The 57,256-nt window shown below is 34.0% G+C and overlaps 2 protein-coding genes across 5 annotated transcripts; one reads left to right on the forward strand and one right to left on the reverse strand.

Moving 5' to 3' along the window:
• Positions 1 to 1,677: 1,677 nt before the first annotated feature.
• Positions 1,678 to 10,002, reverse strand: LOC129903884 (E3 ubiquitin-protein ligase BIG BROTHER-like). 4 transcript variants are annotated; one of them, XM_055979397.1, is made up of 9 exons: positions 9,887 to 10,002; positions 8,827 to 8,921; positions 8,588 to 8,737; positions 7,722 to 7,953; positions 6,010 to 6,044; positions 5,520 to 5,564; positions 2,925 to 3,052; positions 2,143 to 2,251; positions 1,678 to 2,055 (listed from the first exon to the last, which is right to left on the reverse strand). In XM_055979397.1, exons 3-9 carry the CDS (start codon positions 8,726 to 8,728, stop codon positions 2,005 to 2,007), a joined length of 741 nt encoding a protein of 246 aa, XP_055835372.1. In that variant the 5' UTR covers positions 8,729 to 8,737; positions 8,827 to 8,921; positions 9,887 to 10,002; the 3' UTR covers positions 1,678 to 2,004. The 4 variants fall into 4 exon arrangements, with proteins under 4 accessions (XP_055835372.1, XP_055835370.1, XP_055835373.1 ...); XM_055979395.1 differs by having other exon boundaries at positions 8,588 to 8,742; XM_055979398.1 differs by lacking the exon at positions 9,887 to 10,002 and adding an exon at positions 9,801 to 9,857.
• A 12,120-nt stretch (positions 10,003 to 22,122) lies between these two features.
• LOC129903684 (zinc finger BED domain-containing protein RICESLEEPER 2-like) lies at positions 22,123 to 27,109 on the forward strand. Its single transcript, XM_055979225.1, has 4 exons — positions 22,123 to 22,215; positions 22,497 to 22,575; positions 25,878 to 26,732; positions 26,841 to 27,109. The coding sequence occupies exons 1-4, from the start codon at positions 22,123 to 22,125 to the stop codon at positions 27,107 to 27,109; spliced, it is 1,296 nt and encodes a 431-aa protein (XP_055835200.1).
• Positions 27,110 to 57,256: the final 30,147 nt, after the last annotated feature.

The following is a 57,256-nucleotide window of genomic DNA, read 5'->3' on the forward strand; positions in this document are numbered from 1 at the left end:
ATTTTTCATTGAGTGTTTCTTCAATATTTTGTGAATGTGGGTGGAATGTATGATATTGAAAGTGATTGGTTATGTTCAAGTTGTAAAAGAATTGCAGTACTTATAAGTATGAAAAAGAGATAAAATAGTTACATGGACACTTCTTTTTTAAAAATATAACTAAATAATAATTGTGAAAAATAAAGATAAAAATATAATAAAATAAAATATAACAAAAGAAAGAGGTGGAGCATTTGCACGTGTAGTGCTTTTTTTATGTGGACGGAATGTTTTGTTGGTTAAGTTAGTAATATTTGTTTTTTAATAAAATACTAAAATTTAAAGTAAATTGATATTTTGATAAAGTAAGATTTAAGAGCAGTTTTTTTCTAACTGTAAAATTATTTATTTTCAATTTAATTATTTAAATGAGAATTGTTTGTGATTTTTTATGAGATTTGTTTAACTTAAAAATTGCTTATTTTCAATTTATTTATTAATATAAGAATTGTTTTATAATATAAATTGCATAGAAAATTTTATGCAGCGTAAGATGCGTATACTCTGTAAGAAGTTTAGTACAAATTAAAAAGTTAACTGTCAATTTTTAGAATTGCAGTACTAATAATTAGGAAAAAGAGATAAAACAATAATATAACTAAATAATAATTGTAGAAATAAATATAACAATTTAAATAAAATATAATATAATAAAAGAAAGGGGTGGATCATTTGCATGTGGTGCTTTTCTTAATGTGGACAGATTTCTTTTTTGTTGTTTAAGTAAGTAATAGTTTTTTTAAAAAAAAAAAATACTAAAATTTAAAGTAAATTGAAATTTGGATAAAGAATGATTTAAGAGGAGTTTTCTTCTGACTGTAAAACTTCTTATTTTTCAATTTAATTATTAAAATAATATTTTTTTTAATGATTTTTAAGATTGCTTTAACCCATATAATGAATGCCTTAATTAAGTTTGATTAGAATTTAGAGCCACGACCTTGATTTTGTTGATTGAAGCTATTTAATATTTTTGGTTGCAATAAAGAGAGCCATCGATTATCTGGTGAAATGACTTTACTACCAAATTAAATATATTTTGATCTATATTAAAGCAACGGTAGAAGCATAAAAATTGCCAACTGACAGCCTAATTTCAAGCCAGAAGATTCTTTAAAATAGAATTAAAAAAATACGTCATATTAAAATATTATTACACTTTAACATTTTTATTTGTACTAAACTTCTTATAGAGTATACACATGTTACCGTGTATAAAATTTTCTATGCAAATAAAAAAATCTCATTTTAATAAAAAAAATTCGTCGCGCTTGATTTGAACGCCTTACCACATCCATAGCATGTCTTTCTCTATATACATATATTCCTAAGTGGTATTGAAGAAGTTAACAAAACTTGGAGAACCTCTCGAGCAAACAGACTAAGCTGATTCAGATTTTGGAAACCTGTAATGCATGCAGCTGTGGAGAGGAAATATGAAGTACAAAAGAACTGAATTTGTGTTTCCTTCCTCTTAATTCATCTAATTATACTTTCCACTAGCACTCTTAGTACTCCACACATATCCTTTGTTTCTTTACTTTCTTTCAGATGATTATGTCCAACGCTCCAATAAGCCCATGAAAAAGCTCAACAGAGATTTCTGTCTATGAGGATTCAAGATTTATACAACAGATCTTACAAGAACCTATTTGTATTTCCCTTATGCAATAGGATCAGGACAGTAAAAAATAACACTAGAGAATCCTTTCTGTGACAGTTTTGAGATTAAGGCTGACTATGTAAAAACAGAACACATGGTACAAAGCTCCATAGTCAAAAGAAACTGTCAAATGTGTTGTTTCTTTATGTTCTTATTTACCACTAAACTATTTCTCTAATGTAACAGAAGGAACAGGAAATATAAGACTCTATAAGGAAAACGTTCACGAAAATAGAAAGGGAAAATGCTTTGACCAAGAAGAAAAATATGATTTCAGTCCCCTGTGGTGCTTGTTATTTGCTTCACTGCTTTAATGTATCGATCACCACTTCTGAGTAGCAAATTGGGCAAGCCTGACACATTAGTAAATGACTCAACAACCTGGTATATACACAATCATGGATTGAGGGAAATAGTTTTGACAGAGTTCAGTAGATTACTTTGTTGATACTTAGCCATCTGCTTCCACAACCAGCATGATAGACATGTTTGCAGGGAAGCGTAACCTGCCGATCATTTCGTTTGTACTCCATCTGGCAGATCACACACCTGGAAATAAGAAGGAAAATCCATCGTGGTCAGTGTAAACACTTTGATACAAGACCTTGGCCAAAGTACTACACCAAGATAATCGTAATACGCTAATAAATATTTTTTTGGGAAATTAGTACTATAATAGATAATGATGACAAAGAAAAAAGATTTTCATCAATTACCTGTGGGGAGAAAAACAAACAAAAACACACATAGCCACATACATATATTATACTCCACAATATGCACAAGATGGCATCTCTCAAAGGAGGCCTAGAAAAGAATATATGCAGGCGAAACATAAAAGGACAAGACACCCACCAAAGGAAATAGGTAATATAGAAAACTGAGGTAACATACCTATACTTCAATTTTTTAAAAGGTAAACAGTAGATACCTATGCACTATTTAGATGAAGAAGACTGTTGATGAGAAAAATAAAAAGTCTTCACCAATTTCTCAAATTAACCAAAATTTATCAACTAAAGTAACGATGATTTGTATGACCTGGTCACATGTAGAAAACATTCCACCAGCCTATTATTCTTCAAGAAAACATAACAATCAACACAGAATGAGAAGCAAGTGAACAAAATTTTAATACGTTACAGCTAGAGGATAATTAAACATAAATTTTTCCATTAGTTGCCCTTATTTATAGGAAGAGATTCTCAATGGTTTGTTCTACCTTTCCTTTCTTGACTTCTTTCTTGAGAATAAGCCACACTTAAACTTTGTGATTGGAAGTGAGGAGATTTGATTTTGGGAAAGGCCTCTGCTTTGAGTTCCAACAGCCTCCCCCAACTCAAGTAATTCCTGCAATTCAATCCACATTTTATCTAAAGGAACTAAAGCGGCAAGTTTTACCAAGTCTCCAATATAAACCTTCAAACAATCCAAAACAAAAGTCTACAATATAAATCTCCAAATCATCCATAATAAAGCAAAACTAAAACATTACTTATGGATCATCACTTAAACAAGGATAGTGGAAACAATCATTAAAAGAAAAGATCATTGTTATCTTTGATGAATATCTGCAGAGAAGAATGTGAACACTGAAGAGTATGTAATGCATGTCTGTTAGTTACACCACTCATCAGCTACACTATTTCTAGTATGATTTGTCAAGAAAGTAAATTAATTCGCTTAAATAATAGCCATGACTGTATGGCATACGAAAATGGTTCAATGACAAGGATGATCGGATATGAACATTTTCTTGAGTTGTGACTTGTGAGCATCAAAATACTCTTTAGCCTCAAAAGATATAGTAGTAAATAGAAGAATAAGCTCAACAATCTCCTGAATTTTCATATTCCTTTTCTTATTTTTTCTCTTTTTGCATGTATTTCATGCAAAGGATTTTTAAGAAGTTTATGTTAAGAAGTTGCAGATCAACTGATGCAGGTGGAAGTTTTATCATGTACTAGGTCGGATATTCAACATATGTGGACAAAGTTTTCAATTACATATGTAATTGATGTTGGCCAGTCAGAAATAATTATGCAAATTCTATTAACTTCTAAACGAGGAACATGGCCAGTGAGGATTCACATAACCGTCCCCAAATTTTGTTTGGGACTGAGACATAGGTGTTGTAGTTATTCTGTTAGCTTTTAAAGTTTTTCAACTGTGTTAAAAGGACCCAAACATTTTTTAACAGTCAGTCTGAGACTCCATATGTGGTCATAATTCATCACTAGAGTACAACAGCTTTTGTTAGATAAATTCTTATCTTGGGTACTGATTTCCATTTGTTTCTCTCTTTTTCAGAACATAAGCAATACCAGCAAAGGTTCTAACATGACCCCTGCCCTCTTAGGTAAATAGAAAATAATGATCACTCTTAAACATCAAGGAAAATAACCTGCAGAGCTCCAAACTAACATATCAAATCTTCAAAACCAATGGATATTTGTTCTTATAATTTATATTGATAGGTCAAAGCTTATTTGCTCTTATAAGAGGACACCCTCAAACAAGGAGCGCAAAAACTACAAGTCCAAACTAGCATATCAAATCCAACAAAATCAGTTGATGTCTACCCCCTTAAGTTACACAATATTAGCTGGTCTAAGCTTATTCACTCAATTCATGTCTTGAGGGAAACCTTCAAAACCATACTTTGCTGCATGGAGTAATTCATTGTTTTAAGGACCTTCAAAGAAGTATAAAGAAAATAGAATCAAATTTGCCATCTATGTCTGCTTTGATCATCTAATCATAAGACAAAATTTGAAAGAGGAATGTAGTCCTAATGTGCAAGGTTATTGACTTATTGTAGCCCATGGAAACGTTTTCACATCTAGAACAGACAATATCATATCATTGACCTTAAACAATCACAATCTATTTATGCAGTATGATTCAAACCATATTGAAAAAGATGCCTAATTTCTTGCTCTAGTATTTTTATTCCTTGTTTTGGCCTCTATATCTCAACCTTTAAAAACACAAAATATTTTCATTAAATCTTAGAAACAAACAAACTCCACTTATTTAAATTTTAATTAAAACCTAGAACTACAACAACAAACTTTACTTATTTCCATATATAAGCCTCACAAAATTAATTGCCTACTCCATCTTGAATCAAATATTTCTTTTTTTTTACACCCATGGTGTCATGTCCAGCTTGTGCGCACCTTTGACTAATTCCACAAGGTATCTACTACCTACTATCTCCCACCTATTTGAGTCAAATATTTCGTTGTACACGTGTATTGAAAATGACATTATTACTGGAATCCTAATCTTCCATTCAGGAAAGGGCGCAAAAGGGACCCCATGACATTCCCTCCCATGAATAAGGATGTTTAATTCAACCAAGAGAAAACAGTGCGGACACTATCAAAACTGAACCAAGAAATTGTATCAAAATGTCAGTGTCATCTTTCATTCGACACTAAGCCTCCATTCTTGTCAGCGATGCATGTCACATTTGTCTACAACAACAATTAAGTGTCAATCCCAAGCTAGTGGAGATTAGCATATGAACACTTACTATCCATTTCACTCCATCTAGACTTATCTCACACTAGGGATAGAGGTGATAGAGATCCACAAAAAAGTAAATTGTACCTTACAGGGCTCTTTCATGTCAACCTGCTTAGTGTCGAAAACTAATTCTTTGCCTTAACAACCACTAAAAGAACTCCAATATGATATCTTCGGTGTCTCAAAGTGGATTATGAGATAATGATGATATCTGATGATGCACAAGGTAATGATAATACAAGTCTAATAAGTGGAGAGATCTCAGAAATTTTACAAATCAAACCTCATAGGTCATGTTGTCAGGGTCGATACTATCTTGCCAAACAACCTGCATTAATTTACAACATAGATAAATGAAATAAGTAGTCAGTCATAAGAGGGCAACAAAAGCTTCTCACCCTCTGTAAAAGAAACAAGTATGACACATTCTTACTCAGCAGCCAGTAGCACTTTCTGAAAATGTTAGAAGGAAGAGAAAATGCAAGACTCCTTTAGTTACTATTTACATTTTTACCTTTTACTTTTGGGAATGGTAAATATACTATTACAATTTTTTCTTATTCATCAAAAGAGTAGTTTTAAGACTACTTAGCTGTTGTAATGTTTGTCTGCTTTAAATCTTTACCATAGTTACAAACACAAATACAAACAGCAGTTTTATTCTTGTCGTAGTATGATAAGTAAAGTAGAGGCTATGGTGGTTATACATCAGCCAAACTAATGACCGTAACATGAAAGAGAAAAGAAACATAACTTGGTATAAAACTTCATACCTCACTGTCACGAGTATTAATTTGACCCCTGGGACCTGAAAAAGAACAAAGGGACATGCTTATCCATAACTTAATGTATCATAAAATTAGGAAGCTCTTTATGAATAGGCACAAGCAACAGTAGCAGAAAACGAAGACAAATCAGACAGTAAATACTCAAAGGCACAAGGTCCAACACAAACATATTCCATACACTTTTTGCTGCGTTCAGATCGACATATTTCCTCTTTAACTCTATCCCATCACAAATTTCAGATGCATAATCAATATAGTTGCAGCACAGAATGCATAATAGAAGAATGTACTGGATACATGCTTCTACAAGGCTGCCTTACAAAAGAAAACTGTCACTATTAACTTTCAGAAATTGGTATATGGAAAACAGGAAGAAACATAAAACCAGTTATCGTACAGAAGAAAAACCAATTGAGTTTTTCAGAATAGTATTTGGCATTGAAGCAGCAACCAGTGTTTGGAGACTACATAAAGAAGAGGGGAAGTGAATGTAGAAAGTGTAACCTTAGCACCACTTTGACTTAGGAATGTATGATGTACCAGTATTTTATGCATTTTATGACTCTCCGCACACTTATAACCTGTATTTACAGGCATATCTTTAATTTGATAAAAGATCTGACCAATCTCAAATCTTGGCAGTGTGACCAAGCATTTCAGCGTCCATACATAATTGGTACTAAAAGAGATTACAACAACAACAACAACAACAACCCAGTGAAATCCCACATCGTGGGGTCTGGGGAGGGTAGAGTGTACGCAGACCTGACTCCTACCAATGTAGGACGGCTGTTTCCGATAGACCCTCGGCTCAATAAAAGCATAGAAAAAGGTCAGACAAGAATATTAGAGTAAATAAGTAGATGACGAAAACGGTCCAAATGGTACTAAAAGAGATTAGTCCTAAGAAATGATGTAGCAGAGGTCCTTTTTACAGAAACAGCAGAAAAACGTCTCAGTGCCTTCAGAGAATCATTTGAGTCAACTGCTGCAGACCACAGGACCAATTTCATATGATGAGCATCAATCATTCAAGGAGTTATCAGACAAGGATTTGTCTATTTTGTTGGATGGCCTTCTCCTAACCTATCCAAGTCAAATTTTGTTGGTTGACTAATGCACTTTGCACTTTGAGTGGGCACCGCAGAACACTCGTTCAACTATGAGGCTTATAGCTCAATGGCTTTCAAGACAGCAAGATAACCACTGGAAGGTGAGTGTTTTGATTTCACCTATAACCTTGAGATGAAAAAGAACAGTAGATCCCCATCTTCAATGCTCAGAAATATGGGAGTGATCAAGAGGGGGTGTTACGATCTAAAATAATGGTGTTAAATAGTTGAGGCTAATATACAAATGGCTTTGAGATTATCTTGTAGCGTGTTTGCTGAATAATTGACAAATAATAGTAAATAAAATGTGAAAGCACAGGGAGACATCTTTACAGTAGGAATGAATTGAAAGGGTGCTAACTAATGCAGGTAACTCATGGAAGATGATCAATCAGTTATTCCTGGTGCATTTTCCTTGAAATATTTAATCATATATAATCATATACACAAGGCGGAAAGAATAAAGAAAGGAACTGTTGAAGATGTTTCCATATACATGGGTTTCAAAATTTTAGCTTTGGCGGTTTTCATTTTACAACTTGTACATATCAACCACAGTAAGAAGAAACTGAAAAGGAAACTTACATTCCACAGAATTAGTGAGTGAATTGGAGCCTGAAATTTCCTCTCTATGCACATTTGCAGCTACATTTACAGCGGCGGTTGAAGGGTTCTCTATATGTCTATCATGCTCCTCGATTCCAGATACATGATCATTCACCACATATTCATGATCATAATCATAATACGAGAAACTACCTGCTTCAGAATAACCAAATTTGTATGGATTGGTGCTGATGGATGGATATAAACTCTCCTGCAAAGATCAGAGAAGTCATATGGCACTGTTATTTAAGAACCTGCTATACATTTCCATGAGACTGACAGTTTGATATGGATGAAACCAAAGATGCATGAAGAAAATGTACATGTTGCAGTTAAGTGATATTCAAAGGTATCTTTAAGGTCTGCATATGCTTAGCAGTTTGTAGCAGAGTTCCTTAGTTTGCTAGAGCAATTTGAAAGCTAGTGTCCTTTAAATGCAGCTTAGTTGCTAATTATGCAGTTGCACATGTTGTATATGTGTATTAAGGCATGGTTCTACGTTTTCTCTTTGCATGCTACTAGAGTAAATGTATGTACGTATAGAAAAGCACATACTTGATAAACAAACATCCACTTACTCATGGACATTTTTTTCATATTCATGAGCACCGTTTGTAATATCTGCTTATACTATCATGATTTACAAAATGTCCAGAGTTCCAAAGTTAATTCTACAAGTGTAAAGCTAATCATTGTTCCAATTGCACCCTCATTTGTACAGGTTATTTTGCATAATCCTGCCTAACATGGAAGAAGGTGGAAATATGGGATCAAAATGGAAGTAGTGGAAGGCACAACATGAATATAGAAAAAAAATGATCAATTTCTGCAAAACTACTGAATACCTGAGCATAGGGAGTATCGGCAAATATATAATTAACATGGTCATATGTAACACCTCCAAAGAAATCCATAAAACTTCCAATTGAATTATAAGGCATAGCACCATTTGTGTAATAAATTTCCATTTGCTGATTCCAGTTCATGGTGAATGACTATTCTGCAGCAGATTGCATATTTGCTGTGTCAACTCTTAAAGCGAAAGTAGCTATGACAACTACAGGACAACAAAAATCATATTTACCACTAATTCTTCAGGAGAGCACAGAGATGAACAATCAACATATGAAACTCTGATTCCAAGATAATAAATGTGGATCCTCTTCAGATTTGGCAATCCTATTAAAACAAAAGAATAAACTTTATCATCTATGAACTTTAGAAGACAAAATAAATAAGCTATATCCTTGCAGGTGCAAAAGATGCACAAAGATTAACGAGAGGGAAAGCAAAGACAAACACTTCATTATCAAGAAATTGTAACTAATTATAAACAGAAAATTACAACTAATTCAAGTAACTTTCCTTACATCTCTTCAGAAACAGTACTATATTTTCCAGCAGTCCCTCAGTAACCAAAATGGATTGTAACAACAATTAAGTTAAAATTTACAACATATTGGCACATTATACTTGAGAAAATCAGAGCTAAAAGAAAGCTGCTCCATATCAAGACACTTCAAACAAATCAATCAATACAACTGGATATTGCAAAAGACACACAGAATTGAAAGAAAAGATTATGCTTTTTCCTCTTATTCACCAGCATTAAGAGATTGCAATAATGTCGACGAAATTAAACGCCCGATTTGGCACATTTTACTTGAGAAACTCAGAGAAAAAAGCTAACCCCTCTGAAACAAGAAATTTCAACTAAATCCAACAGTAATTCATGAAAGAATACACAAGAAATCTGATACTTTCAGGTTTATTTGATTTCCTTGTTGTTCAGAAAGAAAAAAAAAAGAGTTCCCCAACGGATCTCAACACAAATTACCACCATGTATTAGCACATTATACTTGAAAAGGAAAAAAGGAGCAAAAGCAAATTTTATTTTTTGTTGGAATAATTTCCAGCAGTTTCTCAGCAAGAAAACTGATCGCAACAACAATTAGGAGGCGATTAACGCCTCATTTGCTTGTAAAAAACGGGGAGAATGCAGAAAAAACAATAGTAATGAAATTAAGACGGAATTTGAGTTAGGTTAGGTGAGTGACCATTGAGATTGAGAAGGAAAACAGAATCAAAATGGAAGAGAAGGAGGTGAAGAAAGGAAGAATAATAAAGAGATTAAAGAACCGACATTGCTTTATTGAAAGCCTTATGCACTCTTCCTAGCTCATCAAAGTTTCTGTGATTCTTTTGGCATGAGAGAGAAGACGACAGCGTTACAAATTGAGTTTTTCTACCTTTTCTCTCTCTCTCTCTCCTTGCTTCTATAAAGATGGATATGGAATAACGTACAACCAGTAAACACCACTGTACCATATCGGTTAAAGTTCGATTTCGATATTTTATGATATGATAAATCGATTATCATAATTTGATCAACTTACATATATTCATATAATAAATAATTATGATTTTGACTTTTCAATTATATCATACTAACACTTTATATGTGTAAAAAAATATTCAAAATAAAGTATAAACAATTCTCTTTGTTAATCAATCACCCAAAAAGAATATTTAAATAAAGATAGAGTAATCAAAATTTCAACATCTAAATAATTAGTTACTATTCTATATATTTGCTAGTAGTAGATAGTTATATATATATATAAATTTTATGTAACTATATACTTCGGTATTTTGATATTTTTTTATAAATATCAAATACCATAACGATTACCAAACTTGTTAAAAATGCATACTAAATGTCATACCAAATACCATAAAACTCAAACAACACTGTTACAAATTTCAATTTCGGTATGATATTCGGTATCTACCATATCATGCCCACTCTTATCTGTATACTTAAACACATGCTAGATATGACTAAATTATAGAGAAACTAGTGAAAAACACCTTTGAATTTGATGTGAATTATTGATAGTTTTAAAAATATTTCTTTACTTGATTAATTGATCTCATATACATTTTTTATCTACCACATGGCATAGCATGTGATCTCAAACCCTTGTAGGAGCGTCGGGCTCTTAATAAAACTTGGGAATAATTATTAGTTTCGTCTCAAAACTATTGAATTAAATACACCCATTTACTTGACATGTGTATGCGTTAGAATACCATTAACAAGTGATCCATATAATATATTTATGTATATGCCACATTGATGAGAGTAAAAGTCTTGAGTTTATTGGGTCTTTTTGAAATAATCTTGTCTTATATTGTGCAGGTATTACTAATTTCTTTGTTGAATGTGGCAGGTGAAGTTAGGCCCAAAATTAGAGCTAAACTAATCAAAAAATGTTGAAAATTATACTTTATTGGAGTGAAAAGGCCCACGCAATCGTGCATCATCAAGGCGCAATTGCACAGGCAAAAAAGAATGATAGTTGAAAGCCCTGAGCGAAGTGACTCCAACCGCGTGAAGCACGACGAAATAAGTTTAAATTAAGGATATTTTTGATATTTTGCAAAGGACCACCCCATGCTTTATAAGTTGAACTTGTCCCAAAGTTTAGGGTATCACAAGGAATGCGGTAAAATCAGAAGAAGCAAGAAGAATAAAAAACGAAGGAGGTTACACCACTCTAATTCAAAACAAAAGTTGGGATTAAGAGTTGTTTGTAATGTCTTCTAATTTTCTTTATATTTTTATGAACTTGTTTATTTCTATGGAGTAATTTCTACATAGGATAAGGACAATATGATGTAGGGTTGTTACTATGGGATTATGCTTTTGTTCGGATGCATAGAACTGTGAATTGCTATTGATATTGATATTGAAAAGTTAGTTATTTTTGCATTTTAATCCAGAGAAGAGTGCCTTGATTATTATCTTTTCATCTTATGGTTCAATTCTTGAATGATAGTTTCATGAAGTAATCGAAAGAGCTTGAAAATTGTTGTTAAAAATTGGAGTTCGGAAATATTCGCAAAATGCCTTCTTAGAACTAGCCTTTTCGGTACATCTATGCACGGGTTTACTTTGCTACATTACTAGTCTATTTGAAGTCAAATTCATTCGAAAGAAGGGTTTTACTCATTAATAGAAATAGTAATCAAATTTTGTATTTGTAAGAAGCAGAAGTATTTATTTGTGAGCCTTGAACAATAGCATAATCTTAGATTTGCATCCTTGCTATCGTATTGTTTGTATCCCTAATTTCTTTTATTGATAATCATCATTTTAGTGACCAATTGTCTTTAATTTATAATTTAGTCGATAATTGTGGTTAATAGCCACAACCCAATCTTTTTTTTGATCACCTGAATAATAGTTAGCAAAATTTATTTGGATTATTATTTGTACCAATTCCTGTGGAGATGATCTTTATACTATACTATCTTTGACTAGTGAAGCGTTAAATTTATAGTGCATTTTGCACTCGTCAACACATTAACAGAAAATTTCATGTGTACGCGCGTGGATAACACGTTTATGTGTATGACATGAGAGGGGTGTTTTAAAATTTAGTTAGTCAAGTAGAAGGGTGTTTTTAATGTTGTCAATAGTTCAAGAACGAAACTAATAATTTGCATCAAGTTCAGCAGTGTATTCAACACTTCTCTCTAAATTATAATACATAAATTATTTTTGTGACATTAATGAGAGAGTGATGCCCCATATCAATTATGGGTTCAATTGTCAATAAGAGTTGTGATAAAGTGATATAATCATTATTAATCAGAAGTCTTGAATTTGAGCCTCTCTAAGTACAGAGTCATCTTTGTTAAAGAGTATTTACCTTTCAATGTAAATTTTTTGATGTGAATCCGCATTTAGTCGGACCTCAATGTAAATATTGACATCAAATAAAAAATCAAAAATCAAAAATTAAAAATTAAAAAATTATTGGTTCAATTGAATTCTTTTTCTTTTTTTGTGAAGCAAGTATAGATATATATTCTTAATTTTAAAAGTGTAATGTGTGATGGTAAGAGAATTAGAGATTGAATTCATTGCTTTTACGAATAATAATAATGAAGTTACTATTATTGTGAATACTAAAGTTGATGTAATATGAAAATGCGGAAATAGAAAGAAGTTCTATGAACAAGAAGTAAAGGATAGAAAAAAACAATAATTAAAAGTTAACTGGCAAAAATAACTATAGAAAGTTAAAACCTTCGATTAACGGACCAAAACAAGCATCAATTCTATAAAGATACCTTCAAGAGGATTGAATCCTCAAGGAAATAATCTCACCAGCACTGTTTAGCAACAATGGTCTTAGCCTCACTCTCACAACAATTTCACTCTTTCAATTAATAACATGTCAAAATAATCCAAGTCTAAATGACCTATTCTCCACTATTTATAGCCTAAACTAATTATTGCAAAAATACTCTTAATGAAATAAGGGTCTTCTTAGTAAAGAGGTTTGGATTTCACGAATAGTCATTTTGCATTCATAGTCTCTTTTCCTACTTTGAGTAGTCTTCCACGTGGATCCTTTTACTTTCACTTTAGCATGTTCTCAAGCTTCACACCTTTGTTCCAAGCATCCTCTAAGCCTTCAATGTATCAACTCGAAGACAAGTCTACATATTCTTTGTGTTCAAAAAGCGCCCTCTAAAATTCCTGGCTCTCTTCATTGCGTGACGATGTCGAGACTCGTAAAGATATGGCTTTTTATTTTTGACAAGCTTATTTTGAGCATGAAGCTTGGCACGGACCTATTGTGTAAAGTTTTGATGAAACTCAGCTTGCACCATTCTCTCTTTCTTGAAAAGAATTCTTAGTCGAATTCAAACCTTACAAAATTATAGGAAAGACAAACAACAACAAGGACATCATAGCATAAGGGTTGGCGCAAAAGGCAATGAACCTATCAACACGCCAACACACTTTAACAATGTTATCGAAATAAAAAAAAATCATTTCCACAAGCATGATTAAGAAAACAACCATTTGCCACATTAATACTCCAATCAACATAAGATGTACTCTCCACACAAGCATGGACATCATCATCCGAAAATAGATAGTAAAAAAGGGGTGTCACGTAAGACAACTTCATCCAAGGTATTCTAACATGTAAGATCAAAATTAGATTCAAGAACACTATAAAGCATAATATCATGACTTGAAACACTCAAAGAAGAAGTAGCACTTGCTAAATAAGTATAATCTTATGTTTCAAACAATTCTTCCCAATAAGCGTACCATCACCCTCCAAGAAGAGGTTTCCATCATAGAAAAGGGTGTCATCAATCCATAATGGGTTATCAAATAATTTTTTGCACTCAAAATAACTACATCGCCAATTTTACATTTTACATCACTAGGCACATCACTAAATATGATCTCATCATCATCAAACAAGACATTGTACTTAAAGAGAGAACAATCAATCAAAGATGAGGAATTAAACATGCAATCTCATCCTCAAAAAGACAAATGTCATCTATTAAGGCAGTTTCAATCGCGTAACCTCTATGAGCAAAATAAGTAATAGGATCTTCAACAAGGCTCAAAGAGCCTTTTCAAATGATCAACTTTATCAACATCATCACTAATTTGAAGCTTATTAATCACATTACAAGATCTATCAATTAGTGGACTAGAATCATAAATGAGTTGATCAACACAAGTTTCACACGATAATATATTATTATTCAAATCACAAGTGTCAACACTATGTGGATACAAATTGATCTCGCAAGAAGAATCAATTTGGTTATCAATAAGATCAACTAGTGTATGAACACTCTTAACAATGATATTATCAACACATGACAAAGACTCATTAAATGCACACAAAGACAAGATATTACTCACACTTTGTTCATTTAAAGTGTTAAATTTAATCATTATACCTTGAAGTACACAAGAAGGATCATCTTTACCTCGGGAAGCAACTCTCTTTGTCATGTTCTCGAGAGGCACAACTTGATTATTCACGATGACTAACATACTTATCACATCTTCAAGTGTAGACTCTTTTTTGAAAACTTGTGTTTCTCCATCCTCCGATTTTGTACCTACACAAGTATCCTTCCAAATAGAAGGACAAGCAAGAATGTTAGAAGCTGTTTGTGGCAACTTTCTCACTTCACTTTTCATACCCTCTCATTTTTCCACTCTAGAATTTTCACTTTACACTCCCTTTATCCTCTCAATCTTTTATCTCTCATATTCATGAGACTTGGAATAAGCACCCAAAACTCCTTAACAAGGATTACTATAGTAGGTGGAAAGAAACATTTTCCCTTTTTGTACACCACATACTTGCTCGTACCATTTTAGCTTACTAAGACCAATAATGTTCACTAAACCAACCAATTCTCAAATACAAGTGACAAGCATCCAGGGAAAGCACATCACACCAAACCTCTTCTTGATATTCACCACGTTAAAAGGATATCTTCATGTTTTTGTCAATTCGATATCCTTTTTCATCATAATAAGAATATTGTTTCTTCACACACAGTATCCTCAACCATTCTACTGTGTAAGGGGTGATAAAGTTTGTATAGCATTGACTATCAAAGACATGAGAGAGATCTCGAATAGCCATAAACATTCACTTTTGTTTCAAGACTTAAGTCTCTTCGGGTTAACCTTTAATTTCTAAAAATATTGGATTTTCTTACATCTTCTTTGTACCTACAAAACAAGTTAATAAGATTAGTAATTAAAAAAAATTCATTAACACTCATATTTGCACTTCTTTGTGCTTGGCTAGATCCACTCAAGTATACTCACACACTTGAGCCTTTTACCACTCAAGAATCCGACCAAAGTTGTTATTCAATTCAATCAATCGCTTGTCAAGAGTTACAAACAACCTTAAGGTACTACCAAAGAAAATACCTTAAGGATAGGATGAACTTTTGTTGGTTGAGAAACGATGACTCAATAAAAATCTAACGTACTTTAGCTAGGAAAATAATAAGGAAAATGTTCTGAAATATACTTAAACTTTGACAAAAAATATTATAACAATCCCAAACTTTGAACGGTTATATTATCCCGCTGCACTATTTAATAGTGTATTTTAAAGGTATATTCAATTCGTAGCTGAACTACTTATTCAGTCAATCATAAGTTATTGTCTTATACACGTCATTTAATCAATTAAATTAGTCAATTAGTTTAACTAATTGATTTTAAGAAATATATTTGGACATTAGATACATTAAATAGTTAAAAAGAAAAATTTGTATTATTTAACAAACAATTGCCGACCTTTCCTCTTCCCCAAACCTTTTTCGTCTACCAAATTCGACCATGGACCTTTTTCAAAAGAGGAAAATTTCTACCTAGATTATTATTGAACCAAGAAGTTTTCAAAGGGAGAAACAAACCATGAAAGCATGTTATTCCTCATTCAACTTTGGATCATCCTTGTCAAAGCAAATGCTATTCAAATCAATTTTACCTCATCCATGACTAACTTAATAAAAAAAATCAGAAATTAGAAGATGTATTAAAAATCGAACAAACAAGACAAACAAAACAATTAAAAATTAAAGAGAATAATTCCTTAAAGTTTACCTCTTTGAGCTAAAATTAAAGAGAATAATTGTAACGACTCATTATGTCATTTTGAGTACTAGAACTTTTTATTCATAAAAGATTCATTCCATAAATTTTGGATGGTATTTTGGACTATTTGATAACAACGGTTATTAATTGAGGGGTAACTTTAGATAACTAATTTAATTGATGGGCTAAATTGATAATTTATATAATATCCTATATTACTTAGTCTATATTTATTAAAATAAGTTAGTAGATTTTGTTACTACTTTTAGTACATGATTATTTTAGAAAATAAAAGAAAAGATAAAGGAAGAAGACACGAGACTAGCGGCGGATGAGAGGAGAACGACAGCTCTAGGTAAATTCAATCAAAAAAGAAGAAGAAAATCCAACCTTTTGCATTTATGTTTAGTTGATAGCTAGTGAAAATTCATTTTTTATATGATTGGCTGGAAGGTGAAAGAAAATTATAAGAAAAGAATTTGAATAGAATTTTGGTGGGTTTAGGAGATGTGCAATGATGTCTATGTAACACCCCAATTTTTTTTCACCAAGACTCGAACCATTTTTCATGTGTGTGTAGGATCGAACTCGGTGACTTCTAGTTGTATTTATGAGTTAGGATCAATTTCTAAGTATTTTAAGTGTATTAGATGTGTTTTAGGGTCATAAGGGATCTCTAACACCAAGCCGAGTCCAAAGAATTTCTATCAGCTAAGTTTTCGTATGAGTTCGTATAAGGGTCAACTTCAAACGATCATATCTCCTAGAATATAATGAATTAGGTGTTCTATGATATATCAAATTAAATATCTTTGAGTCTTCTTTCCAATGCCATCAAGATTGTATTTTTTAGAGTTTGGAGTAAAACGTTATGCCTAGTCTACCAGAGAGGTGCGCGATAAGTCCGCGACGTGGACCTGTCGCGGACTTGGCCAATTTTTCCAGATTTTAGTGAGGCAACTTGGACCATTCCCTATTAAATATATATATGATCTTGAACGCTGTTTTAGGGCTAAATTCCGCCCCCATATCAATTTCTAAGGAGTTTTCTCTCCAAAAACATCCAAGAACATTGAGAACAAGAATTGGAGAAGAGAAGAAGAGTTAGGATTCAAGTTCTTCAAGTAAGGCCATCAAATCCTTGATTTGTTCTTAATGTCAGGTATGCAAGGCTAACCTAAAATATGGATTGAGTTCTTTCATATGTTCCATAGATGTGTTGGATGGAAATTGTGAAAGACTTGAACCTTCTATGAATGTTTTCTTGAATTTTTCCTAAAATCTAGAATATTTTTACATACTATTAATTGATTGATAATTTTCATGACTTGAATTATTGAATAATTACTTTTCAGATTTTATTTCATAAACCGTAGCTACATATTGACTGCAAATGATTATGTATATGTATTGATTGGAATGAAAAGAAGGAATTGAGATAGCTATGAATGTGAATGACATAAATAGGAATGAAACTTTGGTGGAGCTAGAATGTCCTTTGTGTCACTATAAATTGAACAGGATTTTGGAGAAAGATGTTTGATGATAATGTAAATGATGTTTAGTTTTAAAAAGGTAAAATGATTGATGAAGAGGTAATGTTGATGATGATGTTTTGAGATGAAATGGATTGGAGTCTAATATGACTACATGATATGATTTGCATAATTTGATTTGATTAGAGTCATATGAGGATCTTGAGTATAAATGATTATTTGAGAAGGAATTTTAAAAATAATTTGTGAACGTTTTTGAATAAATTATTTATGCACTATTTTGAGTTTAAAGAATGATTATTTTCATCTTTGATTTAGAAAGAGTTTAAGCATGATTTGAGCTTGAGAAATCTCTTAATTATCATTTTGAGCATGAGTATTTTGAATATAAACGAGTTGAATATTTTTACATTAAAATATCTATTTTGAGTTGAGTTGAGGAGTGAAAATTATATTTTAAATATATTTAATATTTACTGCATGATTTAGTTGAAAGCGTGTATTAAATAAAAACATTAATGATTGTTGACTTAGAATCCTGATAAGTCATGAATGAGTCTTGAAAGGATTCTCTAATTGAATGAAGTGACGATTGAAATTGATTGAGTTTTGAAAGAAGGTCCAATAAGACCATATTGATTGAGTTTTGAAAAGAGTCCAATGAGACGAAATGAGTTGATTTGAAACTAAGTCCAAAGAGACTTAATGAGTATTTTGAGTATTTTACTCACCTGATAGATATGAACATATTGAGTCTTGAGAGGAGTATTGAGTACCGAATTAGGTAAGAGTATAGTCCATACTTAAATTCCATGAATTACGTAGCCAACGTAGGAAAGGATTGGACCGTTAAAGTCGGATGTTTCCCTATTTCATTGTCCTGAAATGATAGGACTTGATTGATTGATGGATCTATGATTGGTTGATTCGTTCATACCCTAGAAAAGTATAGACGTACATGGAAACAACGTCGACTTGTTGTACAATACTAGCTCATAGATGATGTTTATTGATTAGAGAAACTCCCAAATTGAGTGGATTGTGCATGAAATGATTGGTTTGATTGTGATTGTGGATGATTGAGTCGAATTATAAAATATTGCTAAATTTTAATTTGCAAATCTATTGAGTTGAGTCCGTTGACTTTATTGTTGAGTTGATTGTATATGATTGAATTGGATTGGATGGTATATGATTGGATTGTATACGATTGAATTTGATTGGATCAGATTGCATATGATTGGATTGAATCTGATTGTATATGATTGGATTAGATCGAATTGTAAATGATTGGATTGAATTGAATTGTACATGATTGGATTGAATTGAATTGAATTGAATTGTACATGATTGGATTGGATTGGATGGTATGTGATTGGATTGTATATGATTGGATTGGATTGTATATGATTGGATTAAATTGGATTATACATGATTGGATTGGATTGTTTATGTTGGTCTCTGTCTAAACTGTATTCTTACTTTAGACTTATGACACCTTGATTGAGTCTCGCTTATCTTTCTGACTTGAGATATTTGAACTGATATTATTCTATCTTGACTCATGTTTCATTCTGCCATTTTACATACTCGTACATTCCACGTACTGATGTCATTTGGCCCGCATCATTTTATGATACAGAGACAGATTTAAGAGATCATCAAAAGGCGCACCGTTGAGGATCTGTTCACACTCAGCTTATTGGTGAATCCTCCCCTACATTCGGAAGATACCACTTGTGTTATTCTTGTGATGAGATTAGTCTTTTCATTCTAATTTGAGGTAGCCATAAACCTGTCAGTGGCACCAATTAGATAGTAATGATAGAGGCTTCATAGATTAGATAGTGATGGGTCGATTGAGTATTTTATTTCCTTGAATTGTTCTTGTCAGACTATTTAATGACAAAGATTGGAGTTATACTTGTGGCCCATGACCTTTCTTCCTTGATCTAGATTGTTGTTTTAAGTTTCCCACTCAATGACTTCTTTATTTTAAGTCTTTCGCTGATTGAATGAATGAACAGATGTGCGATCAGGTCAAGTGGTTCGCTTGGGAACCAGTAATGGTTTCTGAGTACCGTCCACATCTAGGGTACCCTTTCGGGGTGTGAAAGGCTAATGATGAGCCAATCATTGGGGAATATAACATGTGTAGGATGAGTTTAGGGTTATAGAAATGTCATGCGTACACAGAATTTTGAGGGATTATTTCTAAAGTTTTGTGGGTTAGATGTTTATTTACGTAATTTGGCTTTGATTTGAATTTTTCTTATAATTATTAAATTATGATTTAAGTTTTGATATATTGAGATAGATAATTAAATATTAGATGTATTATATTATATGAATACCATTAGAGTTATGACATTGGAGGAATTGAGGCTTAACCCTAGGCTTGAGCTTTAGGAGATTGATTAAAGAGTTCGTTGAGTTGTTGAGTCTAGGTTAAACATATATATAATATTAGTGTCTACGGATTCGTTTGCTTATGAATATTGTATACTTGATAGATTGGAAGCGTGAGGCTTTGAAGAAAGGAAAGACATTGGTGAATTAGCTTTCTTAACTTTGGTTCTTCGATTGAGGTGGTTATGGTTTATTCTATATCATAGAGAGACTCTTAACAGTGATTGATAGTCGTTGAGTAATGTTGTGAAGTTTTCCATGCATTTAATTATTGTGGTTTGGATGATTGATATGTTGTTGTGATTGGTCTGCAATTCCAAAACTGTGAAATCTACAATCTTGAACTTGCCCTATCAAAAGTGATGCCTTGAATAAAAAAGACTTGATGAAATATTGTTAATGAAGTGAAAAGTGATAATAAAGAATGATGAATTAATTATAATTGGATCGGGTGTCACAAGCCGACATGATAGAATTGGATCTAGTATCACGAACCGACACGATAAAATTAGATCGGATGTCACGAACCGATGTGATAAAATTGAATCGGGTGTCACGAGCTGACATAATATATTTGGATCAGATACCACGAGCCGACATGATATTATTGGATCAGGTGTCATGAACCGACACGATATATTTAAATCAAATGCCACGAGCCGACATGATATTATTGGATCAGGTGTCATGAACCGACACGATATATTTAAATCAAATGCCACGAGCCGACATGATATTATTAGATCGGGTGTCACATTCTGACATGATAATATTAAAGGAAATCATATAAAATGACTTAATATACTCAATCTCAAATAACCCATTTTCCAAAAGAGTGTGCGTTCTTAATAATGTTGATTGATTATGTGCTTGTTTCGTTGTATTGTCATTTGATCTTGATCTTGTTGTTTTCCACCTGTTAAGTGTTATAGTTGATTTCCTTCTATTACTTTATACATATTGATTTCTAATTCGAATCAGCCGATGATACCTACTCAGTATATGGTGCCCTGTACTGATCCTATTTTTAATTTTTTAATTTTATTTTGTGTAGTACAGTGAGTATACCATCGACTTCAACTCGACCTCAGCTATAGCCAGTGTCCAGCACATCAGGTTCCAGGGTGAACTATTCCTTCTAGCTCATGTTGGATTCTCCCAGTCATGACATGATGTCCTTAGTTTTCAGACATGAACTATTTTAGTTATTTTATTCTAGCGTTTCATATTTTCAAACTTAATATTTTAGAATTAGATGTTCTTGATGTAATGACTTTCAGATTTTGGGGAATCGTATGTAGTAGACTCTAGTGGATTGTTGTTTCTTACTTTAATAAAGTTTGAGTTTCCTCATTATTATCATATTTTATAAGTTGAATCGCTAATATAGGCTGGAGTTTTGTCATTGGTTCTCCCACCTACGAGGTTAAGTGTGGTGCCACTCATAGCCCATTTTAGATCGTGACAAAAATTCCTTAAAGCTTACCTCTTTGAGCTACAATGGTGATTTGTGTTTGAGTGAACAATGGCTAAGGGGAAGAAGAATTAGGTAAAGAGGCAAAAAGAAATGAGAAAATAGCCAAAAGCCCTCCCTCCCAACCTATAGCCGGATTTTCAACTCACTCTCATACTTCACGGGGGTCCTATTACCCCACTGAAGTGTTTAAAACTGAAATTATTACCCTTAAAAAGTCATAACCACATCTATATTGACTTGTAATTTTCACGCATTTGACACGTCGATATTTGTTTATTTTTTTAGTTTTTATAATTCTTTATCCTTTTTCTCCTTTATTCTCGTCATTCCTTCATACACCATAGATACTTTCACCATTAATGTATTTTTTTTTTTATTGGAGTTGCACTTGTGAAGAAGAGAGGTGAATAATGACGGCGAAATTCATTGGGGGATATTCGAACTTTGCTCGTCGGAGAAATTGAAAAACAAACTAAAAAAAGTGAGGGGAAAGGAAAGAGAAAGGATGAAAGGAGGGAGTGGTGCTGCCATTAATGGAGGTCATCGGAGATGAGCATTATCCTCTCAAGGAAGATGAAGAGAAGCCGACAATGTGCTCCACACCATCGTTATTGATGCCGGCAAAGGTAATTTCGAAGAGAAAAAGATTGATTCACCGGCAATTGAGCAATTAATAAAATTGATAACATGCCGATTCTAAAATGTAATTAATTAGTTGAGAGTTGAGATTGATAATTAAATGATCTATTAGCTTAAACAAAATCATTTTTGGGGTACAAATGGGTTTAATTAAACCCAGATCAATTTTTTCTAAATTAGATCCAAAGCCTTTTGGGGTGATATAAATATATGCCATTCTATCTATAGTTGATTAAATTGGTTTTGCAATTATTTTTTTACATGAGAGTTTGAAAACTTGTTTGGAATCAACAATGGTGAATCCGATGGAGATGGTAGCAACGGCGGAGGCTTAGAAATGGTGAGTGGTGGAGAGATTTGGTCTATGTTTGCTATGGAGAAGAAAGAAAATATATTTTTTTTCAAAAAAGAATAATTAAAAATACATATATTTATGAAAAGAGATATTACAAATAAAGTTTTAATATTATTTTTTGTGCTCACTCTCTCAAAGAGAGTGAAATACACTCATATTGCTAGCTAAGCATTTAGGGAGGTAATAATTTCAGTTTTAAACACTTCGGGGGGGGGGGGGTGATAGGACCCCCGTGAAATTTAAGTGTGTAGTTGAAAATCCGAGTATAGGTTTGGGGGGCTTTTAGCTATTTTCTCAAAAATAATTGGGTCTAAATTAATAAATATTATTACAATAAAAATTACAAATTAATTTTCCCCCTTATTGATTCGTGGCAGTTAATGATAGGCTCATAAAGTATTATTTCATGCCCTACGCGCCCGTCATACGTGTATTCACACACTGATCCAACTGGATACGAATATACCTTTAAAATACACCATTAAATAATGCAAGGGGGGCAATAGGATTCGCCCAAAGTTTGGGATTGTTACAATAATTTTCGGCAAAGTTCAAATATACTTTAGACCATTTTCCCAAAATAATAATAGTAATATTGATTAAAAAATTATAATTTTAAAAATAGTGAAAGATTTAATAATAATAATAATAATAATAAAAGTAATAGTAATAGTAGTACCTAATAGATAATAACGGTTACAATAGTAATAAATGAGAATAGTAGTGAAATATAAAATATTTGACTCAGTAACTAACCAAATTCAATTCTCTCTCGATATGTTCCTGAGTTATTTAGTTATGATATCTGCACTCTAGGCCGCTGGGAAGACTCCCTAGACCTTTAGAAACTCAAGAAAGTGAATTAGAAGAAAGAGACAAAATTGAGTATACAGTTTATATCCCTTTATTTCTAAAATTTAGAAAAATACTCAACTTGAATAAAAAAACATACAATTAAATTTTCTCTAAAATGACTATATCTCAAATAGATAGTCACATCATGTCATAGATTAGATTCCATATACGAGTTCCTACATACTTTTATAAATAATTTTCTTACTTTATTTGAAAATTTTGAAGTTGGAGTACTTGTGTTTGGTTTTAGTTTTTGCAAATAATATTTGATTGTTTGAATGTATTTTTTGTAAAAAAAATAAAACATGAGATATAATTTAAATATCAATATATATATATATATATATATATATATATATATATATATATATATATATATATATATATATTGAAAATAGATCTAGTTTTGAATGTTTTTCAAAAGCAAAATGCGATTTTCAAATAAAGTGGAAAGAAAATTTTAAAAAAATGAATAATTTACATGGCCAAACAGATTCTAAGCTTGTGTTTGAACATGTAATATGAAGTCACAATTTCAAAATCAACATATGAACATACAATTATTTTTTTTTATCAGGATTCAAATTCAAATTCTCCAAAAAACATAATTTGAAATTATAAATCGTAATTTTAAAACTTTACTCGTAGATTTATTTTTTGTTAAGAAATAATAATTCATAAATTGGCAGATATATTTATTTCTACCAACCATATTTATAAACCTGATTATTGTGATTTAGATGTGGAAATGATTTCATGTTTAGAAATCTTTTTGAAGTAAATCTTTCTTAGTTTAGTTCATTCTTCAACCTATTTTCATCGGATTCAAAACATTAATGGTGTTTACCAATAAACTGCTCAAAGTACTATGTTGGTTCATCTTTTCAGTTATCTAATTGGGAAATGCATGTTCCACGAAAGAGATTGTTTGTGTTGTACAAGAGGATTATATTATAAAATAGTGTACACTATATCTTATGTTCAATTTTACTTTATATTGAACTAAAGTTCAATCAAGAAATATGGCATTTTTTTAAATAGCCTTGTGATAGTATATTATACTATACTATGAACTTTTTGCTCATTTAGTAAAATTGTATAAGAATTGGAAAACTTTTAATAATTTTCATGACTTGTGGATTTCTTTTATATTTTTGAGGAAAAATAATTTAAGAAATTCAAATTTTACGTCCAAATAAAAATTTAATTTTATATAATAATTTTTAAATTATAATTTTATATCACATGTCGAGTTAAGTTTCCTTTTTTGAGAATTTTTCAGTCTCAACTTTTCACTCTATTTGTTTTCTCATGATGATTGAAAGACACGCGTGATCCACTCACACATAGCGCGTGAAGGATGACATCTTTGTGTAGGACAATAACAGAAGGCATGCAAACTCCGTTACTCATCACGTAAAAAGAAACTACTCATGCACAACATCATATTAATTTTAGGAGTTGTAAAATTATCAGATTGAGTTAAATTTGAGTAGATAATAAATAAATAAATAAAATTAAAAAAATAAGCTAATTATTGACACGTTTAGAACTTTTTATGTTATTCTTAATAGAATGATTTATAAGTCATATAAATATTTATATTTTATATTAAATTATAAATTTCAATTTTTTTTTACTGTTAAATTTTGTATTCAGTCAAACACTGTAAAAGAAATAAGTATTATAGCCTGTTTGGATGGACTCAGGGGTGTTCGAATGAGACTGAAAAATCGATCCGAACTGATAAATCAAGTCAAACCGATTTAATAAATCAAAAATCGGTTCGATTTGGTTTGGTTTGATTTTAGATTTTTAAAAATCGTTAACATTTGGTTTGGTTTGGTGTTTACCCATAAAGAAAATCGAACCAAACCGATAAATATGTACATATTTAAAATATTATATATATTTATATATGTTTATTAAACTTTATCTATTTTTTAACTTCTTCATAATTTAGGATCATTCCAAGAAAAAAATCTAGCACATGTTCTCCAAGCCCATTTACGTTTAAAGTAAAATAAAAAATCCTTATTGAATAGATAGCATAAATAATTTTTTCCCTCGTTAGATTTTCAGTTCCCTCTTATTTCCTCCCAAACCTTGTAGACCTCTATTCTGCTCTCAGTCTCTCACGATAACAATTGAGTGCAAGAAGCTTTAATCCCTGTAAGTCTGTAACTTTTTCTTCCTTTTACTTTTTTGGTTACTTTTTGTATGTTCCCTACTCTTTGTTTGTGTAATTATTTTTGTGTCTTTGAAGTTTTACTTGAATGAATTGCTTCTCTAGTCTTTCATCTTGTATGTGTTTTTTTATTTTATTTCTCTGTTATTTTAGATTTTCTCCACTGATTTAGTTTTTTTTTTGTTGATTTAGTTTTTATCTAATGATTTTGGATTTCTCTATTTATTTAGATTTTCGGATATTTTTTTCAGATGGAAACTACCACTATTCAAAAAGAGGTGGAGCCAGTGGAGGTAACCAACAAAGTATCTCCAATTACTTTGCTGGTGATTCTGCTAATGATTCTGCAATTAAAAACTTGAAGAGAAGAATTGAGGATTGGAAAGGAGGCATCTTAGGAAATGAGTTCTTACATGTTAGATGTAATGCTCATATTTTAAATTTGATCGTGAAAGAAGGACTCGGTGAACAAAATGAGTCTACTTCTCGGGTAAGAAATGCTATCAAATATGTTAAGTCATTTGTCAAGAAGGTTAAGATTGACACTCATGGTCTTTTGACTTTAGATATTGAGACTAGGTGGAACTCCACATATATGATGTTAGATACAACTGTAAAATTTGAAAGGGCATTTTCAAAAATGTATGATGATGATCACAAGTACCTCAAGTATTGTTTAGAAACAAATAATGTGGGAGGGCATCCATCGATAGATGATTGGAAGAATGTTAAAGTTTTCATTAATTTTCTTGAGATTTTCTACCAGGTAACTTTGAAATTCTTAGGAATTTCATATGTTACTTCCAATTCTTTCTTCCATGAGATCTTTAATCTTCAAAAGATAATTTGCAAATATGTTCGTAGTGAAGATTCTATTTTGAGTGGCTTGGCTAAAAAGATGGAGCTTAAATTTAACAAATACTGGGGTACTTTTGAAAGTATGAACAAATTATTATTCATTGCTGTTGTTATGGATCCTCGATACAAGTTGAAATATGTGGAATATCTGTTTAAAAACTCTTATGGTTGTTTGGTGGGAGCCGAAAAATCGAAAAAGGTGATGGATACTTTGAGTCGCTTGTATGATTACTACATGAGTTCTTTTTGTGAGACTCATACCGATAAAATTGATGGTCAAAATAGCTTGAATGATGAAATTGATACCATACATAGTGACGAGATGTGACAATCACAATGGGAGAATTATTTGGCAGATGAAGACAATACTGAAAATAAATCAGAACTTGAGAAGTACTTGGTAGATGATTTGGAAAAGACCAAAGAGTTAGATATTTTGGCTTGGTGGAAAATTTCTTCGACTGGATATCCAATTATTTCTAGGATGGAAAGAGATGTTCTTTCTATTCCTATTTCTACTGTTGCTTCTGAATCAACTTTTAGCATCGGTGGTCGAATTCTTGACTCTTATCGAAGTTCTTTATCTCCAAAGACAGTAGAAGCTCTTATTTGCACTCAACAATAATTAAGATCAACTTCCAAAGAATGCAAGCTTGAAGATTTTTTAGAAGAAATTCAGAAACTTGAGATAGTTGAAAAAGGTAAATTTATACATTTAACTCTTTATGAATATGTCTTTTATGTTTTAAAAAGTTTTAACGCCTACTTTGTTAAACTTTTTTTTTTTTCCAGAATATGCTGGCATAACCTTGAGCATTGATTAGTTTGGATGTTGCAATTAAAATTCATAGTGTAACTGTTTTGCTCTTTGATAGTTAATTTTCAAGTTTTTGCTGCTGCTTCACCTGAAGTACTTTTGGATTATGCTATTGACTTGTTTTTTGTATTTAATCACACTTTTATGCAAGCAATTAAGTGATCTTTCTCTGGTGACAGTTGGGTATATGGTTCTTTTGTGTTGAATGTTGATCATTCGGAGGACTGTTTAAAGACCTTGTTATTTTTGTTAACTTGATTAATGAAAAAGTAATGTATATAATTAACCTTTTATGGGCTAGCCTTTTTAATTTTGTTGTTGTGGAGGTTGTACTACTATGCAGTAGTTGCTATCTTCCTCGTGGTGGAAATTTTGTAATTTCTTTCGAGGCTATTTTTGCATATGCTGCCGTGCTAATCCGTGCTTTCAGTTTTCTTTCAAATAGTTTCATCTTGAACAAAAGTAAAGTAGCAAGTTTTCTATTGGTCACGGCTGGAATGCTTCAATTACTTCATGCAATAGTGAAAAAAATGATGTTTCTTGAAGGACTTCTTTTTATTCTAGTGGTTCCTCTTCTCAGATTCGGTATCGAACTTGGACGGTCAAAACAGGTTGTCAATTATTTATTTTTGAAGTCATTTCCTTCGTGGACCGTAGGAGTTGAACAATCCACCAACTTATGAATTTATGTTGTTGATATTTTGTCCTTTTTAGAGCTTATCATTTTAGCTTATATACTTTACAAGAACATCAGACATAGTTCCAGTTAGGACATATTCAAGTTTGATATTATTGGAACCATATTTGCTTCTCTCTTATAGCTCTAGCTTGGACTTTAGGTGGTAACTTATTTAGCTTATATACTTTTCTTCTGTCCTCAATATCTCTGAACGAGTTTAGGTATCTTTGAAGATTAATGACAGTTGTTTTGAAATTCTATTGATTTGCAGTATGAAGGTAGTAAATAAGTTTGTCAATTTTTTTGCATTATAAAATATATTATTTCAACCTGTAAAAAAACGAACCAAACCGATAAAACCGACAAAATCGATAAAATCAAAACCGATAGAATTTATACTATAATGTTTTGGTTTGGTTTGAATATTAAAGAAAACCGCCTTAATTGATTTGGTTTAGTTTTAGCTAAAAACCGAGTCAAACCGAACCATGAACACCCTTAGATGGACTTATTTTAAATAACTTATAAGTTGAAAACTGCTTATACGTAAAAAAATTATAAATAGGTGCAACCCAACTTATTTTTTTGACTTATAAGCTATTTTCAACTTATAAACTGTTTAAAATAAGTGTATCCAAACAAATTTAATTATTTATTGAGGCTTATTTTAAATAAAAAAAACATTAAATTGACCGATCAAACATTCAAAAAAATTAAAAACAACTTATAAATAATTTATAAGCCCATTAGTAAATACCCTATTTCACTATATTTTATAGTAGCAAAAGAAAAAAAAGTAGAAAAAGGCAATGACCGGTTTCTTGTTCTTTACTTCTTCATATTATTAGTGGGAGGCTACGGGATTCATCTTAGCCTTTTATTTTTAACTTTGCCTTTACGGTTTGTCCAATTATAATTTGTACATATAGATATAGAAAAGACACATAAGAAATCTTTCTAAACACCAAATGGACTTGAATAAAGGTGTGTGTGGGGCGGTGGGGGGTGGGGGGATGACACTTCAGTAGTAAAACATTTTCCTAAATCATTCAAAAATAGTAAAGTAAATGACCAAACAAAAATTATGGTGGGATGGATAGAAAATTCCTTCATCCTTATTTAAAAGTTTCAGATTTGAGTTTTGAGTATGAATAAAATTTTATCAGAAATCGGAAGGCTTTCTTCTTAAATGGGCCTTATATGGTGCGAATCCTGATTAGTCGAGATCCTAATATGAAATTGTGAATATCAAATACCTAGCGAAAAACTAAAAAAACTAATTGAAGAGTACTACTTTGGCTTTGAACCACAATAAATTATATCCTAGGATTCGAATTATAATTAAGTAGTTGGCATATTTAATTTATCGATGGATAATATGGTAGAAAAGGAAGATAACCAAAGAAAGATTCTTGGTCTAAAGAAAGTTAGAAATTGGTTATGGTTCGTTAAGAATTTTGCCCCACATAAACTCCAAAGCTTTAATCAATTTGAAGGGGAACTTTCCATACAGTTAGTTGTAACTAACATCCTAATTAAAGTTTTGTCCCTTAATTTCTACAAAGTAAGAAGCGAATTATGTTAAGAAATACGTAAGAAAAAACTATGAATATATCATTTTAAATTTTATTTTGATACGATGATGTAAAAATATTCACATAATCAGGTGATTTTAAAACCACAATATAATATAGGTAAATATCTACCTTGAACAGTTAGCTCGTCGGAGAACTAAATTTGCCCCAATTAGATAATAGAGTGGGTAATTAACATATTTTGAGTATGTCAAATTACAATGAACATATATAATCCATTTTTTGACATTTCTGTTTATTGTGAAATGATTAAGTTTGTTTGATTATCATTAGGTGATGATATGGACTTTTGATGGTTACTTTTTAGGTAAGAAAAAACTCCTTAATTTTTTTTTATAAATGTTTTGCCATGCTCTATTGGCTAGCAATCGTGATCTTAAGAACTACCAAAATCCTAATCCATGTTAGTTTTAGAAAATAAGGAAAGCTAGAATGAAAATAATATTAGAAGGAAAGGGAAACATAAAGAAAGAAAAATAAAATTTACTAATAATTTTGTGTTAGATTGTAGTTTTGATGATTTGACAAACTGGGATCTGGTATGAGACCTGATCCTATGATAGAATCGTTTTGTGCAAACTGAAAGTGACAGCTGAAAATAGGACATTGTCAGTAACCACCTTTTGTGAGTGCTCGAGATGTGTCGGTGTGGCAGGCCTCTTGGTTCTTGGCCAATAGAATTGTTTCAAAGGGACATGGCCATCTTATATTATGTTTAATTAATATAGCCACAATCAAGCTTTTGCAAATCAAGTCCATACACAAAGCAAAAACCATTTCAAGGAAGAACATTGCTCATACTCAACAGAGACCTGATCCAGCGTTAAAACATCTTCAGTTGGATTTTGAGTTTTGTGTCTTTGCTCTTATATTCTAAATCTACTCCTAAGTTATAAAGGATAGTAGATCATTTGCTTGTGTAAGTCTTTAGCTTGAGTCGGATCAACTAGAGTTAGTTAGTCGAATCATCTATGTTTTAGTCAAGCTTCTTTTCACCATTTGTTTGGTGTTCTCTTGGCTTGAGTCGGATTAACTAGAGTTAGTTAGTCGAATCATCTATGTTTTAGTCAAGCTTATTTTCACCATTTGTTTGATGTTCTCTTGGGTACAGTTGCCTAGGAGTGTCAACTAGAGTTAGTTGATGTTGGGTGAAGTAGAGTTACTGCTCGTTTCTTCTCTTATTTCTCAGATCTGAGTAATTGGTGGCTAGAGTTAGCCATGGAGCATTGTTAAAGTCTAAAGTAATTTGAGGGGATTAGTTTAGTGAGCAACAGAGGTGTTGCTTAGTGGTTGAAGATTTCAGATTATCATAGTAAGGGGGAAGGGATTAAGAGTTTAATCCTTGGGATTGCATGAATTTGCAATCATTGTTGCTCCTTGATGATAATGGAATCTTGCTGAAATCCTGTGAGACATGTCGTGGTTTTTCCTCCCTTGAGTAAGGTGGTTTCCACGTAAAATACTCGTATCTTTATTTATTGTTCTTAACTATTCTTATTGTAGTAAGGGACCAGGTCGAGGGTTAGTTGTGAGAGCGTACATGTCATCATTTACTCTTCGCTGGTGTTTGTCATATATTTTAAAAATTTATATTCAAATATCTCTTTGACCATGAAATTTAATCAGATTTTAAAAATTTGAACTTTAAATATTTTATCCAGTTTTTGGATTTTTGGGACTTCTATTCATAAAACTTGAAATCGTTTTCAAGTAAAATATATGTCCAAATTAACACAACTTTAAATTTCAAAAATCACAACTTCAGAAGCTCAAAATTTGCAAGTTCAACTTTAAACTTCAAAATCTATGACCAAACATGAACTTATTATTTAATTTGAAACTTGAATTAGTCCTCTGGACTCTGTCTTTTTAACCTTGGTATTGTTTTATTTCTATTTTTACATGTGTAGTTTCATTATTTCATATGGATGTATGCTTGTGTTTTTGAAAATTTATAATTAACATGAATCTACATTGCATGCTTCTTGCTACTTGAATAAAACCTTATACAAAACACACACCACTTTTAATTTTGTTTTTAAAAAATGGTTTAACAAAGAAAACATGTTCCTAGTTTTTCATGTTTATTCCATAGAAATGTTCAGTAATACCTCTAGAAGAAACGAGTACTAATGCAATCTTTTATACTGGGTGAAATAAATTAAATGCAGTGTCCAAGACCAAATGCTCTATTTTGAAGAGAAAAAAAAAACATTTATACTGGTCCTTATATCCAACCAAGTGAGTTTACTTTAGTTAAATGATAAATTAAAGTAATACTCTATTATTAACTTATAATCATGTGATAAGGACATTTATAAATAGACACGAGCTATACATTTATAATTAGTGTAAAAACATAATACAAGTGGAATGATTCTTCCATCGAGCAGTCATTGATTTGTCGCTATAATTTTTTTGCTTTTACAGAGAAATTAAAACTCGTATAACAAAAAGCATATGTACAAATTGAGTCACAAGATCTGATCCAATTGAAACTTAGGGTAGGGAGGACCTACAATTAATGTGAAATGTCAGTATTTTTGAAATTTGATTTTTCTATTTTTACTACGAAAATCAAACTTATAAAAAAAATTGATCAATGGAATATGAAAAAATTGGAACACACGCAATTAATGCTCAAATTATTGGATGATTTGTTTCTTGTCAACTCTAGTGACATGCATGTTATTGTTTATTTCTTACCTAGATACACAATATATTTTTTTAACGAAAAAATATGGAAAATGTGAATGATTACGAGTGTGGAAGAGAACAAAAACTATCGTGCAATGCGCGCAAGGAATGTTAATTAGTCATGTACTTATATTCCCTCAATTCCTTTTGTCTCTCGACATGGCAGGGACTACTCATCATATGCAACTCTTCTATATATATATATATAAAGGACCCCACATATATTATCTATCTATACTTTGGCATGTCTTCTACTTTTCTCACTTGCAACCTTTAATTCTATTCTATTATTTAGAAGTGAACAAGGAGAGGACAAACACTGCACTAATTGATTGCATAAACAATAGTTTAAATTGTACTATATATATATATAGTTGGGTTCTTTAATTTCATTGTTAATTGAGTTTTTTAGGTGATATTTTTAAATAAGCATGTGTCTTACACCAAATCATGTGTATCACTAGATAGATATCTCAGTAATGCATTATGGTTCATGTTGACAAGTTCAAACTTTTTTGTAATACGCTTTCTCCCTTGTTGCTTCGAGTGTCATCTTTCTCTCTCTGGATAAGTTTCTAAACTTTATGTGTTGTTGCCGATGTAACAAATGATATTTATAGTGCTTTTGATATAGTCCTCACAAAATTTGTCATGAATGTTATGATAAGTATCATGATAAGTTCAATTCTCGGATTAGTCATGGCTACGATCTGAGGATTATTAGTCATTTCTAATAATATTTTGTTTTTAATATCTGAAATGCTTATATTGCCTATGAAGTTGTATTTTTACATCGATATATTTATAAATGTATGTGTTAATTAATGATTTTTTATGTAAGTTTTTCATCACTAAATGACTATGCAAAGCATCCAAAAAGTAATAACCTTTCCTAAGTAATATGTTGGGCACTATGAAGTAAAGGGGTCCTGATATTATAGTTTTGTTGATTGATTTGAGAACCAAGTTCTCATTTTGTGAATCAAGTTCTTATTAAGTAAGGAGTATTCAAGTCAAACTCTTGGCAGCCTAGAGGCTAGAGCAGACAGAAAGAGTGCACAGATCGCAAAGTAAGAGATATGACATTTCGGGTTGGTGAGCAACTCCTATTGAAGGCGTCACCTATGAAAGAAATTATGATGTTTGATAAAAAGGGTAAGCTTAGTCCTCGTTACATTGTTCCATTTGAGATTCTTGACATTGTTGGACCGATGGCTTATAGGTTCGCTCTACCACCTAGCTTATCCGGAATTCATCCAGTGTTCCATATATTTATGTTGAAGAGGTGCCATGGCGATGAGATTATATCATTAAGTGAGATTCGGTCTTATTGGATAAAACTCTTCAGTACGAGGAGGAACTGATAATTTTTTTTTATCGTGATGTTTGACAGTTGAGAACTAAAGAAATTAGACCAGTGAAGGTATAATGGGGAAGCATAGTCCAGTAGAGGAAGCCACTTGGGAAATCAAGAGAACATACGGTATAACTGATGGAGAAATTAGTATCTATTGTAACGATTTCTTTAGGTCATTATGGGGAAGCCAGTGGAAAAGAGATTTGGGCCAGAAAACCTTTGTGTAGTAACTTAGGATTTTTCAGGTTAGACTAGTCTCAAATGGAATCTAAGTAAGGGGAGGTCTAGGCAATTCGGGTAAGTATTGGGGTTAATGTCTAAGCTTAGATTTGTTTTTATGATAGCTAAGATATTAATGTGTTTGTCGGACTTTTTAGAATTGAATTCAAGTGAGTAAAACTCCTGATATCGAACTTGGTGTGAAATGGTAATTTTAGAACGTCAAGATTCGAGTGTATGTTGTGAAATGGGGGCTTGGGGGAGAACTTTAAATTTTTGTTCCATGCAAGCAATCTTCTATGGCAGGGTAAAATCCTGCTATGGTGAGGCCGCTATAGCGGTCTAGTCGCAAAATTAATAGGGGAGAAGTCCCAAAATCATTTTTACTTCTACAATTTCGTTCATGGAGAGAAAGAGGTGACTTACAACTATTTTTCTTCAGTTTTCCACCAAATGTTTTGGTAAAGGTAAGTTGATTACTCCTTTAACTTTGTAATTCGATTCTTGGGTATTAGAATCGATGGAGATTACCTTAGGAGAGGATTTTTGACCTAAACTAATGGTGGAAAAAGCCCTAGTTGGGTGGAATAATCACAAAATTGGCCAAGGATTAGAATTTGAGTATAATTTGGGTACTTCTTGGCCATTGATTTTTATATTTTGTATTTGTTTTAGACCAAGAACAAGTCTTGCTATTGTTTTTCCGTTTGTATTATATGTGCTTGTTAAATACTTCACTAGTATTTCATGCATGATATATGATTAGGAAAAAATAAATGAATATGAGTTGAAATAAATTAATCTCTGCAAGATCTGGTGTTGTGATGAAATGGAGTATTTGTAGAAGAAAAAACATATCTCACTGTAGTATGCTCCAAATCATTTGAATCTTGAACTACATGAAAGAAGACTTCTAGAGTTACAATTCATATGAGACATCAAATCCTAATTAGGAAGTTATCTTATTCAAACATAGCTCCAAAAAAGGGTATTTCATAAAAAGAAGATTCATCTCACCAACCATAGAAGATCTAGATCCATTTGATATCACCCATTTCTCAAGCAACTATTATCTCTATACACTTCTTTACTCATTCTCAAAATATAATTTTAGTTCTTAGTAGCGTAGAAATATTATTCTGGTGATTTATATACTCCGGATAGTAAATAAAATGCTCCGATGAGGAGAAAAGACTAGGATTCAAGAGTATTCATTAAGTTCTTTGATTCTGAGTAAAGCTTCGAATTCTAGGTATGTAAGGCTTCAATAAGAGTATTTTGATTATATGATAAATTATATTTATTTATTTTAAGCTTTACTCTAAGGTACGTTGGTGTTTATCTATGGGTTCTTCCACCCATGGAGTCCAAAACTCTTTCAACTAATTCTCTTAATTTCAAATAAGATTTTCTTATGGGTAATTCTTATTTCTACTTAATAGCATGACTCATGGTTAAACTAATGATTATTGGTCTATTTTGATGCTAAATGATTTCATATGTATGAATTGAAGGTTTTCAAGTATTTTCTCTATTTAGATCTTTAAAGGTTCTTGAAATTCATAGTGAGTTGTTTAAAGAATGATTTTTAATAAATGGATTTCAAAGTATTTATGCATATTCATTTACATACACGTTTGAAAGTTGAAGTGATTTGAACCCACCTAGTTTTACTATATTTTCAATTAAGTTTGACTTAAAAGCTTTGACTCCAAATGAATGTTTATGAAAGCAACGTCTATGATCAAAAGAGAGTCTTATGAAATAAAATAATGATGAAATGATATGAATGATGGATTCTTAATGGAATAAGAAAAATTCTTGCATATTTGAATTACCAAATATTTAAATGAGCTATTCTACCGAAGATGATGTTTTGCATTCTCAAGCTATACGCTATGACTATTTTAAAATATTAAACTATTTTGGGGGATTGACTTAGCACCGAATGGGTCATTGAGGTGAGATTCGGTAATAAAGTCCTACTAGCAACCCCTTGTCTCATTAACTATGTGTCAATATAGGAGTCCTTGTAGGCTTAGGCTAATGGATTCACGAAAGCCCTTAAAGTTAAAGTTAAAATGTAAAGTTGATGGAGTTCTACCCTAGAAAAGTAGACGCCCCGGCCAACATAGGGAGTTATGTTGGATTTCATGAGCTCACATGGTCTTAATGTCGGTTATAGTCAACTTTCCACAAATGAACGTTTCAAATGCTATTTACATGATTACTCATGCATGTATATATCCATATATGTATGATTTAAATGATATCTACTTGATTACTCATGCAGGCACTCATTTATGTACTTTACCTTATAAATGTCCTAAATGTTTTACTTTGTAATTCATGCCTACAATCTTAGTACATTCAATGTACTAACTCATACTCTTTTGCCTACATGATATCATCATGTAAGGATCGATGCTCCTCCTCATTTTCCTCTATGTGGCTAGTTGAGATTTCGTTTGAAGGCTACTTTTGGTGAGTTTTCATGTTTCGAAAATAATACTCCTTTATCTTTTTAGCTTATGATATGTTGAGATCTTTAGACACTTACTATAATATTTATTTCTATTATGATTGAGGGACTTGTCTTAGCCCTGTTAAATCTAAAAGTTAGAGGTATTGTTGGACATATGTTAGTTGAAGGTTTATTATTATGATTTTCACTTGTTTATTTATTGTCATTACCTAGTAAAGGCTAAAAGAATTCCAAGAGGCTTGTTTGAGGTACTTTCTGGTTTCTCATTCGCCATGTCACGTCTAGGCACTAGGCTTGGGTCGTGACAATAATGAATATTTTATTTTACTGTACAAGTGTGATTATTATTCATTGTGATTGTGATATGTGATTTCACATGGATCAAGTACCACGCTGGTACAATTGAAACAGATACCACGCCGGTATATTGGATTGAGTACCATGTCGGTACACTAACTATATTTGAACTGGGTACCATACCGGTACACTAACTATGTTTGGGATCATATAACACACTGGTACACTAACAGTTTGTGTGTGGGTTTCATGGGAGAACAAAATTGATTGATGTAATTGTAATTAATCATACTTTTTGTGTAAATTGATTCAAGTTAAGGACCAGAAGTTTGAGTGCTGCATTAATTTTGATATGATTATGTATCATTTGTTTTACTATATTGTAGTTGTATGTTTATATTTCATATATCTGTAATTAGCTACGTGATCCTACCAGTATATTATATTTGTATCGATTTTGCATTTGCTCTGTTTTTATTGAGTATATGGTATATTTTGGTGACTGCTGAAAGACCTCGACTGTGAGACCACTTCTACTTGAATCCAAGGGTGAGCCATTTGTTCATGTCATGCCCCGAGAGGGTACCCTAGGCGTGACCGACACTTGGAGATCATTGATGGCCTCCAAGTGAACCACTTGTTCTGATCACTCATTCAGTCACTTAACGGAAAACTCGACTCAATAGACAAATAGCTCAAGTGGATATTTAGAAAATATTATCATCAATAAATAAATAATAAATTAAAAATACTTAAAGTATAATGAATCTCAACGTCATAAGCACAATAATGAAATTATGGTTTAAAAACAGACTCTAAAAGAATCCTTCTATTCAACTCTACTATGTCTATGAAGCCTCTAATTGACTCATAATAAGGCATCGAGACAAGTTCACGGCTATCTCAAAGAACTACTAAATAATAAAAGAATGACCGAAAAGAAATGAGCTCCTCCGAATGCAAAAAGGTCTTACCAAAACTAGAGAAGTAGATCTTCAACGATATGCTTGTTGATGATCTCTAATACCTGTGTCTGCATCATAAAATGATGTAGGAAAAATGGTGTCAGCACATGAAATGTATGAGTATGTAATAAAGCTGAAAGGAATTTACTCAAAGATACTCAACTTAGCTCAATTCAACTCAAGGGACTCACTGTAAAATGACTCAACTCAATAAATCATGAATAAAATAATACAATGTTTTAAATGATATGCAATAATGAATGCAACTTAGTATTTAAAAATATAATATTTTACTTTTGGGGAGTTTTTCTAATCGACAACCATCACTTATGATCTAGTGATGATACAACGAAGCAATGTCGTTGCCACATCCAACCAATACCTTGTCAGGGTAAAGGACACCACATCTCTGAGTCCAATCATCAAGTCCTTTTTTGGGACAAGGGATGCATAGCCTCTATCCTACATTGGCTATGTAGTTATGGAGTTTGAGTCAATTAAACTCTTACCCAACTCGGTGCTTAATACTACTCACAAAACATGTGCTCATATTAACATTATCATTTAGTCTCATTGGACTTTTAATTTAAACATCAAAATTATCTCAAAACATCATCATCACCTCTTCATTAATCATTACACTTTTTTAAAACAAATTATTTACATCGTCATCAGAACATCTTGCTCAAAATCCTCATCTCCTCTCAACTCATCTCTTCTCTTTAAAATAGGTATAATATCATCTCAGTGAATGCATTTAAAATAAAATTATAATTTAACTTCTTAACTCAATCTTAAAATAGATATTTTAATATAATAATGCTCGACTTGTTTATACTCAAAATACTCATGCTGCAAAAAATAATTAAGATACTTCTCAAACTCAACTCATGCTCAAACTCTTTCTCAATCAATGATGAAAATATTCATTCTTTAAACTCAAAATAATGCATAAATTAATTCATGCAAAACGTTCACAAATCATTCTTTAAGACTCCATCAATGCATTAAATAAAATAAAATCTCAATTAGGGTTCATGTGAGTGCAAACACGAATTCATGCTCTTCCACAAGACTCAACTCAAGAAACTCATCAAGGAATATTATAACATATACAAGAACACAATGGAATTTATATACTAACTCAATAGGAATTATGAATGAACTCAGGAACTCAATTCATGGAACCTCGAAACTCAACTCAACTCGAATCAGTGAAGATGTAGGGCATGTGGAAGAACTCAATCCACATTATGGTTAGCCTTACATACCTGGAAGAATTATATTCTTGAATAACTCGACGAATGCTCTTGGAACCCTAGCTTTCTTTTTCTTGAAACAACTTAGAACTTGTGGATTTGATTTGTATGAGGGTTTGGAATGAATGGAGAGGTTATAAGACTATAATATAGACTTAGGGAAGTTAATTGAGGATAAAATCTCAAGAATACCCTTCTAAATATAAGAAAACCATAAAAAATAAAAAAATGACCTTTTAATGAGTTTCGTCCAAATCGGCGAGCTAGAGGTCTGCTCGTCGATCTATTCAGTGAGTCGCCAAAAGAGTGCTTTAGATTGCCTAAAATCATAGTTTGTAAAGTTTTTCAGGTGCATTTGGTGAGCTAAGTCGGGGTCTCGCAGAACTATTCAGCGAGTCGCCAAATTAGCTAGTGAGCTCGCCTAATTGTCCTGTCCAAATATGCTTCAGTAAAATGACTATAACTTTATACTCTAAACTCCAAATGAGGAAAGCTTGTTGGATTTGGAAAGAGGACACGCATATATTTAATTTGATAGGTCATGATCTACATAACTCTTAATATTCTGAGAGATATGGTCATTTGAAGTTGACTCGCATATGATCTTATACAAAAACTCAATTGGTAAAGGATCTTTGAACTCGACTTAGTACCAGAGGTTCCTTATGACCCTAATTCACCTCTAATACACCTTGAATACTTAAAAATTGATCCTAAAATATATATACAATTAGAAGTCATCGGGCTAGGGGCCTATACACATAAGAGGAATGGCTCGAGTCTTAGCTAAAATTTTTTTTTGGTGTATAACAGTTCAATCTGTTATGGATTCCTCTTAGCTCCTTGTCCATCTTTTCGGACACAGACATTTAGTTATTGTTTTGTTATTGGGATTGCATTTCTTTATTTCTAAACTTAGATAGAATTTTGGTATAATGACTTTCAGGTTCTAGAAAATTTATTTTTGTAGTATGTATTTTAAATTCAGTTTTTAATTGTTTTAAACTGTTTTCACTCTTCTAAATGCATGTCTTAATTTTTATCTTGATGTGGTTGGGTTAATAAATGGTTCTTCCACCGGAGGATTAGTGTGGATGTCACTCGCGGAGGATCAGGATCGTGACAATTACATGCGGGGATATACAAGGCTTAAGCTTAGTAAGAGATGGACCTATAATCATTTATTTTTTGCTAATGATTCTTTTATATGTTGTGATACAAAGATTCAGAATACTACAAAAATCTCTAAAATTTTGAAAATATTTGAAGATTGTTCGGGACAAAAGGTGAACTTCTCTAAATCTTCTATCTTATTTAGTAAAATTGAAATTTTATACACATTTTATATACAAATGGTGATAGGAAATCAAATTTAAAATCAAGTTGTCAAATACTATGGCCAAACGCTTCCTTAGTTTTCCTCCTATGAATCCTTGCCTTATAGGCCTTATGCCTATTTTTTAATCTTATTTCGTTTTATATGACATGTCATTATTGAAGATTTAAATAATTTTTTTAATTGTGACTTCTTCAAATATACTCATAATATATTTTAATTATAAAAATTGATGTCTAATCATACAACTTCAAATTAAATAATCGACTTTGTACTTCAAAATTTTCTCCTTGAAACATAAGGAGAACTATTATTAAGAGAAAATGATAAAAACGATCCTTTAAGATAGATTGAAGTAGTCCCCTAAATATGTATCGAACAATTTTGATTGATTTTTTTAAAATTAACATTTTACGTTTCTATTAAGTATTTAACAATTTATGTTTGTTAAATTTTAAGGAAATATTGAGGAAAAAACCTATTTTTTTCAAACATTAATAAAGTCCTATCAAATTCTAAAAAAATGCAACACAGAAAACTACACTAAAAAGCAAAACGATACAAAAATTTGTAAAACGATGCATCAATGTCATGATCCTGATCCGTCGTGAGTTGCACCTACACTAACTCTCCGGTGGGAGAACCAATACTAGCTCAACTAACCAAACATCATCATTCTACTATTTCAAAAAATCACACATTTAATTAAGTGAAAGCAGTTTAAATATATAAAAGCTGAGTCTCCATAAACTTAGGTAAATTATCAAAACATTGCGAAACTAAACTCCTTAGAGGCTGAAGGTCATTGTACTAAAACTCTACCTAAAGTTTAGAATATGGGGATGCAACCCGAAAACAATAAACATAAACTAACGAGTCTAAGAATGTCTAAGTCTAAAAAGAAGGACTAAGAACCAAGAGGAATCCATGGCCTTATGCTTGTCACCGACCAATAATTAGCGGGAAAAGGGTGATTGTGGAGTGAGAGCATTCATATTGATGAGTCATCGTTTATCAGAATTTCCTTGGTTTTCTCTTGTGATTATCGAACTTTTAGGTGGTTAGTCAATAGGTTTTGGAAATTTTAGTCATAAGCTTGTTTTACCTTACAACCAGGACTTCTTTCAATCTCGGTGATTCCGTATTGTGCCTTAGTTCTATCGGCAAACTACAGCGGGAGTGTCGATGGTTCAAAGAGTTATATTTTTGATTTGAATCCTCTATTTTGGTGTGCTTTGACTAATTCAGACCTTAGCTTCCACGAGCGAATGGAATTTCTCTTCGAAGGCTCAACCTCAATATAGGTTCAAAGTAATTCGTGGAATCATCTCCTAATTTCTTTTTCAGGGTGTGAGGTTCGCTTGAGTCATTTTGGTTGGCTGGCAGTGTTCATTGTGGTGTTTCTTGCAGTGGTTCAGTTTTATTTGTGGTCACTTTTGAAAAAGGGTTTATATGCTGGTTTGCTACCTACCGGCTCAGTTTTTATTGGATTATGGTGGTTTACTCAAATTTGCACTCGGTGATTGGTACATGGACTCATGGCAGTAGTTTCGATTGTTTTGGGGTTAGATTCTCATATGGTTTAGTTTTTTAGACGTCCCGTTGGTAGCAGAGTGATATTGGAGTTGGTCTTAGTGCAACTTTTCTTTCCACCCATAGATTTGGTTGTTCCTTGGAGCAGCCTTTTCAATTTTGAAAGATAGATTTCAGACTAAAGCTATGGATTTTGGGAGCCATTGGGTTAGGACCTTGGGCTTGTGCCCTAGGCTAAGTTGCTTATTTAGTCTTTATCGCTCTTCGATGCTCAAGTGGTGCTTTCCTTTCCTTAGTGTTTATTTGGACAATGTTCAGATGGTGCTGGGAATTGTTACTGTGGTTTGGGATGGGTAGGATACTCATGATGACTAAAGAGTCTTGAGTTTGGAATATAAAGCAAAGAATTCTACTTGGGAGTTATTTAGCATCTTTTCTTGTCTATTGGTTGCCTAGTTCTGAGGTATCTGTGATTTTGGTTTATTTCGGGTTAGTTTGTTGCGCTCACTTGAGTTTTTTCTTATTGAGTGGAAGTCAGAATCAAGAGAGGAATTGGAAGTTGGATTGAGTTATGAGGAAGAAAAGTGAATTTAGGAGTTTTCTCTTAGCTTGAGTTCTGGGTTGTCATTGCCTGACCCGAGAAGGTACCTATAGGTCTGGCAGAGTTTTTCGGCCTAGCCTTCTAATCTTTTTGTGCCCTTGGGTTCTTTTCTATCTTTTGACTTTCGAGGACGAAATTCTTTTTAGCAGTGGATGTTCTTATGACCCTCAAGGTAATTTTCATCTTTTCTGATATTTTCAGCATTTAGAGCTTTCCTGTAGAGACCTTAAGTCATTTATGACTTATCAACATTGACAGTTCATTTGCCTGGTCATTTGTTTGGGTTTTATGCTCGTTTTCCTGTTTTGGAGCTCTTAGAATTTGAATGGTTGACTTTGGTCAAAAATTTAGGAAAAAGACCTTAGAATAGAATTTTGATGGTTCCATCAGCTCCAAAATGGCCATTTTAGGCTAGTAGCATGCTCGACTTGAGTCCCGAGCCTTTCGGTGCAAGTTTGAGCCATTAGGCATTATTTTAGCCTATAAGCTTTAGCCTAAGGTTGAGTTTGGGCACATTCTTGGTAAATATGTTTGGATTGAAATTTCGTCAGCGTAGTTAGCTTCAAAATGTTGAGTTTGGTCTAGAATGACCATTCGTTCAGTTTTTGAGGCTTTTTATCTCATTTCGAGCCTCCTTGTAGAATTAGCAAAAATGATGCATTGGTATGGAACCCACTTTTTATCGAGATGACCTCGGATAGAAATTTTGAATGTGCCATTGAGTCTGGAAACATGAATTTAATGGGGTAGCATAGTCCATTTTTATGCACTGGATTCCGAATGAATCTTGAACACCCTATCGGAGACTTTGGACTTTGCCAAATATGATGTTGCAGCAAATCTGGTGCAGACCCGATTTTCAGCTTATGCTATCAACTTTAAATCATGATTTCTTGAGCATATCAAGTCCAAATTTTGCGATTCAAGAGGCTATCTTCAAGAGATTTTCATGGGAAGCCCATTGGTGAGCTCGAAATATTGATTAGAAGTATCGTGTGAGTAAATCCATGACTTTAGCTGTTGTCTCTTGACATTTTCGAAATGGAATTATAGTGAATTTTGAAAAATTATTTTTTGATCATTTTAAATCCGTTTTCTGTGATTCAAGAGTCCAAATTATGGGTTTTTCCATAAGGAATGTCATAGTATGATTAGTTTTGTCCAACAAGCTTCATTTTTGATAAATCACTGTTCAAAGTTGTTGTCCCCTTTTTGTGTTTTCCTTAAAATTCAAAAATTCTTATTGCATGATCGTTTCTTGACGTCTCCCAACCCCGTCTTGTGTTGAAAATTGTTATATGAACTTGGGGTGCTGCATAGGACCAACTTTTGGGGTCAAATTTTGAAATTCCAAATGTGGGTCCCATATTTCTCATTTTAAACTCCAAAATTGGTCCATCTTTAAAAAATGTGATTTTAGTTCCAAAACATTCGTATTGATAAGGTGATCAATATTTTGATAGTGTGGAGGCAATTTGAGTTGTTTTTAAAGCGAAAAGCTATCTAGAAGTGGACTTGGAGCATGCGTGTTCGACTTCGAGGTAGGCTACGGTCTACTTTCTTTTGATTGAGATTTATGAGGTATTATATAATATAAATTACTTGTGGTTTGGATTGTATATGACGGGTTAGGCCTAGTTTCTTGGTTCTTTGTCCCGGTTTGATCCTTAGGCTCGGTGGCCTTTATGAGACTTTTAGTCTACTTGGTAAGGTTTTTGATTATGCCTTAGTTTGGACTTGATTAGCCTATTTTAGGTGGCTTGTTCGATGTGTATGGTGGTTGGTGGATTTGTTCCATAGAATTGAGTTGGGTTAATCCTTAGTTGAGGTAGCCATTGTTGGCGGAAATTTCTGAGACTTAGTATCCTTCACTATGGTAGCACCTATTTTGGGAGCCTTAGAGTAGTGAGTTGCACCCGATTAGGCTTATGAATACTATTGGGCCCCAATTATGGATTTAGACCTAGAATTCTCTATGCTTTCTTTTTGTCATTTGGTTGGGCTAGCTGTGTTTGTATTCTTGGGGGTTGTATTCCCAGTTGGATCTGGAGGTATTGATTGACTAGTTGAGCACCTGTTTCCTCATATCCTCCTCTTTATTAGCCAATTAGGGTTGAGCTCCCTTTTGGGCCTTGTGATTGAGTTAAAAGAGTAAATTGGAGTTTTAGGCCTTGGTTAGAGGTCAGTTGCATCTGTTAGCCCTATTTTTATGATCTAAAGGGTAAGGTGCTTGTGATGTCATTATTGTATGTGATTATGCGTGTTGTTTGGGTACTGGTGATAGCATTTATTGCATTGGATATTGATTTCTCACGGATGTAGTCGACTCCGGTGCATGTATTGGTTCTTGACATTGATTTGAGAAAGATGGGTCGTAACCCAAACTATTTTATATTGATTTTCGAATGGGGGTCATACTACCTTTATTATAACTATTTTTAGTGGACTAGAGGCATTGAGGATGCGCTCATTTATGATATTGGTTCGAGGCAACGAACCAATATCATATATATATATATATATATATATATATATATATATATATATATATATATATATATAAGACCTGGATCGGGACTGGGCAGGTATATAGGGTTATTTTGTCACACCCCGGGAGGGTACCCTAGACGTGACCGGCACTCGAAAGCCACTTCTGACCTTCAAGAAGACCACCTGATTCAGTCACACTACCATTCAATCACATTCACTCATAGGAGGGTTCAATCATAACATACTATTTATAATATAAGGGCCGAGGGTCAATCACTATCAACTCATCAAAACAAATATACTAAGACTTCTCAAAAATAACGGTCCAACCTTCCCACACTCCAGTCTATGAAACCTCTATCAAAGTCTAGAAGGTGTCAATGACAAGCCCATGGCTACCAACAATCAAATTAAAGGAAACGACGACAAAACTATACAAGAAAGCTCAACATCCTCCGGAAACTAGGAGGACTTACCAACTAGCTGGGAGTGTATGTAGATCTTCAACGGAGCGTCGGTTGATGATCTCTAGTACCTTTCGCTGCATCATGAAATGATGCAGGCCAAATGGCGTCAGTACATGGAATGTACGAGTATGTAAAATGGCCGAATGAAAAAACATCATAAGGAACCAAATCAACTCGGAATCTCAACTCAAGAAAAATAACAACTCAATCAAGTGTCCTAAGTCTAAACAAGAATATAGTTTAGACAGGACCAACCACATACCATTCAACTCAATCCGACTCAGAGTACTAATAAGACCTATATGGGAGTTTTTGTTATCCGACAACCATCACTTATGAGCCAGTAAAAGTACAACAAGCCAACGTTGTTGCCGCGTCCGTTCATACTTTGCCAGGGTATGAACGAATCAACCAATCATGGATTCAATTCAACCAAGTCCTATAATGTCAGGACAATAAATTTAGGGAAACATCCGACCTTAACGGTTCAATCTCCTCCTACGTTTGGCGATATAGTTATTAGGTTCGAGCATAGACTATGCTCTTGCCCAATTCGGTGCTCGATAGTCATCCCAAGACTCAATGCTCATAAAACTCCATCCAATCAACTCAATCAAAACATATAGACAAGTCTCATTACAACCTTGTCAACTCATCAACTCTATCACAATCAGACCTCTCCCAATCATACAATCCGGTCAATCTCAATCATATTATTCAAAGTAAATTTAAATGTACATTTATAGCAACATGTAAACATAACCAAATATGTCCTCTATCCATTTAATCAATCTTTGATACTCAACATAATTTCAAGGCTTTAAATCAACAATTTAAGATAAGCAACGTTATTAGGAAAATAACATCCTTTATCATAATCCAGATAGTTAAGAATATCAATAAAACATGTTTAACAACTCGTCTTCATCAACTCATACTCACATGAAGGTTCTTCCTAGAAATTCCTTGTCTCAACAACATCAACAAAACAAGAATCACATTAATGGATGACAAGACTCATTGAGACATAGGCCTATCAAGAAACTCCATTCCTATGGACATTTGACCTCAAAGAAAGAGTAGGGAACATGAGTGGACTCAACTCATGCTTTGAGTAGCCTTACATAACTTAGAATAGATTCTTGAAGAAACCTTTTTGTTGGGTCTTCAATGGCAACTTGAATATTGAAGCTCTTGGAACAAATCCTTGTTAGAAATAGAGAAGAAGAAGAAGAGAGAGAGAGACTTCTAGGGCTTTTAGAGAGAGAGAGGGGGATGAAAATATATTCCCAAAATGTTCAAGGATGATATATATATATAATTTGGGATGAATTTCCAAATTGCCCCTTCTCAAATGTTCTGAAAAATAGGCTAAAATGCTCCTAGCGTGATAGTGGCGCATCGCGCCATTGCAGCGCCAGGTCGATTACGCTTAAAAATGTGCACATCTGGTAGTGGCGCGCTGCGCCAAGGACCAAACTACTGAGGCACATTCTTAGCGCGATAGTGGCGTGTCGCTCCCTTACAGCGCCAAGGCCATATTTTCTGGGTTCTGGAAATTTGGCTTGAAAAACCCTGCACACCTCATAGTGGCGCGCCACGCCAGGGACCAAACTACTAAGGCATGTTCCTAGCGCGATAGTGGTGTGTCGCGCCACTGTGGCGCTAAGCCCAGATTCCTAGCAGTTGCGACCCAGGCCTAAAATTCCTGCCATGCTAGTTCATCTTAGGATCATCATATCTTTTGACTCCAAACTCCAAAATTCACATTCTTGGTGGCGTTGGAAAGAAGAATCAACGACCTTTAATTTAATAGGTAGTGGGCCACCCATATCGTCATATTTTAAATGATATAGCCGTTAGAAGTTGACCCTTATACAAACTCCCTCAACAACTTACCCAAGACGAATCCTTTTGGACTTAGCTTGGCTCTAAGGATCCCTTATAACCCCACATCACCTCTAACACTCTTTAATTACTTAGGAACTCATCTTAACTCGTGCACATACTTCAAAATAATTGATTTCGACCCTACCCGTATAGGAGAAAGGTCCGAATCTTAGGGAAAAATTTTGAGGAGTGTTACATTATCTCCCCCTTGGGATCATTCATCCTCGAATGACGAGTGACTAAGAATGGACTCGGGGTACAAATCACAATCAGAATTTAGTCATTCAATCAATCAAATTCTTAAGCAAATTACCAATCAAACTCATTATGCGCAAACAAATTCAAGTCAAGGAAATGGACATTACCTTCAATATTCTCGTCGGTAGGCACGAATAGATGTGGATATTTAGATTTCATGTCATTCTTCGCTTTCCATGTGGCTTCCTCAACAAATTGATTTCTCCACAGGACTTTAATTGAGGCGATCTCTTTGTTCCTCAATTTTCGGATTTAGCGATCAAGAATTTGGACCGAAACCTCTTCATAGGATAAGCTGTCCTTAAATCCAATACTATCAATGGGAACTACCAATGAGGGATCGCCTAAGCACTTCTTTAACATCGAAACGTGGAATACCGGATGAATAGAGGCCAGCTCTGAGGGTAACTCCAACTCATAGGCAATACTCCCAACCCGCCTCAATATCTGGTAAGGACCAATATATCGAGGACTGAGCTTTCCCTTCCTTCCAAACCTCATGACACCCTTCATGGGTGATACTTTCAAATACACCCAATCATCCACCTCAAACTCTAAGTCTCTTCTTCTCATGTCGGTGTAAGACTTTTGGCGGCTTTAGGCTATCTTTAGCCTATCTTGAATAACTCTCACCTTCTCCATGTCTTGGTGAACAAAATCAGGCCCAATCAACTCAACTTCACCCACCTCAAACCACCCAATGGGTGATCTACACCTCCTCCCATATAAAGCTTCATAAAGAGCCATTTCAATGCTTGCATGATAGCTATTATTGTATGCAAACTCTATTAGAGGTAAGTGATCATCCCAATTTCTTTTGAAGTCAAGCACACAAGATCTCAACATATCCTCCAACGTCTGAATGGTGCGCTCCGCTTGGCCATCCGTCTGGGGATGAAAGGCCGTACTAAGGTTCCCATTTGAACCCAGTCCCTTCTGAAAAGATCTCCAGAATTGGGAAGTGAATTGAGCTCCTCTATTCGAGATGATGGACAAGAGGACTCCATGCAATCTGACGATCTCTTGAATGTATAACTTTGCATAATCTTCTACGGTGTCAATAGTCTTAACTGCCAAGAAGTGAGCTGATTTCGTCATTCTATCTATAATCACCCAAATCGAATCATGTTATTTTCGAGACCTCGGCAAACCCGTAATAAAGTCCATGTTGATCATCTCCCACTTTCATTCTGGAATTTCTATATTTTAAGCCAAACCACATGGTCGTTGATGCTCAACTTTCACCTGTTGGCAATTCGGGCACTTGGAGATATATTTTGCAATATATCTCTTCATCCCACTCTACCAATAGATTTCCCTTAAGTCATGGTACATTTTTGTAGAGCCCGGATGAATAGAGTATCTAGAACTATGCTCTTCGGCCATAATCCTCTCTCGAACATCATCGACATTAGGCACACACAATCTATTTTGGTACCTCAACACACCATCTCCCCCTTTGGTAAAAACCATTACCTCTTGTTTGTGAACAACTCCCTTCAATTGGAGAAGGATGGGATCTCGATCTTGTTTCTCCTTTACCTCTGCCACTAGTGAAGATGTAGACCCATCCTGAACAGTAACTCCGCCTTCATTGTTCTCTTCTAGACGAACTCCCAATCGAGCTAATCTATGTACCTCCTTTGCCAATTCCCTCCTTCTCTCCTCTACATGGGTAGTGCTATCCATAGACAACCTGCTAAGAGCATCAGCAACAATATTAGCTTTACCTGGATGGTAGAGGATGCTCATATCATAGTCCTTGAGTAGCTCGAGCCATTTTCTTTGCCTCAGGTTGAGTTCTTACTGGCTAAAGACGTATTGCAGGCTCTTGTGATTTGTGAATACATCAACATGCACTCCATATAAGTAGTGGCGCCAAATTTTAAGGGCGAACACCACAGCTGCCAGCTCAAGGTCATGAGTTGGGTAGTTCTTCTCATGATCCTTAAGCTGTCTTGAAGAATAGGCTATCACCTTTCCCCTATGCATCAGCACAAATCCCAAACTAACTCTAGATGTATCACAATAGATCACAAAACCCTCTGTTCTATCGGGCAAAGTTAGAACAGGAGCAGTGGTTAGCTTGGTCTTTAATTTCTGGAAACTCTCCTCACAAGCATCGGACCATTGGAACTTAGCCTTCTTTTGGGTCAACTTAGTCAATGGTGATGATATGGATGATAACCCCTCCACAAACCTTCGATAATAGCCGACCAGACCCAAGAAGCTTCTTATCTCCGTCGAAGATGTGGGTCTGGGCCAATTCTTCACAGCTTCAATCTTCTGAGCGTCAACCTGAATACCATCTCCAGATACAATGTGGTCTAGGAAAGCTACTGATGCAAGCCAAAATTCACATTTAGAGAACTTTGCATATAATACCTGGTCTTTCAAGGTTTGCAAGACGACTCTAAGATGATGGGCGTGCTCCTCCTCATTCTTGGAGTAAACTAAAATATCATCTATAAATACAATCACAAACATATCAATATATAGTTTAAATACTCGGTTCATGAGATCCATAAAAGCTGCGGGGGCATTAGTCAACCTAAAGGACATGACCAAAAATTCAAAATGGCCATAACGAGTCCAAAAAGCGGTCTTCGGAATATCATACTCCCTTACCTTCAACTGATGGTAGCCGGATCTCAAGTCTATCTTTAAAAAATAAGTGGCACCCTAAAGTTGGTCGAATAAGTCATCTATTCTAGGGAGAGGGTACTTATTCTTTATGGTGACCTTGTTCAGCTACCTATAATCAATACACATTCTAAGGGACCTATCTTTCTTCCGTACAAATAGGATGGGGTCACCCCATGGTGAGACACTCGGCCTTATGAATTCCTTATCTAAAAAGTCCTTCAACTGCTCCTTCAACTCCTTTAACTCAGTCGGAGCCATTCTATAGGGAGGGATTGAGATAGGCCGGGTATCAGGAAGAACATCAATCCCAAAGTCGATCTCTCTATCAGGAGAGACTCTGGGCAGGTCTTCTGGAAAGACTTCGGGAAACTCATTGACAATCGGGACCGACTCGAGAGATGGAGACTCGACATTGTCGTCTTTCACTTAGACAATGTGATAGATACACCCTTTTGAGATTAGCTTCCTGGCCCTAAGATAAGAAATAAACTTACCCCTAGGCATGACAGGACCACCCTTCCATTCTATGACATCTTCATTCAGGAAGTTGAACTTGACAATTTGAGTCCTACAATCAATAGAGGCATAACAAATATAAAGCCAGTCCATGCCGAGTATCATATCGAAATCTACCATATCCAACTCAATTAAGTTGGCCAAGGTATCTCTGTGATGAATTGACACAGTGTAATCTCTATAGACTTTCTCAGCTAAGACGGAATCACCGACAGGAGTAGCTACACTGAAAGGCTCAAGAAGACATTCAAGAATTTTATTGAATTTACTAGCCACGTAAGGAGTCACAAAAGATAGGGTGGCACCCGGATCCATCAAAATATAACAGTCAAGAGAAGAGACTCAAATCGTACCCGTCATGACATTTGGAGAGTTCTCTTGATCTTGGCGACTACGCATGGCATATAGGAGGTTTGTACCTCCACTCGTACCTGAAGTAGTGCTCCTCTGATTACCCCTAGTTGGCGGTGTGGTGGTAGAGAACTGAGCCCTGTCTCCCTATGTTGGACACTCTCTCTGAAAATGGTCTCTTTGGCCACACTTATAACAACTAGTCCTTCCCGTTCTACACTCTCCCAAATGAAGCTTACCATACTTGATGCATGGTGGCTTCCATTGTGAACCTTGACCCACGCTAGCTTGGGATTGAGAATCCTGGGGTCTAAAATTCTGACGACTCTGCCCCTGCTGATCATACCTGTTCTGCGGCATAGGTGCACTGGTGGTAGATGAGGCATAGTTGGAAGGTCTCTTCTAGAAGAAGGACCTGTTGCCCTTGATTTGCTTATGTTCATTCTCCTGCCTCGCTGATTTTGCCTTCTTGCTCAGATGCTCCTCTGTGTCTTTCCTCTTCTCTTCCTCCACCTATTGAGCATACACCATCAATCTAGAAATATCCATGTCAGAGATCAATAATGCTGCCTTGCATTCCTTCTTCACATATCTCCCCAATCCAGAGATGAACTTCCTCATCTTCAACCTCATATCTGGGATCATTTCTGGTGCATAACTGGATAATTGGATGAATTTCAGGCTATACTCCTTAACAGTCATGCCTTTTTGTTTCAGATTTACAAACTCCTCCACTTTTGCTTTCCTCAATTCTTGGGAAAAGAAGTGGTCAAGAAAGGCTCCCTCAAATTCATCCCACATAGTAGGTTCAGCATCCTCACCTCTACCTTATTCCCATTGGTTATACCAGATGTTTTCCATATCCTTGAGCTGGTAGGACACCAACTCAACCCCCTCAACCTTCGTAGCATGCATAGCTTTCAGGATTTTCCACATCTCATCAATAAAATTTTGGGGGTCTTCATCAACCTTAGCACCCGTGAATGCCGGTGGATTCATTCTCAGAAAGTCTCTAATTCTAGTGGCAGTAGATGACTCTTATGAACTAGAGCTAAGAGTCGGCGAACTCTGGTTACTGCTCTGGGCAACCACTAATTGAGTGAGCATAGCAATTGCCCCTAAAATTCTGCCTCTGAAGTGGGTGTAGGTGGAGTAACAGGCACTTGAGGTGCCTCCGTATACCTCATCGGTCGGCCTCTAGCCCTCGATGGGCGTACCTCTGACTGGGGCATCTCGGAGTTATCAACATTCCTCTAGCTAGCCGTACATTTAAGAGGCATTATCTGTAATGTATAAACGGGCACGAATTAGAAGGGAGTTTTATAGAGTTTAACTCTATCGCACGAATTCAGAGTATGAAAGAAGTGAAACAATTCCTAATGTCCTATAGCCTCCTACTTATAAGTGTGGTGCACAACATACCCATAAGTAAGACTCTACTAGATACGGCTTCATAGACTCCATAGGATACTTGAACTCTGTGCTCTGATACCATGTTTATCACGCCCCGGGAGGGTACCCTAGATGTGACCGGCACTCGAAAGCCATTTCTGACCTTCAAGCGAACCACCTGATTCAGTCACACTACCATTCAATCACATTCACTCATAGGAGGGTTCAATCATAACATACTATTCATAATATAAGGGCCGAGGGCCAATCACTATCAACTCATCAAAACAAATATAATAAGACTTCTCAAAAATAACGGTCCAACCTTCCCACACTCTAGTATATGAAGCCTCTATCAAAGTCTAGAAGGTGCCAATGACAAGCCCATGGCTACCAACAATCAAATTAAAGGAAATGACGACAAAACTATACAAAAAAGCTCAACATCCTCCAGAAACTAGGAGGACTCACCAACTAGTTGGGAGTGTATGTAGATCTTCAATGGAGCGCCGGTTGATGATCTCTAGTACCTGTCGCTGCATCATGAAATGATGCAGGCCAAATGGCGTTAGTACATGGAATGTACGAGTATGTAAAATGGCCGAATGAAACAACATCAGAAGGAACCAAATCAACTCGAAATCTCAACTCAAGAGAAATAACAACTCAATCAAGTGTCCTAAGTCTAAACAAGAATATGGTTTAGACAGGACCAACCACATATCATTCAACTCAATCTGACTCAGTGTACTAATAAGACCTATATGGGAGTTTCTCTTACCCGACAACCATCACTTATGAGCCAGTGAAAGTACAACAAGCTGACGTTGTTGCCGCGTCTGTTCATACTTTGCCAGGGTATGAACGAATCAACCAATCATGGATCCAATCCAACCAAGTCCTATAATATCAGGATAATAAATTTGGGGAAACATCTGACCTTAACGGTTCAATCCCCTCCTACGTTTGGTGATGTAGTTATTGGGTTCGAGCATGTACTATGCTCTTACCCAATTCGGTGCTCGATAGTCATCCCAAGACTCAATGCTCATAAAACTCCATCCAATCAACTCAATCAAAACATATCGACAAATCTCATTACAACCTTGTCAACTCATCAACTCTATCACAATCAGACCTCCCCCAATCATACAATCCGGTCAATCTCAATCATATTATTCAAAGTAAATTTAAATACATATTTATAGCAACATGTAAACATAACCAAACATTTCCTCTATCCATTTAATCAATCTTTGATACTCAACATAATTTCAAGGCTTTAAATCAATAATTTAAGATAAGCAACGTTATTAGGAAAATAACATCCTTTATCATAATCCACATAGTTAAGAATATCAATAAAACATGTTTAACAACTCGTCTTCATCAACTCATACTCACATGAAGGTTTTTCCTAGAAATTCCTTGTCTCAACAACATCAACAAAACAAGAATCACATTAATGGATGACAAGACTCATTGAGACATAGGCCTATCAAGAAACTCCATTCCTATGGACATTTGACCTCAAAGAAAGAGTAGGGCAAATGGGTGGACTCAACCCATGCTTTGAGTAGCCTTACATACTTTAGAATAGATTCTTGAAGAAACCTTGTTGTTGGGTCTTCAATGGCAAACAAATCCTTGTTAGAAATGGAGAAGAAGAAGCAGAGAGAAAGAGAGACTTCTAGGGCTTTTAGAGAGAGAAAGAGGGTTGAAAATATATTCCCAAAATGTTCAAGGATGATACATATATAATTTGGGATAAATTCCCGAATTGCCCCTTCTCAAAAGTTCTGAAAAATAAGCTAAAACGCTCCTGGCGCGATAGTGGCGTGTCGCACCATTGCAGCGCCAGGTCAATTACGACTAAAAACCTGCACATCTGATAGTGGCGCCGCGCTAAGGACCAAACTATTGAGGCATATTCTTGGCGCGATAGTGGCGCGTCGCGCCCTTACAGCGCCAAGGCCATATTTTCTGGGTTCTGGAAATTTGGCTTGAAAAACCCTGCACACCTCATAGTGGCGCGCCATGCCAGGGACCAAACTACTGAGGCATATTCCTAGCGCGATAGTGGTGTGTCGCGCCACTGTGGCGCTAAGCCCATATTCCCAGCAATTGCGACCCAGGCCTAAAATTCCTTCCATGCTAGTTCATCTTAGGATTATCATATCTTTTGACTCCAAACTCTAAAATTCACATTTTTGGTGGCGTTGGAAAGAAGACTCAACGACCTTTAATTTAATAGGTCGTGGGCCACCCAGATCATCATATTACAAATGATATGACCGTTAGAAGTTGACCCTTATACAAACTCCCTCAACAACTTACCCAAGACGAATCCTTTTGGACTTAGCTTGGCTCTAAGGATCCCTTATGACCCCACATCACCTCTAACACTCTTTAATTACTTAGGAACTCATCTTAACTCGTGCACATACTTCAAAATAATTGATTTCGACCCTACCCGTATACGAGAAAGGTCCGAATCTTAGGGAAAAATTTTGAGGGGTGTTACACATTTCTAAGCCCTCTATGGCAATCCCAGATAGGCGCATGGGTCCTACTTCCTGGCCAGAGCTAGAAGTAAGTGTATATATTTTGGTATGAGGCACTTGACACTGATGGTACTACTGGTTTTATTGCATGACTCTCATTCATATATGCATTGCCTATCATCAGCATATTTTTTGTTCATGGCGGTAGTATGGGATTTCGTGAGGGCTTACCTATTTGTGAGTGAACCTCCTGGATACACAGGGGCTTGGAAGGTATTGTCTGACAATTTGCAAACTTTTGGCGGTATGAAGGGCGGTTTCTTGTTTGAAGATAGTTACTGTCCTTGTTCTTATTTATCTATCTTTATTATGCAGGGATCTAATTGATGCGGTCCTTTGGGCCTTTTTGATATCTGTGTTAAGTTTTGTTAGTAGGTAGTCACTTAGTCGTCCACCTTCATAGTGTGTTTTCGTATTTGAGTTCTGGGATGGCGCCACTAGGTACATTCTTGATTTTTCTACTTGTTTCCTATCTTCCTTATATCAGATATTCTTATTGCAGGATTCCGTATTATTTTTGTTAGTTACTTGTTATATATATTCCTTGCTTACATGTTCTTTATACTTGCTTTCCTTTGAAGCTCAGTCGGCTGATGCCTACTGAGTGCCACTTGTTGGAACTCATACTACACTTTTACACCCTGCAGATCATAGTATGGATTTTCACTACTGATTTGGATATCATGCGGAGTGCTCAGAGTTGTCTATCTTCCTTTATTTCATCTTGGACTAGTCTTTATTTTGTATTCAGAGACAGTTGTACAATTATTGTATGTGTATAAACCTTGTACTTTCTTATTTAATTTAGTAGTTCGACTACTGACTGATACCAGGTCTTGGGGATTATCTTCTTATTATTATTATTGTTTTTGTTATTGTTTTTATTATTGTTGTTGTTGTTGTTGTTGTTCTTCTTCTTCTTCTTCTTCTTCTTATTATTATTATTATTATTATTATTATTATTCATTTCTTTTCTTCTGCTTGTGATTGTCCGTTGCCTACGGTTCCAGACTATGGAGTTAGGCTTACCTACTGGTGAGTTGATAGTAGGTGCCATCATGACCTGAGAAATCGGATCATGACAACAACAAATGTTGAAACTGCTACTTTGTATAATATACTTTCTTAATTTTAATTTTATTAACAATTTTGGTTGTTATTTTTATAGGTGCAAAATTATGACGTCAAACATTGTGGGTCGATTAATGCAATGTTTTTCTTGATGAAAGAGAATATTCCATTATTGCTCTTTTTGATGAAATAAATTAGAGATATAGAGAAAAATTTTATAATAAGCGCAACATGTTCATCAATGCATCAACCATTTTTGTTACTAAGATTGAAAAAAAAATTGCAAAAAAATATTAATTTGGGGAACAAGCTATTGGTTCATCAAATTGCCAACTATGAGTAAATTGTCACCGGTCACAATGCAGTTGTAACGGTCAATTTGCGATGAAAATCTTGCACTTGTAGAGTCTTTGACCTTAACAAAATACTGTGTCCACATGCTATGACAACGCTCCGATGTCAATATGGTGATGATTATGGAAGACGTATTTATGAGTATTCATCTCCATATTACAAGGTGGAGACATACCTTTTTGCATACTTGGAGGAAATTAAATCCGTGTCATCCGAAGATACTTGGGAAATTCCTATGAAATTCTTGGAGAGAGAAATACATCCTCCATATGTTGATCCAAGCAAAGTGGGAAGAAGGGACAAGAATTGACAAAAAGAAATTGGAGAATCATTTCACACAAATAAAAATAAATATTCCATATGCAAAAAGGTTGGGCATGAAAGAACAACATGCTCGAAGCGAAATGGTCCATAGAAATAGATTTGATATCGTAACTACTATTTATTGTTAGTAAACTTCTTTTTAATCTTTATGTAATGTTGGTGTTGAACAATCTTGTTAATGAATGCTTCAATTATCAAAATATTGCGTGTGAAATTGTTGAATCCTAACAAGGTAGGCAATTTGCTCCAACAACTGTTATACTTATTGTAGATTTTCTCAGCAAGTAGGCAGTATGCTTCAGCAATCGCTACACTTACTGAGAGAAATCTCAGTAAGTAGTTAGTCATCTTCAGCAACTGCTGTATTTGCTAAGAAAAATCTCAGCAAGTAAAACAGATAGATTAAACATTGTTGTTTTTGTTGAGAAAAATCTCAGCAAATAGACAGTCTGCTTAAACAATTATTGTACTTACTAAGAGAATTCTTAGCAAGTTACTGAATTTGCTGAAGCAACTAATATATTTGCTGTCATTTTTGTAAATAAATTAATATGTAATTATATAATATCACCACTAAAATCAAGTCTAAGTATTATAATATATCAAAAT

This window comes from Solanum dulcamara, chromosome 9, assembly GCF_947179165.1.
Source record: "Solanum dulcamara chromosome 9, daSolDulc1.2, whole genome shotgun sequence".
In the NCBI taxonomy this organism is placed as follows: Eukaryota; Viridiplantae; Streptophyta; class Magnoliopsida; order Solanales; family Solanaceae; genus Solanum; species Solanum dulcamara.

Excerpts from the sequence above, each read along its gene's own strand:
- LOC129903884 (XM_055979397.1), bottom strand. The coding sequence starts at position 8,728 with ATGAACTGGAATCAGCAAATGGAAATTTATTACACAAATGGTGCTATG. Across the intron at positions 3,053-5,519 it reads CTGACAACATGACCTATGAG|GAATTACTTGAGTTGGGGGA; the intron begins GTTTGATTTGTA and ends ATTGAATTGCAG. Across the intron at positions 2,056-2,142 it reads GATGGCTAAGTATCAACAAA|GCTTGCCCAATTTGCTACTC; the intron begins GTAATCTACTGA and ends CTAATGTGTCAG.
- LOC129903684 (XM_055979225.1), top strand. The coding sequence starts at position 22,123 with ATGGAGGTCATCGGAGATGAGCATTATCCTCTCAAGGAAGATGAAGAG. Across the intron at positions 22,576-25,877 it reads AGGCTTAGAAATGGTGAGTG|ATGGAAACTACCACTATTCA; the intron begins GTGGAGAGATTT and ends TATTTTTTTCAG. Across the intron at positions 26,733-26,840 it reads TTACTACATGAGTTCTTTTT|ATGAAGACAATACTGAAAAT; the intron begins GTGAGACTCATA and ends ATTATTTGGCAG.